This window comes from Vanellus vanellus (assembly GCF_965231255.1).
Source record: "Vanellus vanellus genome assembly, chromosome: Z".
NCBI lineage: Eukaryota > Metazoa > Chordata > Aves > Charadriiformes > Charadriidae > Vanellus > Vanellus vanellus.
Genome location: NC_138908.1, coordinates 75,058,935 through 75,131,023, shown reverse-complemented (window position 1 = coordinate 75,131,023; position 72,089 = coordinate 75,058,935). Strand labels below are relative to the sequence as shown.

General features: G+C 41.2%; 1 protein-coding gene across 1 annotated transcript; it reads right to left on the bottom strand.

Moving 5' to 3' along the window:
• Positions 1-16,424: 16,424 nt before the first annotated feature.
• Positions 16,425-23,198, bottom strand: FST (follistatin). The gene is made up of 6 exons (XM_082497650.1): positions 23,086-23,198; positions 20,748-20,939; positions 20,120-20,338; positions 19,530-19,754; positions 18,262-18,492; positions 16,425-17,536 (listed from the first exon to the last, which is right to left on the bottom strand). Exons 1-6 carry the CDS (start codon positions 23,165-23,167, stop codon positions 17,454-17,456), a joined length of 1,032 nt encoding a protein of 343 aa, XP_082353776.1. The 5' UTR covers positions 23,168-23,198; the 3' UTR covers positions 16,425-17,453.
• Positions 23,199-72,089: the final 48,891 nt, after the last annotated feature.

The window sequence follows — 72,089 nt, the reverse complement described above, 5'->3', positions numbered from 1 at the left end:
TTTTGTTAGTCTTCTGTCTTTAAGAACACAGACAACAGAGTTGAAACTTGGTTTTACATGTTTCTGAATTTCCATTTCTGGGGATATTTCCGGAGAAATGTCCAAGTTATGAAGTCTGTACACAACATTGACGATTTCTGTATTTAAATAATGAGCAATGTTTGATTTATAGAATCATAGAATCATAGAATTGTCTAGGTTGGAAGAGACCCTTGGGATCATCAAGTCCAACCATGTACCCTACTCTACAAAGTTCTCCCCTACACCATATCCCCCAACACCACATTTAAACGTCTCTTAAACACATCCAGGGATGGTGACTCAACCACCTCCTTGGGCAGTCTATTCCAACGCCCGACCACTCTTTCTGTGAAAAATTCTTTCCTAATGTTCAGTCTAAGTCTACCCTGTTGGAGCTTGAAGCCATTCCCTCTTGTTCTGTCGTTAATTACCTGTGAGAAGAGACCAGCACCAACCTCTCTACAGTGTCCTTTCAAATAGTTGTAGGCAGTGGTGAGGTCTCCTCTCAGCCTCCTCCTTCTCAAACTAAACAGTCCCAGCTCCTTCAACCGCTCTTCATATGATTTGTCTGCTAGGCCCTTCACCAGCTTCGTTGCCCTCCTCTGCACTTGCTCCAGCACCTCGATATCTCTCTTGTATTGAGGTGCCCCAAACTGGACACAATACTCGAGGTGTGGCCTCACCAGTGCTGAGTACAGGGGCACAATCACCTCCCTACTTCTGCTGGCCACGCTATTTCTAATACAAGCCAGGATGCCGTTGGCTTTCTTGGCCACCTGGGCACACTGCCGGCTCATATTCAGCCGCTTGTCAATTGGAACCCCCAGGTCTCTTTCTGCCAGGCAGCTTTCCAGCCACACCTCCCCAAGCCTGTAGCGCTGCATGGGGTTATTGTGGCCCAAGTGCAGGACCTGGCACTTGCCCTTGTTGAAACTCATACCATTGATGTTGGCCCAATGATCCAATCTATCTAAGTCTCTCTGTAGAGCTTCCCTATCCTCCTGGGAATCAACACTCCTGCTTAACTTGGTGTCATCTGCGAACTTGCTGATGATACATCCTATGTCCCTATCAAGATCATCAATAAAGACATTGAACAGAAATGGTCCCAACACTGAGCCCTGAGGCACACCACTTGTGACCGGCTGCCAGCTGTATTTAAATCCATTGAGCACCACTCTTTGGGACCTTCCAGTCAGCCAGTGCTTGATCCATTCGATCGTATGCTCATCCAGGCCGTGCGAAGCCAGTTTTTCCATGAGAATTGTATGGGGGACAGTATCGAATGCTTTTTGAAAGTCCAGGTATACAATATCAACAGCCCTTCCCTCATCCAATATTCTGGTAATCTTGTCATAGAAGGAGATCAGGTTTGTCTGGCAGGACCTGCCTTCCATAAACCGATGCTGACTAGGCCTGATCCCTTGGTTGCCCATTATGTGGGTTTTTATGGCACTCAAGATGACCTGCTCCATGACCTTCCCTGGTATCGAGGTTAGACTGACAGGTCTATAGTTACCTGGATCCTCCTTTTTGCCTTTCTTGTAGATGGGTGGTACATTTGCCACCCTCCAGTCCATTGGGACCTCCCCAGTTAGCCATGATTTCCTGTAAATGATGGAAAGCGGTTTGGCGAGCAGGTCTGCCAACTCTTTCAGCACTCTTGGGTATAGCCCATCCGGTCCCATAGACTTGTGTGCATCCAAGTGGCATAGCAGGTCAGGAAGATTATAAGTCCAGAAAAAAAATTAGAATTTTCAACATTGATATTAAACTTTGTTTAATTGCTACTGATTTGCTACAAAATGAAGGGGAATTTCAGGAATGCTTAGGTAAATTATTTTGAACTTTGCCTTGAATAATTATCTTTAAGACCTTCTCCATCACCACAGCCTTCAGTCTTAAAGGTCTCCCTACAAAGGCAAAGCCCATGATTTCTTTCCCATATTCTGGTTTCACTGTTGTCTTACGAGGTTAAAAGTTTTCCATCGCATCTTGGATTTCTGTATTGAGATTATTTTGTTGAATGGAAATTCTTCCAGTAATCCCCATCTTCTTCTAGCAGAACTATGAATTTCCTTTATGGTGTCGTAATACAATTTTTGCTGATGGCCAAGTGGATTATCCCTATTGCATTTCCTTTGTCTGAAAATGTGTTTTCTGATAAAAGAATGCCAGCATCTGACCTCAGTATCACAAAATTTGTGTCTAACATTTTACTCATCTCTTCTCAGCTTCCTTTTTATTTTTTTTTCCCGTTTAATCTTGCTTTCCACTATGAAGTTTCACATTCTTAGGGTCATTCTAGCAAGCCCATAGCTGCTTGTATCACTTTCCTGGCCCTTCTCAGAACTAGGTGCAGTGCTATGTACTCTCCAATCAGAGGGTATCATTATAGATAATAATCTTATCTCTAGGGCTGCCTTGTAGAACCTGAAGATTTTTCTGCCAGATCTTTAAGAATGAAGAATTACGAGCTAAAAATTTCCCAGAGTATCATTCACTTCTGCTGTTTGCTATGTCAGCCAGCTGAAATATATAAGACAGAAACTAACCTTTGCTTACTAATGGAAAAAAGACAGCATTGGGATGTCTGCAACTGTAAATATCAGTGAAAGTTTAAATACTTTCATGCAAAAATAAACTCCAAACTCAGACTTTCTAGGGAATGTTTTTATTGGAATTGGATTCTAGCCTAGTCCAATTTTATTCTTGTTTTTGTATTATTCGTTCCCTTTTTGACAACTCATCAAGTGATGCTTTTTCCTGGCATAGGTCATCCTCCTTTTTATAGCAAAAGTAGGTGGAGAGGAGTCAGCAGAAAGAAATCACAACAGATCCTTTATATTTCCATATCATTCTACCTAAATATTTTGAGGAAGGTTGTATCTCTTTGTAGTATCCTAAGCACCTGATGTCCCTATCACCAGTTTCTGACAATAGGTTTCCAGAATTAGAATACAATTACCATGTAGCCTGTCCAAAGATGACTTGAAGACCTTGCAGACTTAATGACATTTGTTTTCCAGCAGCTAAGAGCCCATAGCTTTATGGATTTTGATTGGAAACTGCTACAGAAAAAGATCCCTGATAATTTGCAGGATGGTTTAGTAATCTTTCAGAACTTCCATCTTGTTCATCTTATTTTTTGTATAGAGAAAAATATTACCATTTTTTTAAAATATGGGTGACGTTTTATTTACAGAGCATAATTTTTAGGGATGGACATAACTTCTCTGGTAAAGGACTTCTTGACTGTATCTTTTAAGGGTATCCAAGCAGTCTAGATACCTTGATGGAAGCGGAGATAATGTCAAAAAGGCAACTGGCCCGCAAATCCTCATGTCAATAGAAAAACAGAATAGTCTTTTCTTCCTCCATGGATGGACCAAGTGAGTTAGAGCAAGACTTTATTTTCAGATTATAACAAGATAATTTTATGACAGATGTCTTTAGTTGCAATTAGGTCTGCTGGATTAATTAATGAGCAAAGTACACTGCTAAAATTAGCTTCAGAAATGCAACAGACACTATTTTGTAGTTTCTTGTGCCTTTCTTGCTGCTTACCTTTATGTTACTAGAGCCTGGATTTCACTTTTGCTGAGGCTGATTGCCCATTTCCTTTGCAGTGAAAATCTAAGCTAAAATCATCAAAGTGCTGGTGGTTATCTGAGGCGCTCAAACAGTTCTACCCAAGACAGAAAGTTCTTGTAATGGAAAAGGTGAAGAACAGCTCATCTTATTGCAAGGGAAAAAAAAAAAAGTGGATCTTCTGAAGAATGCCCAACTTTGCACACATAAAGGGAATATAGCTCTCATGAGTGGAGGAGTAATACTGCACTGGGCTCCTGGGCTAACCTGGATGCTCAAATCAGGTGCAGATTTCTCCAGCTAGCATTGCAGTGAAGGCTCAGAAGTGGCGCCTTCATTGCCTTCCTTTTAGCTTGGTTTTTTTTTTCCCCCAATGAATCAACTAGTACCTAGTACCTGTGTAAAATCCTAATGGAGACAAGGCAAGTATCTTGCTGCTCTGAAGTATGAAGGTAATAGTGTTGACTCTGCTTAGTTACTTCTAGAAAACTAGAGTACTTTCTCTCCACTAGGATGCTACAAACAAGTAGCTTTTAATTACCTGCTGTAAAATCAACTTTCTGGAATAAAAACGAAGGCACGTAAGCATATGTGATTTAACTCCTCTTACTCACTTACTAAGACTAGTAGTCCATCTGGCTATTTTAATATGATTTATTGTCATGCATTCTTCCTTTTCTTCTGTCTTTTACTGATGTATTTTGCTATTTGCTTTAACCTTGTAAAAATTTCTGTGATGCTTTCTGAAACAGAGCTTCATGATTTATTTTTGTTTAGTAGGTCAGATAACTTGTTCTTATGCAGACAGATCAGTGACATACAAGAAAGGAAATGTGCATTATCTGCCCACATCCCATAGTTTAGATAGCATCTCAGTCTGAGCTATGCACCTGGGATATTCCTAGCGATATCAGGAACCCATGAGATGTGTCTGATAGTGCTTCATTCCTCCTCATTCCTTGCTTCAGTCTGCCTAGCTATATTTGCACAGACAGCAGCTCTCTAAGCATGAAAGGAATTATTGTAAGCAATTATTTAGTGAGAGTGTCTCCGCTCTTGAAGTAATGTGTTGATTCCATGTACCATTGAGACTATATTATGTAGTTCATTACTCGGAATATCAAGACAGAATTGACTAATAAGAGAAGCATAAGACAAGATGATTTGCATAGCTCACTTGAACTTCACAGTTTGCATTTCTGAGCAGGAGAAAACGCCAAGATTCCATAAGGCAACTACTTATTCCAAATCTGGCATTTCTCCTATTCAGAAACACAGATTGTGAAGTTCACTCAAGTTACTCAAATCAATCAATTTTTTTCCCTGAGTATTTTAATAACAAGCATATTTTCTGTTATTAGTGTTTTACTTGTACACTATTTGCATATTAAGATATTAATTGAATATACGCATTTACCTACTGTCTCCCTTTCCTGGTTCTCCAAGAAAAATCTCTGTAGTACATTTAAAGGAGTAAGGAACACAGACAGGTTGATACATGTGTGCCTTTGCTAGAGAATTAAGATGAGTATCACGCACAGCTCATTTGTGGCTTTGTCTTATGTCATTCCATCACTTGCAAGTTATACAAGCAATTCCTAGACCATATAAATAAGGGGTTTCACACATACAGCATGTAAATCTGACTTGAAGGCTGTGTCCGTATTAGTGAATGAAATGGTTCTTTGGTCCCGAAGCTAACTGGGATGGTACACCCTGTGCCCATAGCTCTATATATATATAATATGTATATATTCTGACTATATTAACTGTAATCTTGTCAGGGATGATCCTTGGCCTGTGCGAGTCCCTGAAATGCAACTTTGAATCGTGGGAGACAGGTAGTTGGCCTGAGCCAAAACTATGCCAGGAACCTTGATAACAATTTCAGGCTACACTCGCACACCCGTGCTGTGGCCCTGCTGAGCTTAGCAGTGCAGTGCTATCAGAAGATTTCGTTGTATCCCTGCCTGCCTCAGCATAGTGTTCAGGGTCCCTTTCTAGCTCCGCAACCTAAGCCCCAACCCGGCCCTCTGTACCGAACCCGGTGGCTTAGGGGTACTTGCCTTCACGGAAGGAGTGGAAGGGCAAAAAGCTCCACCTCCTTCCTCATCCTGGGTTTATTTATTGGCAGCAGTGCTGCTCTGTGACTTGTGGAGAGGGGAGAAGAATGCCCGTAACAGCGGGTCTATCTAACCTCCCTCATCAAAATAAGCAACAGTTGTTATACTCCCTCTACTCTGTTGAGCCACTGATCCCCCACAGAGGCTTTAAATAAGGGTATCGTCTATGATCTGCAGTTTCTGTAAAACCCAAAGAAGCTTTGAGGATTCTGTGCACATGATACTGCAGCCAGTCTGCCTGAGACAGGGAGCACATTAAATGATTTTATGTGCAAGTAGTGACATTTATTTGGTTTAAATATCCCAATAGTGTGTGCAAGCATTTTTCCATGAGTTGTTGAAAAATTGACCTTAAATATCTTGCATTTCATTAGAAAAGATGAGGATTTCACAATGACAGACATACTCAATTCTTGGTCTTCTCTGAATCAGATATGTCAAAGTATTATGTTTTTTTTCTTTATCAGTGTCATCAGAACAAAGAGTAAGAACATAGGTTCTGGGCTCAATACATGCTGTTGAATATTTTACCAGACTATAATAAAAGCTTATTTGATATGTTCGTGCATGATTTGCTATTGTAGTGAGAAACATAGCTATTAAAAGTTTATAAGCAGCTGTGGCTACTTGCTTCTGTGAAAAAGCAAATCCCAAATGTCCACTTGGTTTCTGTGGTTCTTCAGAAAATAGTGTAGTCAAGTCTGGTGTATACTTAATAAGTTTTACTGACATGATTGTGTTTGCTAGCAGTGCAATTTTTTTCATCATAATAACTGTGCTTCTTGCTACCCTACGGCAGATGTAGGTATGCTGGCACTCTTGCTTCACTGGCCAGAAGGAGGATATACCTTTAAAACTTGTCTAAGCCAGAATTACCATTTCTAGATAAGGGGAATGATTGCCCTATGTAGGCCTAATAAAAAGAGACGTTCTTAAGTGCAGACAAGGCTTCAGTTTCATAGACACAGAATAGTTATTCATAAATAAAGTCCTCTCTGCTTGGCAGTCAGCCCTGCAGACTCTTACAACTTTATCATGTTTTTCAATATTTGGTTTTGGTTCATTTCTTAAAATCCGCAAGTTCTTGCATAAGATGAATGCATAGAAGTCTATGCTTCATATTAGACTATATTTCTAGCATTCATAGATGTGGAGAAAAAGCTTGAAAATGCTCTTACAATCCCCACTTCTAACACAGCAAACAGAGGATCTCAAATGTGCAGTATTTTAAAATATCGTAAGTTTTAACTCAAGTTCTTTCTTTCTGAAACCTCCCCTTTTTATAGTTTTGGTAATAACAACTTCTATAAAATGTGTTTGCCTAAGTTGATTTGAAATGTGTTGGATCTCATGTACCAAAATATTGAGGCAAAAATGCATAAGATGTACTTTTTAATAAGATTGCATACACTAGAAAATTATGTTTTTCAGATTCAGGGGCTTCTGCTCAAAATTGTGGCTGTTTTCTTTTTGGAAACTTATTACAGTAGGCACACTTATCTTTTTTAGATGTGTTTAATGAACTAAAACTTAGAAGTTGGGCTCTGTGCGGAGTACTGGTTATTAACATTCTGAAATTAGTAGATTTGGAACAGATTTCACAAGCACAATATATCCCATGATTTTGTTAAAATAAACAGTGCCCATGAGCCTCCTCAGATGTAGTATCAAGAAGGAGCTTTCTGCCTGTATGTGACTGTACACATCTGTTAATTCAGAGATCTAAATGTGAAATCCAGCACTCAGGGACACCAGGTGGATATCTGATACTCTCTGAGGAATTTGGGCTTCATAAACCATTGTATGGATTATTCACAGCCATGCATTTTTTTCCCTGCTTGTGACAGAAAAAATATGGGTGAAATATTTGCATCAATAATTAATCCTGGTATAAATCAATGCAAGTTACTAATAAATGAGAAACAGACATTTCACCGCTAAAAATCAGCTGTTAATGCCTGTTCACTTACTGAAATGGCATGCTGCATATCACAAATGTTCTATTACTAACTACAAAATATTTCTTGAGATGAAAGTCAGGAATATTCTCCAGCTCTACTGTGAAAGCTGCAGTCATAAGACAGTATAATTTGAGATTGGAATAAATGGGCATCAAACATAAGAAATAAGGAGATAAACCTCTTTATGTCTACTTTTCGTGACTGTTCAGAAGTACTTACATGATTTAGGAGCCTAAGGAGCTCAATTCACTTGTCCGCACATAGGGATCTTGTTCCATTTAAAACTCATGAGGGTATCATAAGCTTCTTTGTGGGGCTGTCAGATATGACACAGGAGTTACGGAAGCACTGTCTCCTTTGGGAACAGCAGCTGGAGACCAAAAGGGATATCCTGGGGTGCCTGAAGTGCGCTAGATGAGTGTGTACTGGCAACTGAACCTTAAACCTTCAAAATCCAGGCTGAATTGAAGTTTAAGATCGGTTCTTGAAGAAGGTATCTGTGCCACTTCTACAGAATTGAGTAGGAGTTAGTCTTTTCTTCAGAATGGCTATCCCTTTCTATTCAGTAGGCTTGCTTGACATACTGACTCTTTCCTTAGCCCAACATACTTGTTCCTCGCCCAAAAATCATGCAGGTGGTGAGGCACAACCACCACCTCCCCTGGTAACACTGCAGAGCTGGGCAAAACCCATAAACATGGCTTCATCCCACGATGATACCCTGGTGGTAAGATCACCCTCCAGAAAAATGGCAGAGGTGGGTGTGATTTCTCCAGGCCAAGGGTTGTGAAGGAAGTGCTCTAATCAGTAGACTGCAGCTCCAATGGACATTTCACAGAAAATGGTGGATATGTTTTCACTACATGATGGGCCTGATCTTTTCAAGATGTAGTACTCACAATTCTGAATTTAATTCTCAAATCTCTTTTTATGTACCTGAGATCTTTACTTGAATCTGGCAGTAAATCAGTTAGAAATGAGACTTAAGTCTCTGAGAAACATAGGGACTATTAAAACCTTTACCCCTCAGCAGTGATTAAACTCACCATCCACACAGGGGTCTCACCTAGTAGCACAACATCACTGCTTCCCAAAGTTTTCCCTTAGCAACCCTACTTCCAGGGTCACAACCCCACTTTCATTTTCACTTCCAGGCTTGCAGGCCCCAAGTGGGGTCATGACCCTAACTTGGAAACTGCTGTATAACACATTGAAAAAATTAACATACCAGCCAGTAAATACATCAGCAAAACAAACCCATCCAGTCTACCCAAGACCCTGTGCAGTCCCCAGAGGCTTTACCTATTAAACATGGGTTTTCAAAACCACGTATCCACTTGCAAGCTCACATACTGCTTTGGGTATGTGCTACTATTGTCTTGTAGTCTTCCTTTGTGCTATTTAGCTAAGTTTGGTGTTGACAAATATGTGCTAACACTTCTGAAAATATGACCGTCTTTTTCTTGCTCATTCATATGTTGGAGGTGCTGCTTAGATTTATTATTTACACATAATAGAGTTCACAGTCATTGTGTGTCAGAAACAAGATCTGGAGAGTCTGCTGTTCCCACAGCTGGAGCAACACATACACATCTGCTAAAACTGCAGTGCAAATTGTATTGTCCTTAGCAATTAATCACTTACACTGTATTCTATCAACTCTCCTCCTCCTTAACTCCTACTGGTCTTTACCCTCTTCTCCCTTCTTCTTCCTCCACTGTCTTCTGTTCTCCTTTTCTTCTGCTTCTCCCACTTCATTTTTTAACATCTTCATAAGTGCTGAGTTTGGATGTGGAGGTGCTGGTGCAGACGTTCCTGCTTCTCTTGCAGAATGTTCTACCACTAGATCTCAGAGCTTTGCACAGGTTGTGAAATCACACAGGTTATGAAATAGTAATATCTTCATTTTACAGGGGGGAGATTAATAAAGCTGTTCTAGCAAGTTCTGTTACTCAGTCACCAAAAAATCAGTGGCAGAGAACAGATTAATCTCCCCTTTCACATGTCCGATGGTGGACTCCAAGCAACATGGTTAGTTAGCACAAGATATACCAGTAGATGGCACTTCGGTGTTCATAGCATTGCTTATACATCTGAGGGGCTGATAGAAATCAAAGAATCATAGAATGGTTTAGATTGGAAAGGACCTTGAAGATCATCGAGTTCCAACCCCCCTGCTATGAAGTGGGCTTCTTGTATGTGGTTCTTCACATATGACTTTTAGCATAACTATTTTCTTTGGTCTTGTGCTCTTTTCCTGGGATCTTTACTCTGCCCTTCTCTTTTTTCATTTTTCTTACTGTAACGCTTTTCTATTGCTTCTCCATTTATCCCAGTTTTCCATACGCTATGTCTCATTTTGAAAAGAAAAGAAAAAAAAAAAGAAAAAAGAGAAATTAAAAAAAAAAAAAAGGGAAAAAAAAAGAAAAGAAATCTTATAAAGTGGAAATCCCTCACTGATTTTTTCCGGAAGAGAGTTGTCTAGATCCTGACTGATTCATTACTGAGGACAATGCAGAGAGTGGTGAGCGGGAGCAGTAGGATTTACTTCCAAATGTTCTTAAGGTCCTAAGTACATATCTGAATATATGGCTTCAAAAGTGCACTGCAATGACCCACCCGCATGGTCAGACGAAATGGTATTAATACCAAGAACAGACCATACTAAGCCTTACCATGTATTTTTTGTGGTGTGAAGTAAACAGCTGTTTACTAGCTTGCAGTATACCTGTGAAACACATCCAAACAATGACCCTGTGTGTCCTCAAGTCTATATGTTAACACTACCTTCTCTGTACACAGGCTGCAGCAAAACACTGCAGGTTCTGGCCTTTCTTCCAGATAGGAAATGAGGGTTTTGATTGGGCTTCTGCTGTGGGCCCTGGCTGGATTTCGCGCCGTCAGCCCATGTGGTGCTGTTCGCTCGGTTGCTGACAGTGGCAAGTGCCTTTCAATTAAGGCTGAAGTTCCATCAGAGCCCGTAAGTGGAGAATGCCAGGGAGATTAATAAATGAATTGTCACAGCTTCCAGGCATGCTGGGTTGGGAAGTGCAACTCTGAAGTTTGCCTGCTGTGTAAATTTGGAGCTCTGGGTCTGTATCTTTACAGAGATAGATTTAGTCCCTTTTTTCTTTCTCATAAAATGAATGAAAACTAATTTCTCTAAAGCTGAAGCCCAAATGTGGAAATACTCAATACTTGTATATCTTTTATGCCAAGCATTTTAGGCTTTTTGCAGTTTTGGTGGAGTCACCGTTTGAAATAAGGATTTGAATTGCTCTGGCTAAACCATCTGTATGTGGGAACAGATTATGGGAAACGTCCCTGCAGGGCTCTTTTTAGTTGCTCCAGTGGGCATTATCCATTATTTTTCCAAGAGTCTTTCCTTGGGTTTTTTTTTTTTTTTTGCTTTCCTTGCTGTCTTGACCAATCTAGCTGGTACTAGTTATTGTCTCTCTGAGAATTATTGTCAGTCCTAAAAAAAAAAAAATAATTGCAAATCTGAACAATACAATAGTTTTAAACTGCATTTTAACTACTTCACTCTTTCATCTTATTTACTTGTTTTCACTTAAAAATACAGGCAGAAATGTTTGTGCATTTGCTTGCATTTTCTTCACTGCTCATTCTACTTAACACAGAATGAAGATTCTAGTGAAGAGACACTGCATTCCTTGAACAGCAAAAAGTTTCACTAAAATCAATGGGAAAATAGCATTTATGGGAAATTTTAGGATCACTTCGGGATCACTTCAGGGAAAGACGTATTAAAGAAGGAACATTCTATATTCCTGCTGACAATTACATCCAACAGCTGTGGTGATACGGTTGTCCTTGAATGTTTCTTGAGGGAATTGTTTCTTTTTAACTGGACATTCTTTTCTGATTTTGGAGTCTGTAAGACTTAAAAGTGGGTGGACATACCTCTTCATAGGATCATAGGATAATTCAGCTTGGAAAGGATGTCAGGAGATCATATGCTAGATTGTCCTCATGGGGAAAAAGGTTTCCCTTATATCCAGTGTGAACTTCTCTTGTTTCAACTCTTGTCTCTTGTCCTGCTATCATGCGCTGCTACAAAGACCCTAGCTCTGTCTGTACACCTACCTGTCCACGTACCTGCTCGTAGGTGGGAAAGGCTGCTCTGAGGTGCCCCCAAAGTCTTCCCTTCTGGAGGCAGAAGCATCTCCATCCCTCAAGCTCCCCTTGCAGGGCAGGTGCTCCAGTCCCTGACCCTCTTCTGGGCTCGCTTGTTATCAGTGCCATCGTTATCGTCTGCATTGTCCAAGGACTTGTGTAGCTACCTATCTGGCTTATCTACATGTCTTTCCCTGTGACCTCTTTTGTCAATGCTTCTAACTCAGAAATCATACAGTAGCAGGTTTTAGTATCTTCTAAGTGGTTCCAACAACGGCCACCCACCAACATCAACCTTGCAGTTCCAAGTGCTTCTTAAAATATGAAGTGATTGAAACTTAATCTTAAGAGCTTCTCCAGGAAGCTCAGCAGAAGATTGATAGGATCACTGTTATCTGAATAAGAGCATTCCAAATTGCTAAGGAATCTTGGGAAGGATATTAAAACTGTTCTTCTTATGTAAAACTGTATCTTTGCATACAACCATGCTGCACAAGGTAGGAATGATTTTTAAAAACATGATCCTTTTGCTGTGAGACTCTAACATGCTCCGAAAAATAATTCCAACATTCATTTTCAAATGTCAAAGGTCATTAAAACCAGGTGACTAAAATTTAGTTCTTGAACATGACTCCTGTGGTTTCATTTTGAGGAGTTCTGAGTATATGTAGACATCACTGAGGCACTGGGGGGTTCAGGTGCTATTACTGAGTGGCACTGGTGGAAATGCAGAGGCCTTTACATGTTCAAATCTACACTGGACCACCTTGGTAAACCAAGGCATCCTGTAGCATCTGGTAGGTCTGATTAGCTGTTATCAAAGTCCAGAGTTTCTTCTCAGTTTTCTGACACATTAGTTTTCTTCAATCCCATGGTGAAGTTGAACAAATCCATTTAAAGATTAAGAGATCAAAAGTCTTCACCTGTAAATTACAGGAAAATAAGCCATACCTGTGTTTTTAACTCCAAATCAGTCTCTGAGCTGAACATTATGGCTCACACCTTGTTTTCATATCATATTTCTTCGCTGCATGATAATTTTATTGACCATGTTGTTCAGAAGTAATGAAAGAATGTGAATTACACAGATGATCCCAAATAAGTGCTGGCAAAATCCAACCACTAGGATCCATAATATATTAATGTCTACCAGGAAAAAAAAAAAAAAATTAAAGAGTTAACTTGTGTGTACTATTTTCACATACTACCTGCAAAATTCATGCTGCCATAGTGGTTCAGGCAGGCCTTAGAATTACAGAAATATATATATAAAAAAAAAGTAATTGCCTTATCTTCAGGGAGTTATGAATTTAAAATCTGATACTTTGTGAACTCCTTGGTCTATGTACAAATGTTATGCTTCACCAGAAAGCATGGAATCCTAGTTCTTCAAAGGGATAAGATACAGATGTTTCCATGCTGGTGATTCATTGTATAGTGAAATGTCACTGCCTAGAGAACAGCACTGCATACCGAAATTTAATTTCAACCGATTCCCATTTGGAGGGAAAGAAGGAAACATTTTTATGTCATAAAAAAAAAAAAAAAAAAAAGACATGGCAGCTGTTTGAAATTTGCTGAGAGTCTTGGAATGTAGTTTTAGTTGAGGTGTATTAGCAGGCAGAAAGCAAGCAAAGAGGTAAAAGGTGCAAAAGAGGTCCGTGATACTGTTCTTAAGTCTGTCATATGAACACAGCTATCAGGAATGCATTTGACTGTGATCAAAACTGTGTATACTTGCTTGCATGTATTGCGCAGGCTAATACATTTGGGAACCAGGGCTTTAAAGGCAATATTCTTATCATTCAAATGCCTCAAGTGCAGTCTTTTGGGATTAAGCTGATTTTATTTAAATGCCAGAATATGGGTTTCTCTTTTCATAGGCGCTCCACTCTGTGTTACTGTGCCGGCAGTTGTGCCTGGAGTTCACAGGACTGGGATTCAGTACCAAAGTATACTGCACGGTGAACTAGGAGTTTCAGAAATGTGATTTACAGCAAGGGGAACATGTACGCCAGATGACAGAAAACACTGAAGAGAAAGATATTTCTGAAAATTTATTTCTTTTGGTTTTAGGTGCTTGTGCAAGATCGTTTCAGAGCTGGAAACCACCTTCTTGTACTTAGACATCCAGATATCTCTGTTCCTTCATTTAAACGACATCCAGGATAGCCTGTGCATTAAGAGAGGAAGCAAAACCAAACCAAACCGAAAACACACAAAAAAGGAGAAGAGGTAGAAAAAATGGATTCAGCACCTTCCTTAGACTGAGGGAATTAGGTTCACATTTCCACTTCCCAGGAAGTTCCCCTTGTACAATCCTAGAAGAGAGGATGAAAAAAGTAAAGCCTCTCCTGTTGCAACTATGACTCAGTGTAGCGAAAGATGCGAGATTCGTAATCTTGATTTAAGCAGAGAGTTAAACATGATTTCATAGCTCGAGGATGGAGGCACTTGCCTACTGGGGGAAGGAGGAGGGGAGGCAACCTGGATTCTGGCCCCTGCTTCAAGCACTATTTATATATGTTACTCAATTACAAATGCAAAATGTGTAGGCAGCCCCTGGGGCAAGAACCCAGGACTTCCTCTTCAAAAGGAGCACCTATTAGGGTTGCAAATTATTCTCTCTCAATGAATCTTGCTTCCTCTCCAATACAGAAGTATGGCTTCAGCAGGCATGACACACAGTTCTCCAGCCTGAGCTTCACCTTGAGTTGGTGGTAGATGCACTCCTGGGAGATGTGGGAAAGATCTCCTCAGGAAGAGTCTGGCAATGAACCTGCATCTCCCACTTCGTGAACAACTGCCTTATCTACAAGTATGATATTATGTAAAATATTGGCAGTTGTGCTGCCGCAACCTCTGGACATGTTTCTGGGAGAAAGTCTCTTGGGGCGTTGTGCTTCATGCTGAGTTTGGTGTGTGTTAGGCATGCTCACAAGATGCTTACCTCATGAAGCCTCTCAGGAGACGTCTCAGCTGTACAGCACAGGCAGGCTTTGGTGCAAGGTAGATGTCAGGATTTTCAGCTGTATAGAAATAGCAGCAATGGGAAATGCAGTAGCAGAACTTCTGGATAACTTTATCAGCACGAAACTGATGTAGATTTTTGTGGCCATTTTGCATATGTGTGCATGTGTAAAAATAGTTTCCTGGCATTTTTATTCCTTTTTTGATTTTGTCTGTCGGTGACAAAGTTATTTTGTGAACCAGTAGCAGGACATAAAATTAGAACCCAGAAATCCTGCTCTGCTACAGTCTCTCTGTAAGACATGTAAATGTATTTACAATTAAAACCAGCCTTTTAATGTTTTTTGTTGTTGTTGTTGTTGGAAATGAAGTAGCTGGCACCTGTCTGAATTTAAGAAAAATCTCCTCTGATACTCTCCATATCTATTAAACATTTTGGCTGTATGGCATTGTCATGTGTTTATGGGTTCCTTGAGAGATTTTCTGATAGGTTCTTTTTCCATCCCTTTGTTCTCCTGGCCCTTGTTCTCTTTTATTCTGGGTTCTCTTCCTTCAGGAGACCAAAATCCTGCTCCCTTTGCTCCTTTCATCATGTACTTCCTTCCAAAGAGACTACTTGTCTAAATGAAGCAACAGGAGGGTGAAGGACAGAATTTTTCTGCTATTATTTTTAATACAATATTATAAATGCAGGCTTGTAGTTTTTAGGTATTCATAGATGAATAAATTATACTTGCTTTGGATAATGCTAAACAATCCATAGCAAATTAGAGTTTAGCCTATAGTAAAAGATATACAGAAGAGTATAGCAGGAACAGCCTTCAAATATGATTTATATTTAAAGAAAATGGGTAAGTCAATGCTGGCTCGCAGACCTCTGTTCAGCAAAGTACTTAAAACACCACTGAATAAGTGCTTATGTACTTTTTTAAAGTTTTATGCAGTATGATAGAGAAATTTTGATAAGTAGGGCCTTATTTGGGAGAACAACATAACCCGGGTAGCATAAAACATGATTTTGGTCCCTTCCTCAGTTCACTGTATTATTATCCACTCTTAAAACTGTGTCCAGTCTGAATATTGGTTCAGCAAGAACTTCTGAATTAACCTTCCTTTTGGGGGAGAATAATTCCCAAGTGATAATGTGCTCTTTGATGATTTGTTGTGTTGGGTTTTTTTTTGTCTTTTGTGCTGATTGTTAGACGTCTTGAACTTAGGCAAGCAGGCCATGTTTTGCTTTTTCTGTTGGTCATCTAAAATGGTGATACAGCTGCAACCCCAGTAATGTGGGTCTGAAGCTTAGCAAAAATTCAAATGCATATTCAAAACCTCCTAGAAATATGAAAGTTAAAGATGTCCAAGAAATGACAGAATCCATCACTGTACTTGGTTTTAAAATTAATTATTTAATACCAATGAAATGGAGACATTGCTCCTGTCTGAAAATAGGGTTTATTGAATCAATGTCAGTTGAAAGCTTGGGCCTTAACCAGTCTGTTTTGCTGCTATTCCACACATATATATTTGGGCAAACCTCCTTTCCCGTAACCACCAGTATGTCTTCTCTGCACCAGAGGGCCAGAATCCTTTAGAACCAAAAACTGAGAACTGCTTCTAGGGAAAATTCCTCTTTTTATTTTTTCACTCATCATTTATTTACAAATACACATTATAACTTTTATATACATTGCACATTTACATGGTAGAAAAGTACAAAACTAGATATTTAAATGAATTTATATTTAACTCGCCATGTTTGAAAATATAAAATTGCATCAGAAAAAAAGTATTATGAAAAGCAAGAAACTTGAACTGATAAAGCTTTGATATAACTTTTAGTGACACACTGATTGGGAAAAGAAAATTTTGAAAGTGGTACCGCAAGACCATCTTAAAGGAAACACCTGATAAAACACCTACGCATGTTACAAAAAAATAAAACACTAAAAATAAAATAAAACCTTTATTCTTATTACAGTTAGCCCTGGAGCTACTAACAACCTTCATAATCCGATTTCTTTGGGTCCAGAATTCGTATAGTACAGTATATATGCTCAGCACATTGAGACCACTTCAGTACATGATGTGATCAGAAGTAGAGAAAAGTGAAGTGGAAGAAGTTTCCTTAAAGATCGCCTCACTGCACCCTGGAAGTATACTTAAGTCAGTTACAACGCCTTTTGGTCAGTCAAGATTCCTTGTAAACAAAAACCCGAGGGATCTTTTATGTACAGAACCGGCAAGAAGAAAATCCAATAAATAAACATAACAGAAACCAACATGCAAGTTTGTTAAAGTGGAAAAGAGTTAACATCAGTGAAACAAGGAGATGAGATCATGTGGGTAAGCTCTAAGGAATGGACTTTCATAGTTTACAAGAAAAAAGAAAAGCTTTACTTTACAAGCAAGAGACCTCACAATAAATAACACTGCTCTTCCCGTAACGAATAAATTTCTTCAAAAAACAAGGTGTACAGTCAACCAGACATTTTATGTATAAATTATAAAACATGACACAGTATAAATAAATGTCTACCAGACTCAACTATATGTATACTTTTTTTTCTCCCCAAAATAAATAAGCATACACTTATTTACAGTATGGACATTGATTTCGTGCCCAATGGCTGTTCCAATAGTGATGGAGGTTTTACCACTCTAGAATGGAAGATATAGGAAAGCTGTAGTCCTGGTCTTCATCTTCCTCTTCATCCTCGGGGTCTTCATTAATGGCTAGATGGGGGAATACAGGGGAGCTGTTGTTTAAATAAGGACAACAACAGCGCAGAAGCAGCTCAGTGCACGTTTTCAAAGCCCTCTGAATAGCCATAATACAGCGTTGCATTTTATGCGACTTGTAGTGAGATGCTCTTTGGCATCTGCTGTTATGCAATAAGGTTTTTTTATACATAACCTATGAAGTCATAACTGCAGAAAGTTCTGAAGAATCAATGGCTCAGGTTTTATTGGCAGATTCCTGAAATCACATAAAAAGCGCTCTTGTGTTCTAGATTTAACTGCTTTGTGTCCTTCATTCAGAGTTAGCAGAGGCAACTGTGCCAAACCAGGTGGCCATGTGCTACCATCGTTTGTTCTTTTGGAGCGAGTTACAGTTTATCCGGTTGTTAATAAAGCAATCAGCGAAGCACACGAGAGCAGAAAAAGTAGGAAAAAAAAAACACTAAAATTACAGTCCTGGGACAAGCCTTTTCTGACAGAATGACTTGTCCTCAGAATATCCCCAAAACCACAACTTGAACGCCAACTGATTGTTGGAGATCTATTGCATTTTATCAGTAACAAAAGTGTGCGCGTGATAGATACATACTTATATGGCACCTGTACCATATCTCAAATCTCTAAATCAAGCCTTCTTATGTTTAAAGGTGTAAGTCTTCATTACCTAGGGATTGCCTTCAGAAGCTTTAAGTGTCTGCAGAGTTAAAAATCTCACTTACAGTTGCAAGATCCAGAGTGCTTTACTTCTAGAAGCACACCCATGGAGCAGGCTGCCTCTTTCATGGCACACTCGCTTGGGTAAGTTGTGTTATCGCTGGCACAGACTGCCTCGTCTGACTTGCTTTCAGGGCATAGCTCATCGCAGAGTGCGCACCGACCTCTGCCAACCTTAAAATCCCACAAGCATTTCTTCCCAGCACTGCACTGAATGTCTTCACAGGACTTGGCTTCTAAAAATATACACAGGATACTAGAGGTAAGTGAAAAGACAAAGAAAAAAGAAAAGCAACAACAAACAACCCCAAATCCCCTTCCCCCTGTGAACTGTGAACAGACAAAGCTCAGACGCAGTAGATGTGATGATACTTGCTGATTTTGCTCAAGCAAGTAGTCCCTTGGACACCATTGCCTGTCTATATGTGGGGGAGGAAAGACAGCTGTGCCAGCAGAGCTTGGCCCTGGGAATACAGAATTACATTTGCCTATTGTACATGACCTTCCTGCTCTGTTTGATGTCAGTGGAAATTCAGCTCCCCAAATTAGCGGTAAGTGCAGAATTTGCCAACACATTCAGCATTTCTAAATCAATTATTTTTAAACTAACCCACACAGAGTAGTTGTCTACGAGAATGGAAAGTGAATTCACCTCAACCTATGCCAACTAAAAGTAGACTGAGACTCCCCTGAACTCCCCCAGCAGTTTTGGGGAGCAGAGGCTGCCCTGAAGGTGCTTCCTCATAACTCGCTTTGCAATCAGTCCTTTCTGGAAATCACAATACAAAATGTCAGGATGCACAGAAACTATTTTCCTATCTTCACCCACCGTCTCCAAACTCTGCAATATTTCTAAAGACGAAAAAGTGATCACATGTTTCCAATTAAGTTAACATAAGCTTTGCCAAGACCACTTGAAGACAATTGTTTCCAGGAATCCAGATCCACTGAATACTGAGACCTTGTTACGCTGTTACCATGTCATCGTCTATTTAATGGCGGGTAACTTCTCCCTTGGGTACTAATGTCAGCACCCACAGCGATAGCAAGAGAAGCAGGATCAGGCCCTCTACTCCCTCATCCCTTTTGCAATCTTTTCAGGGGCAAAGCTCACCCTGGCCCTCCTTTTCCCAGGGGTCAGCACAAACCCAGGCTGCTGGAAGTCTCTCCTCCTCCGCAGCACTAACTACATCCATCTTAATTGCACATGATACTCTGAAACGGCTGATTGAGGAAGCTCCCCCCACCCTTACCCTCCGACTGAGATACTTACTGATGCATTTTCCTTCGTAGGCTAATCCAATGGATCTGCCCAGTAGGCAGGTAGCTTTCCTCAGGTGGCAAGCACTGGCGTAAGTTATGCCGTCATTCCCGCAGAGATACTGTTCAGGGGAGGTAGGCTCTGGGCAAATTCGATTACAGGTCACGCAGTAGGCGTTATTAGTTTGGTCAACCACACATGTGGAGCTTCCCGGGCATAAAACATCCCTGCAGGTCTCTGAAATAAAGATGGAAACACACAGTGATTAATAGGCGATTCCAGAGTCCCAGCGAGAAGTGAGTGGGTGACACAAGGAAACAAATGATCAGATAAGAGCCTTCAGCAGCTCTGCTCATTTAAGTGCTGCTGGAGGAAACCGTCCCATCTCAGGGTAGCTGGTAGGACACAAGTACTGCTAGACTACGGGGAACTCTCAATCCAGCTACATCTTTGTCTGTTGAGTGTGGGTCATTACTGTCTCCCAGCATTTGGAACATCACTCTGGTTCCTGTGGGGAAGTACGTCCAACACCTCCTCCTCCCTGCACTCAGACACACACCCTTTGGCATTTGAGGGAGATCAGATTAGATTTGCAAACCTACTTTTGCATTTGCCCTGATACTGGACTTCAAGTTCAGGCTGTTCTTTACATCTGGCTTTGAGAAGGGCACACTCGTTCCTGTAGGTTTTCCCATCTAAGCCACACACAGGGCCCTTCCAAGTGATATTAGAGCAATCCGGAGCACAAACACACCGAGGTTTGTTCTTCTTGTTCATTTTACATTTCTTCCCGGGTCCACAGTCCACATTCTCACACGTTTCTGATGGAAGGAAAGAGGCACCACTTTAGTACCAAGCGTGGAGAACAGACCTGGTGTCAAAACTGCTTAAAGAAAAAAAAGACACTGTGACCCCAGAGCACAGAGAGAAAGCACCTTCCCCCCCCCTCCAGGAAACACCACTAGAAGGAAATTCCCCCCCGCCAGCGAGGGCAGGGGGCAGAGAAGGTCTCTCCCCTCCTCCCCCCCGATGTGCACGGCGGCCGAGCAGAAATGGGGTCTCCTCAGGGATGCCGGGGCTGGTACAAGACGCCCCTCAAAGTCGCACCGAGGAAGAAAGCAGCAGGACCGCGCTGACCCCCTCCAGCTCCCTCCCCGCTCCTCCTCCCCCAGCCCAGTCCCTGCCTGGACCGCTCCTCCGCCGGGAGCAGCTCTCCAGCACCCCCCTCACCTTTGCACGGGATGCAGTTTGGGGCTCCCCCATTAAAAATCATCCACTTAAAAAGCGTGTTGTCGTTGACATCCTCTTCCGTCCACGAAGTTGTCAGGCGGCCGGTCTTGCAGCACTCCTCCTTGCTGAGGTCGGTCTTGTAGAGGACCTGGCAGCGGCCGTTCCGCGCCTGCCGGAGCCAGCAGTTCCCAGCTGCGGGGATGGGGGGAGCGGGGGGAGACAGGGGGACGGGGGGGAACGGGACACCCAGCCGGATCAGTGGCAGGCACCAGTGACCCAGACACAACATGTGCGCCTTGCAATGAATTTACTAGACTGTTTACTTTTATTTGTCCCATTTCATAACCCGCAGCTACTCCGGCCCATTTGGGAGTGCAGTTAAAAAAAAAAAAAAAAACCCAAACACAAACAAACAAACAAACAAACAAACAACAAAAAAAACCAACAAAAAAACCCAACAGCCCCTCCTCCCCCCACAACACAACAAAAAAACCCCACCCAAACCCCCCAAAACAAAACAAACAAAACCCAACAAAACAAGAAACCCAACCAAAACCCACCAAAGAACAAACTGAAAAAAAAAAAAAAACGAGAAAGAAAGAAAAGACCCGATCAAAACAGGACGAGGCAGTTTTCAGAGGTATTTATTCCATATGTAGAGCAGAGGGAGCACTGCCGGCACGTGACAGAGGCTTGAAAAGGATGTGCATTTAAAAGGGAATAAAAAGAAAATCGCGCTTGCAAATTCCTTCCTCCTCCCCCTGCCCTCTCCTCCTCACCGCGGCTGCACAGCAGCATTGTTTTAGTGCCGCACAGAGTTTCAGTCCCAGCCCATTTTGCAATCTGCACGAATTGGGAACATTTGCTGTTCGCGAAGTCTTTCGAAATCTCTACATTTTGCTGCTTCTATTAACAAATGCCTTCCCTTCACTAAAATAAGTCAGCAGAGCTCCAAAAAGTGAGCAAAGTACATAAAATACAAGAGCACATAGAGTAGGAGGTCCCTACAGCGTGTTAAAAGTCGATCAAGCTGAAAAAGTTATAGGTGCCATCTCTCCCGCAAGCATTTCAGAGGAAAGTACACTGTCCTTAAACCGGATAGAGTGGGTTTTTTTTGCCCGGGGGAATTGTTTTTTTTTTTTTTTTTGCCCCCCCCCCCCCCTTTTTTTTTTACTAGTATCCCTGTTATTTGTGGAGTCAAGCCAAGAACATTAGTTTAAGCAACTCCCCCTTTTTTAGCTGGAGAGTTTTGGTTGGGATGAGTCTCTCGTGAATAACCAATGTGACTTCTCCAGCAACTCAATACCAATTGATTCTGGTGCTAATCCAGCCAGGGCTCGATCCTGCCTCCTTGCTCCGATGGGAACGTACCGCAGCAAAGGGTCAGGATCGGCCAGCCGAGATGTCGCTGGGCGCCGGGCAAGATATGCCCCCTCTGCCGCTAAAAATCACTGAACAAACAACGCCCTTAAAAAAAAAAAAAAAAAAGAAAAGAAAAGAAAAGAAAAGAAAAGTTTTGCGTCTTACAGTTGCCTACATTAGATTAATTTAAGCTCTAGCTCGGTAGTGGGGGAGAAAAGAAAAAAAAAAAAGGACAAAAATATAAAACAAGCAATGGTAAGACATTCGGGTTGTGGTTGGAACACGGTCAAGATAAGGGAAAAAAGCCCCCAAACTAAAAATCAATATTCCCTTGTGTCGAAAGAGGGCTCTTAAGAGTTGTCAATATCAGGTTCGGGTTTGTTTTGCTCGCATGGGAAAAAAAAAAACAAAACACCCCAACTTATTTAAGCATACTCTTCAGTGCAGGAGAATTTACAACACTAATATTTATTCACAAAAAGAAACAGGAGGAGGGAGGAGGAAAACCCAATATTAAAGGAATGTCCGGAAAATGACCACTTATTGGTTTCTAAAAACGTCAGCTGTAATCGTGGGGCTCCCCAACACCATCTCTCCTTCCGTCAGGCAGGCGAGATAAAAATCTGAGCTAAATTACCAACAAACTTTGAGCACTCATTCGGGTGCCGAGATGGGGAAAGTTCCCTCGCGATGCTGCTCTTCATTCAGGCTGCATAATAACAATAAATACCAAGAAACATCCTCATCTGTCCTCTGTGCCTATGCAGAGCAGTGCGAAGATCCGATCAAAAAGGACTCTTAAGTGACACCTCTGCACCTCGGTACAAAGCAATCCCATGCCCACAGTTAACTTCTGTCCTGTTGGACCTTGGAGAGAGGCGTTTAACACCGCAAGCAAACTAAACCGTGCCCCGAAAGACAGAAAACAATAGTAATAATAAAGAAACATATCTGCGAATAAACAATCCGGTCTTACCCTGCACTGTGTGATCTTCCATGAAGTGGCAGAGAAACATCAGGAGTAAGAGCATGCCCGGGTGGATTCTCTGATTTAACATCCTCAGTGTAGCAGGGAGTGAGAGAGACACAGAAACAGCGTGAGGGGGAGTCGGGAGAGGGAGCGAGCACAAGCCAGCCTGCTTATGATCGCTCTATTGAATGAACGTCAGGCTCTGAATGCAGTCTCTCTTTAAATCTATACGGGGGTCTTAGCTGTCTGCGGTGGGCGGTCTCCTAATGTGTGTGTGTGTCTGCTCGGGGGTGGGGAGATTTAAAAAGTTCAGTGTGAATCAGGTGACATTTTCCACCTTCTGGAAACCCTCTCCAATGATCTGCTCTAGGTGCACGCACACACGGCAGCGCACCCGCGCAGCCCCACGCCAGCCCCGGGCGGCGGAGAAGCCACAGCCGCCGGCGCAGCAGCGGCGGGCAGCACCGGCTCCGGCCGCCGCGCCCGCGCAAGCGGGGGGCTGGAGACCGGCGGGGGTCCAGGGGCGCCCCTCCTCCCACCCCGAAGGCGCGGAGGGGGCTGCCGGGGCGCGGAGCGGCGCCTGCCCGCCCGGGGTGGGCTCCGCGGCCGCGGGGCGCTGCCGTCCCCGCGCGAAGTGGGCGCTAAGAGTAAATCCCACTCCCCCGCACCTCCGCGGGGCGGGGGGCGGCTGGCGGGGCACACGGCTCGCCCGGCGGGACTCGTTCGTGTCCCCCCCCCAAAAAAAAAAACGCAAAAAAAACCCCCCAAACCCCAACCAACCAACCGACCAAATCTAAAAAGAAAAAAAATTAAAAAAAAAAAAAAAGACGGAACCAAATAAAAGTTTAATACCTAGGGCTGCGCCCAAGTGACAGCCTTTTCACTGGGAGCCCGGGAGGACGAGACGGGAATGGGGGCGACGTAGGCGGTCTCCTTTCAGAATCAGAAAAGATTGCAACATCGATAATGAACTTCTAGGGCACTAGTTTATTAAGCACAGTCTGGCATTATTCTCCCCTTAGAAAAGTTGGCGGTCTCTCATTTATAACATTTTTTGGCACCGCTGAATGAAACTGAGTAGGCGATATTTCCTTTTATACAAAACGATTACTTAACGGAAAATGGTATTGTTTATACAAAAGCTGCCTTTTTAATTTCGATTCTTTCGCTTTTCTGAGCCACCAAAGCACAACAGACTGCGAAGTATGCAGACAGGAATGCCCGGACAGTGCCGGGTCAGGGGCCGGTGCGCCGCGGCCGCCCGCGCCCTCCGCCCGGCCCTCCCCACACCCCTCCTCCCCGCTCCCGCCCCCCGGCTCCCCCCACCGCCCGCCCGCCCCCTCCCCACAACTGCAAATAACTCAGTGATAACAGATTTTTTTCCACCAACTGCAGGAGATAGTGCTAATCTTTTAATAAAAGATCCCATTACAATGGGATCTGTCTGGACAGACTATAATAGATCCAGAAATACAGCCGTGCTAATATTAGAAGACAGTTGTTTGGGTGCCTCAGACCGGGCCCTGGTCCTGCTTTGAAAGTGGGCATGAATCACAATGTCCCTCGGTACCACCTGCGGTCACACGCATTAAGAAGCAGACTGGTAAATGATTGACCTCGCTGCATTTTTTTTTTTTTTTTGTTATTATTATTATGATCATCGTCCTGAGCAGCGCCCGGGCATTTTGAGCACTTCAGAAGCTCCGGGACTCCACATCCTTTTTAATCTTTTCCCAAATTGGTGCCACTCTCTCCACCACCACCACCGCCCCCCCCCCCCCCCGTCGTCCCCCCCCCCTCCATCCCCCCGCCTCTGCTCCTCGCTCGCCGGAGCAGCGTTAATGCAGGGTTGCTTAGTGCCCTCTAATGGCAGACGGCATTAACAATTAATAGCAAAACACCCCTTACCCCGGAGCCGCAAATGAAGGGCCGGTTTCAAAACCTGCCTCTCCTGCCGGAGGGGACGGGACCGCCGTGTCCCCCCTTGCCCGCTGCGGGCAGGGCTCAGCGGGGTGGCGGGGGGGCAGCGAGCTGGGCTCGGCTCGGACCGCCGCGGGTCGCGCAGGAAAAGGCGCGGAATCGCCGAGGCGGGGGGTCAGAGGCCTGGCTGTCCCCCACCCATCCCGGGAGCACCCCCCCTCCGGTCCCTCTCCGCCCCGACTCGCCCCGCGGGGCTCCGGCCACGGCCGGCCGCAGCGCCGCCGCACACCTCGGGAAGTAGCGTGTCCTCCCCCCTTCCCCCCCCGGGGCAGCGCCGGGGCCGAGCCGCCTCTCACCCAACCCCCGGAAGGGGTCCCGGGGGGGTCCCGGGGGGGTCCCGGCGGCAGCGCGGGGAGCGCAGGCGGCTGCTGCCCGGCGAGGAGGCACCGCACGCCCGCGGTGGCCGGGCGTGCTGCGGGGGCAGGCTCACCTTTCCTTACTCAGTTTGTGTGTGTTTTTTTTTTTTTTTTTTTAAATAATTGGCCAATACGGTGTTTATCCTGATCGTGTTTTCAATTATAGCGAGGCATTTTCAGGCCGTATTCCTGGAAATGAGATGCCGGATGGGTCGATAACGTTTGCACATGTGCTTCATGCGTGCATCATCAGGAGATCAATATGATTGCGCTGGTATGGAGATTTGTATCACACCTGTTCTCTGACATCACATAGAAACAGCTGCTGTTTCTTTTATTGTTTTTCTTTTTTTCTTCTTCTTCTTTTTTAAATGCTAAATATTGGGTTTGTGTGTAACAACATGTCAGGGATATATTGTATAATCAGAAATGCTTTTTTCTTTCTCACTGTGTGCCTCCCTGTACGTCTCCCCCACCCCTTTCTGCTTTGCCAACAATCACATTTAAATTACCCAAAAAACAATAGGGTCGATCTGTAACTGAATTGTCAGGCAGCACACAAAAAGAGTGTTGTTCTCAGCTGACAGGTTTTAAAACTTCTTTCTACCAAGAAGTGTATGCATTTTAATATATGGTTTTGGATGTGAATCCAATCTTTGCAGCTGGCCCTGATCTTGGAATAATAAAGCCTTTAAAAAAAAAACGTATATGCTAACATCTCAAACTTTCGGAAAGTTCAGATTTAGCTCTCAATTTACATAAAGTGTGTGTCTTTGTCCTATCTGTAATGTAGCTGTATCTACAACAGACTCCATAATCCAAAACATTAAGTGGCTTGTCTCTGAGGAAAATTGCAGGAAAATACTGAGTAGGAGGAAAAAACAATCCCCAAGTGTAACCTTGTGTGACATGTGCTATTAACATACATCCATATATATACGCACACATATACATATGGGGAATATTTATTTTGTGATAAGTCAGTATTCATTGTACTAGTATAATGTATTTCCTTTTACTCTTTTCCCCTCCATGTGCTGCCTCTCAACAGAGGAGTGGTTGCTTATACCAAGAATCAACCACCTCAGGACCCTTGCTTCAATAAGCATTAGGTCTACATAAAGTTTTTTGAGGATGTAGATAACACTCCAAGCAAAACCTGAAATTTATTTGGAAGGGATCTGGATTTTAGGCAAGAGAAAACGGGAAGGCCTATCCTGGCATTTCCCAGCCTAACGTTCAAGGTAGAGGAAAAGGACTCAAACACCCTCCTGTGGTCCTGGATGTGTGCATCATCCTATGTGGTTTCTCACAGAACTGGCTTCTCCCACAGAGCAAGTACTCAAATAAAGGTAGAACGTCCTCTTCTGGTAGGAGAGAAGACTTGTTGGCCTCCCTTGTTCCCTTCTGATTGTCCTGATTATCACAAAAAGAAGGGTCCATTTCTGGAAAACTGCACTTTTACAAAGGTTCCCCTCTTTTTCCTCTCAGCTACCAGATTTAAGGACATTTCTGAGCACCATTGCATTGTTCCATTTTATATGCTTCCCCTTTCTTTTTTGCTTTTATTACAGGACAACACAAGCCTTCTGCCTTTTCTGCAGAAATTTCACGTGCCATTTCTCACTGTAAAGCAGCATACAAATTTGGATTACACAGGTTCATTTCTTGATTTGGCCAAGATTTTTCCATTAAAAACAAGGAAACCAATTCCTGATAAAACTAAGCTCCAAAATGTACTCACTGAATTCTCATATTAGGTAGTGGATACGTGTGCTATTACACTGAAATTGTAATAACAATACATAAGTGGGACTGTTAAATGTAGAACTTGTATGGTATTGGTGAGTGTTGTGCTTATCACATGAATACAGGTACATTGAGCAGTTATCTTTTCCTTTAAGTTGACCTGAAAGTTGATGTCTGTTTTCAGGTAGTGGGCAATGGATTGAATTAAGAGGTAGTAGGGATCTTACCTAATCAATGCTACCGGTAGAAATTGCAAAGGGAATGTAAGTTTGACCATCAGTAGATATTTGCAAGTCACATCTGATAAACTGCCATCCCATTTGATTAAGACAGCTGGAAACAGGTATGCTATCTGAACCTTCTCCACTGTGGATCAGCAAAAAGAAAGAATTGAGCATCATCAAGAAGTTATCTTGTAGGTGAGCAATTTTCACTTTTAATAATCCACCCTATGACAGATGATTGGACTGTCTGGAGGTCACCCTAAAGGTTTAGCTGGATTAATTGTGGTTCACAGGAAGACCAGGAGGATGGTGTGACTGTGAATACTTTGATGTTAAATATGGGAACTTTCTGGTAGCCCATGGTGGTCTAGCAACTCTGTGTTTGTGGCTTTGTTCATACTGTAGAAAGGGCAGGTAGACAGGTGGCATTAACATTTTAGGACAGATAAAATTGACATATACGTGTTATGAGCCAAACTGACCCCTTTCCTACCTTTTATTGGTGATTCAGGGAGCAGTAACAGAACTGTGTATCCCTCTACAGTTTGGTGGATACTTTCCCCTTGTTGTAGGCCAGAACAGGACAAGCTGTCTTAGACACTCCAAACATTTTCTTCTCCTGCGTTGGTAGTACCAGGAACCAGCACTGGGGAGGTGCAGCAAGCCTTATGGTTCAGAATCAATTGCAAACAGGATATGATTTGGTAAGATGAGGTTTAATGAGTGAGTGGAATGAAAACAGGTTGCTAAACAAGTTACAAAATCTTTCCAGGTTAATGAAAGCTTGGACAAAAGTACAAAATTCCAGTAGAACATATGAGTGGAAGAATGGAAAAATTGTAAGGAAAGTATTAAGTTCATAAACTATCTGAGGAAGTTAAATGAAAAATGATAAAGGACTATACTGATCTATTGCTCTACTGATATGATCTGTTGATCAGATACTTTTCTGTATAATTTCAAAGAACAGGAAAAAACTCGGAATATGCACAGACTACGGAATTTCTAGGGCAGAAAAAGTCAGTCCCCTTGTTGGGACGGCAGTGTTGTCAATAGCAGCAGGAATTCTGACACTGTTTCTAAATGAAATTTTGAAAACTTAAAAAAAAGAAAAAGAAAATGCAGTTATTTCTGGAAGCCCATTCTAAACAGCCCTTTAGGATTCTTCTCTTTTAAGGGAACACCTAAATGCCAGAAAGGCACCACCACCAGCTCTGGGCAACCTATTTCCATGTAAAGGCTTAAGAAGTAGCATAGTGGGAGGCAGCATGGAAAGAGCAAAGCTGTGGGATAGAACAGCCCCTGGAAGGCCATTTCAGCTTGGGCAGCATTAAGCTAACTGGTGGCTGTCTTAAGTCACATGCTAAGTGCAGAATGGCTCTTGCCCAGTTTCCTGACTGGCAAATTGCCTTTTCTACTTCTACAAATCTGCAAAGTGGAGCTATGTCATACTTGGTGATAAAACTTCAAGTTTTTATGTTAAAAATATGTATGAGGAGCATGGTGCTTTAGGAATGGAGGGGTTATGTGTGGTTATTGTACTTTTAAGGTCTGGAACATTTTGTGTGGCAGACTTCAAAAGACATGTCAGTTGGCAATCAGTTGCAGCTGGAACAAGATTGGAGACTAAACCCAAGATTAAAGTGAGGACGGACGTAGTTTGTAAATAACTTCTGTGAAAATTCAATTAATTTTTGCCATTACTTTATTTTTCTTCTTGTTAGTTTGAGTCTATTACAGTTAATGTAGAGGGCATATCTGATTCATTGGGTATGTGGAGTCACATCATTTTCTAATCCCAAAAAGGCTTTGTTTGACTGTAGATCCTGGCGTGGATCTTAAATGGAATAAAAATCCCTGTTGAGAATGATACCCGTGCCCAACTGTGACAAGCTGAATATAGCATGGCAAAAAGGGTAACAAATGGACAATTTCCAGCTCAGTGCATGTATTTGGTGACGTACTGGATCTTGTTCCTTGACTGAGAGAGTAGGTACTTGAGTACGTCAAAGTTACAGCCTTGTTAGGGACAGATCATTAACCTCTTATTGTGAGGTTTGTATTTACTTTATTGTGCATCAAGGAAGAGGATCGGTTTTAATGGTTTACTTTCAGAGATTAATGGAACCAAATGGATTTTAGACTGCTGTTTAGTCAGTGGCAGCTTATTGGGATTTTATCAAAATTTTCCTGTATGGTACATCTTGATAAATTCGAAATGTCACCTGCTGGTACTGTGTTGCACATGCTGATGAATATATAGCATGTGAGGAAAGAAATGAACTTGACAGAGCCCCCAGCAAAAATAACGATCCAAACCAGACTAATTGTGACAAAGAATTTTAGAGAAGTTAAGGTCATGGCTATGATGGAAGCAAAGAAAAACTTGTTTCCCAGTTGTGATGAGCTGATTTATTTTTACGAGAAGAAAAGAAGTATCTCATGATTACCCTGATTCTTTCAAATTTTTCTGTTGTAATGAAATACATTTATGAAAAACACTTAGTGTTTAAGTATTTTTATTTCAAGATTTGGTACATCATCACACATATATGACAGCTCTTCATGGGTCATCAAAATGTTCAGTCCATTAAAAAGAGCATTTCTGCTATCAGATAAACAACAGAGAATTTCCAAAATTAATTTTTTAGAACAAATTGAAGGCATTATGCTATATTAAGTAAATGGTACTGCAAATAACTCTGTAGACTTGTCTTACTGCAGAGCAAAATAGTGATATCTGTAGACCTTCTAAAGTCCTATTTTGAAGCCAGGCTTTTATGGAACAAGTGTGACTACAAATATTAGCTAGTAGTATGGGAAGGAAGAAGAGCCCAGGGTAATTTATGCTTTCTTTTGGGTCCTATTGCAAACACTTTTTTGAAGTGGAAGCCCTGCATGGACTGCTGAGAGTTTTTGGCTCCACAGTATGTACTGTGAGAATTGTCTCCTTCCAGTAGCACTAAAACTAGCTTGGGTCCTCCCAATACTCCCCCAAGAAGGGGGCCTGGGAGGAGCCCTGTGGCTCCTGTTCTGTACACTCACTTGGTTAGTTCACGTATGCTTTCTTCAACACTTGATCAAGAGGTGACTTGAGGAGCCAGAAGTCTGGAATAGAAGGACTGATATCCAGACTGCCAGTCCTTAGGGTACAGTAAGTTCCCTTTTTCCCTGGATGTCTGGAAAAAGAGGACTTAATGCATCTTGTTTGCACAGGGTAGCTAGTTCAGAAAGGGTTTGCAGAACACATGGGTTCAAGATTCTGCTTTTCTGTCTCTGCCCTGGCCCTTACCTTTTCTAATAATCAGCCAAGTCCTTTGTTTCCTCTGGTCATCAGAGCGGGGCTGATACCTGTGGTAACCCCAACCCTGCGAACCTGCCGATCCTTAACAACTTCATTGTACAAGACTGCTGTGAGAGCAGGATGAGTAAGCATGGAGGTCATCTGCATCTCAGATGAGAGGGATTGAGATAGATACGGGCAGGAAAAGGGCTTTAGCCATTTTCCCACACAGTGTGCCTATCCTATGTGACTCCAGCTGCTGCTCCAGAAGTGTGTGGCATCGCATCTGCTAGCCTTGTATAAATAACTGAGGTACATTTGGACTTTGCAAATGACATTAAATGCCTTTGTTTAGGCAACTGAATCAAGCACAAAATGATGTGCCCAAAGGCATATCAATAGTCTGTGGAATAGCAGGGAGAACCCCCAAATCTCAACTAAATCTGTCTCCACTGGCCATCCTTTCTTGCTGCTGTGTTACTTTATCTCATTTATGCATGTAAAAATCCATGGATTGGTCCCATGCTTTAACATGTGAAATGATAAGGAAAAGTTGATTATTAGAAGAAAAATTGTTTCATGAATGCATCATAAAATCCTGACATTCAGGATTTGATCTGTATTAGGTGATTGCCTTTTATCTATATCTATTACTTTTATTGTTGAATCACTTTTTTTGAAGACCAAAGAATTATCTGAGGTTTGCTTGTGAGATCCATGCTAATTTCTTTCATTACAGGTAATAGAAGGTGACAGTTGTTTGGCCCAGAGCCCATGTTTTCCTTATTTCTAGCCTCATAGTTCCACCTTAATTGCATGAACTTGAAAGTCCCTATCTCCAAGTCTAAACTCAGTCTGCTTCTAGTCCCTCATCACACTCATTGCCATACCCTGCTGACCTCATTGATCTTTTTGAGCGTCCTTCACAGGATTCAAAAGGAAGTTGAAATTTGTGGTGGTGATGGTGAGAAGGGGGTGTAGTCTCCTTTCTCCTTTATATAAAGGAGGCCTTCTCTGCAAATGAGAGAAGTTCAATACTGATCCATCATACCGTCCAAACTCCTTCTAACCTGAATGCTGTAATAGTGCTATCCATTATGTATGAGCAAAGCCAGGAAATCTGAGAGTGTCTTGCAGGCCCCTGCTTCTCTATAACGATGGCAATAATGGTTAACTAGGTGCCTTAGGTCTCACTCCTCTCAGCAGAGGTTCTCATCAGCCTTTGCTTTTAATGGCTGCTCACCTCAGTGAGCTGCAGTATTGCCAAGGCCAAGTGTCCTGAATATATGTGTATCATGAGGTTTGACTCTAGTAAGTCAGCTTAAATAAGTAGTTTTTAACTGAGTACTTTTTCTTTCCTACTTTCTGGTTTCTGGGGTGGCAATCGTGTTTTTACGTCTTTCCGCAGAACAATATTATTTTGCAAATACTTTTTTTAAAAAAATGAAAGCTGAGATTCTTATATGATGTCTGGATTCCAGTAGCTAGCATTTTAAGAAGAACATAAAATAAGTCCTTGATAGAAACACTAGATTTCCAACTAGGAAATATAGGCCTGCAAGGTATGGGCCTGGGCTGGCCTTGACAGACGTGAAAGCAGAATAGGGAAAGTGGCCTATTTTATGGAAATTTGATTGTCAGAGAAAGACACTTTTCTTCATATTAATTTACAGAAACTCAAGAGCTTTTGGTGGAGGGGCAGTGGAGAGGGAAGGAAAAGGATAGTGTAGAGATAAATAATGGAGTATTTAGAATCTCCAGAGAGGATTGTAAAGTAGAGAATCAAAATAAACTTGTGCTATTAGATTTCAGTTGGTGTTCATGGTATTTTGGCAGAGAAAAAAAAAAGGGATCTTAGCAGTAAACAGATAGTAAGGGAGGTTTTGAGGAACAACTTGAAAATCTGAAAATACATTAATATAAACCAATGTTTACTACTCTAAACTTACTTATATCTACAAAGAATTCATAAAATAAGAGAGACCTCTTGAGGACTATGGATGAATTCCATTAGCTCCATTCTTCTTAAATGTCTTTGATGTCTGTGTAAGTTGCTCACCTATTGGTAAAACAGAGGAAAACAGATTAAAGGAAAGCATTCCTGAGAAGATCTAAGTCAACACTGATTTCACATCCATTAGGTGGAAAGAAAATATATTCACAGCCAAGTGAATGCTTTATCCACAAAATTTTGAAGCATGCTTTAGTAACCTGCTACTAGTAAAACACAAATCCTTAAAAGAATTCATTCTGAAGTATCTCAAAGATGAAGACATAACAAACCTAGACAGTAAGAGAGTCATTTAAGCATTGCACTCTGTGTGCTATTTGGCTCAAACCACAATATCCCAAAATTCAATACTGCAAGTGAAGTAACTGGCTCTTTTGAGGAAAATAACAGCATACCAACAACGTAACTTGCAATGTCTGGAACCACTTAGAAATGAAATGAAAGTACTGTTTTTACACTGTCTTGTTTAAATATGCACATAATTTTTTAGATCTTCTTTAAGCCTCCTGAAAACTTTGTTAGCACACGCTCATCATTTTTATCCTGCAGCAGGACAGTTGCAGGTAATTTTTGTCTTCTTCTAGGATATTCTGATAAAAATGCAGTATGAGGGTGTTTATTGTATTAATCTTATTTAAAAAAAAAAGGGAAAAACTCCAAAATGTACTTGGAGCTTCTCAAAAATAAAATCATATTCTTTTCACAGAAAAGGGAGGTAAAATCCTGGATGGGTTCCAACCCCATGTTAAAAAAAGTAACAACTTGACACAAAGATGAATGGTCACAGATGAAAAGTATGTCGGGATGTGGGGAGAGAAGGTAGACAGTAGGGGTTCATTTGCAATTAATTTTTTACTCTTCAATATTTTAATACGTTGCTTAAAGTGATAGGATATTTGCGATTCAGTTGCAATAATGTCCTCCTAGATGCAGAATCAAGATTATCTTCAAATCTGATCTCTCTTTTTTGAGCATTCCTGTTCAGACAAGATATACAGGTAAGAGGTGCCACCTGTTATTAGATCGGGACCCATCACTTTCTCAGTCACATGCATAGTTTGTATGCACGGCCTGTTATTTCAGCCAAACTCTTCTGCAAGAATTCCTTTTTTATGCTGTAAACATACTTTATCTTTAAAAAAGTATTTCTTTTGTATGTTGGAGGAGAAGAGACATCATTTAACACCTTTTTTTCTCAGTGTCTTACAAATCAGACAAGTTTTCTTGTTCCATAGGCAGCAAACTCAGGCTGAGAAAGATTTGTAGAGGGAGCTTTGAAGGCTCAGAGACACAGGCAGGGGAAAAAGACAACGTTTGGGGGTTTTATGCTTCATAAATTGCCCCTGCAAGAAAAACTAGTGGTGTAAAGTAGAGTCTGTACCACTGTATTCGGACAATGGAGATTAGCACTACACAGAGGCAGAACACGCCGTCCTGCCTGTTGCTGCTGATGCTTAGGCTTGTCCTTCAGGCATAACCCTCTAGTGGAACAGGAGGGGATTTCAGTCGCATGTGGGAAATGTCTCCAGTGTCTTTCAAATGGTGTGCCACGAGGGATGCTCCCCCTGAAACCATTCTGATCACATCCGAGCTCTAACACCCTGAAAGGCCGCACACAAAGACAGATGTTTAGCAAGCAGCTGTCCAGAGGGGCTTTTCTGCGGTGTTCCCCGAGGAATGTTCCCACCAAGTCCATGGGAACCCCATGGTCTGAGGTCTGTGAGGTGTCCTGCCTCTGCCCGGCTAACTCGTGTCACATCGATCACACATGGTTGCTCTACATTCCCTCATGAAGCCTCATTGCTTTGCTGTTGGCTTCTGTGCTTTGGTGGCCATTCTCCTTTTGTGAAGAAAACATAAAATAGCAAACTTTTGTTAATCTGAATTCCTTGTAAAGTAAGTAAGTAAAAATCAGCTGCAGAGATCCCAAGATGAAAGAAAAATGGAACTCTGTGGGTTTTTTTAGGGAGATGGGTGGAAGGACATCTTCAGGATCATGAAACTGATTCCTTTTGAATTCGCATTGTCAGTAGCTACTTCTTTTGACTCTCTTCTCCACCAATTTCACCAGATGACCTTTTCACATTTTGGTGACATCTTATTTGGTTCCTGGAGTGGCTTCCTTTCCCCAGCTATCTGCTCTAAGGAAAAACAGAATTTGATGTATACAGATCCGTTCTTTCAGGAATAATTGTTACCGCTGACTGAGTATATTAGCCGCTGCCAGATTTAAAGGGATCATTCATCCCATTCAAAATAGTTGGGAACCAAAGAAACAGGTTTTATTTCTCCCAGGCCTTAGGCAGTTCAGCATTTTGCAAGAATACCTTTGGGAATCCACTGCTAAGCAATAAGGTATTGGATATAAATGGACTGACATTGTACACATAAGGTTAATTTGCAAAGGAGAAACATGGATTTGGGGTCAAAATAGAACATAGCAGCTGGAAAATCCTTACTAGTCTTTCTCGTGTCATTCTGAGAAACTAATTTCATATTTTTTGTCCTAGGTCACTGCAAATACATGGTAATGATAAAATACCTGCATGTTGTAATCTGAGTGCAATTATGAATGAAATATTTGGTCCTTGGCTATTTTGAAGCTCTGCTGTCAAACATAGAATGTGCACCAGGTAGCCACAGGGAAAATGCAGTCACTGGTGCTGGGATTGCCTGTCTGACAACCCAGATGAGGGAGGACCCACCCGGGTGCTGTGCTGGAGGTAGAAAAGAACCTACTGCTCAGGAGAGGAGGAACACTCTGCCCCTCAGAAGCGTAGCATCTCGGCTGCCACATCCTAGCAGTTCTGGTGGCACGTGCTGGAAGAGGGCACAAAAGGTTTCTGCCTCGTGGCTGTTTCCCTCCGCTACTTGCCAACTGTGGGAAGGAGAAAAGGACAGGCATCTCTACCAGTGAGGGTACAAACCGCGTAAGTGGCGGCATGGAGTAACTTTCCTTGCTTGGCTCCATGTAAGCAGCTGTGCCTCTATTATTGATAGTTTCACTCCTGAACAGGCCAGTGCTAGCTGCAGGTGTTGTCCGTCCCAAGCCTTTTTGGTGCCCACAGCTCCTTTTCCTCTTCAGGTGGGACACTCATTCCAGGGTTGTGCAGGGCTTTTCCTCTCAGTCTAACTCAAGTCAGTATTTTTAGATTTCAAGGAAACCTTGCGAAGTAGCTATGCAATTTGTTCTTACTGTTTGGGCAATGCAAAACGACAGACTCTGAGTAGGTATGCTGTCATCTGTAGAGGCATAACAGTGAAGCTTCTGACTTAAGTCACCCATTTTACAGGTAGGTCAGCAATTAAAGAAAACGCAAGAAACTTGGTCAATGAACAGACTTTGCAGATGCAATGCACAGCCAGGCATGGCAGCTGAAGCTCACATTTCAGCACCACCTAGCCACCTATATATTTCATTAAGCAGAACTTGTAAAAGGGCGTTGTGGAAGCACCGTCTCATAATTTCCAATACAATTGCAAATGCTGTGGAAACTTTCTGCTGTTTGTTCTGTGTTGAAATGGGCTCAGTGCTAAATGCTAAACCAAAGGCACTTCCAGCTTGGATCTGGATTTGAATCGGAATGAGTTGTTTATGTTGCTCTGTAGTTTATGAAGTGCTTTTCTGTCCTATGCAAGGTAATGGAGAAAAACTACTACAACCTGAACTTCTCCTCTGTGCTTTCCAGACCATGTGACGTATCATCTGCAGGATTGTTCCTGGTACTTTTAATAATGACTCTTCATGATATTTATAAACATCCTAGGAGATTCCACTTCCTGATTACTTACATGATAATTATACAAAAAAAAAACCACCTAGCTCAAGTACAGGGCCAAGATACAGTATGCCAGCTGAATACACCAGAATCAAAAAGCAATGACTCATTTACAGACCTGTTCTCCACAGTCATTTATAAACAAAAGGAAAAAACATTGTCAAGGAAATAGTGGTTGAATGGATTTTCATAATCCTTTCTAGGTAGAATGACATGGAATACATTAAGCCCAGAAATTGTGAAGGGGATGCGATATTTTACTATACTGAATCATATGTGAGAAGAACCAGGGCATCCTGTTGCATTGTCAGATTTCTTTTTATGTGTGGACAACTCTCCTTCATCTTACAGGATTTAGTCTGAAGAGCTCAAGAGTGGGACATGCGTTGTGCTTCAGAGTTAATGAGATTGCTGTAAGTAACGGTGAGAGCTGCCTCATAACAGTGCAGAATAATTTTACAGGACTGTCTTCCTCAGACTAGTTTTATAAATGAAGTTTGTAGGACTACTCACATGGGTAGAGTGAGAAATATTTGACCCATGATCTTACATATCAAATATCTTTACATATTATTAACAATCTATAAAGTCGGACTTAAGAATGTGACTTGTTAATGCCAAACTTATGTCATGTGGAACAGGAAGAGAAAGAACAGAGTCTTTCCTATATGGTTTGTCAAGACCTTTTTCAATAAACTTGTAAGTAGCCCATGGCCATAGGTGCAGATTATAAATTAGCTTGGAGGCAGGTGTTTCCGTGGCTGCAGGGGAACTACTGCCAACATGAATTCACAGGCTGTGTCCATAATATCCACACCAAAAGTATGTGCCAGTGCTTGCAATAGACAACAAATGGAAGTAAGCTTATGATGCTGGAAAAAAAATCCTATCTACTGAAACTAAAACTGCACCAATAAATACTACAGCTGGAAGATTATTTTTGATCTCTGCCACCATTCAGATGTTTTTCTTGTAATAGTTCTGTTTCGATATGTAAAAACTTGAAAGATAATGATTTTTTCCTCTCTTTTATTTGTTCCTCTCTCTGTCTCTCACACATACAAAGATGAAGGGTAAAAGAAAGCAAAGAAGTTTCAGTTCTTTATCTGGGACGCAGAAACAATGATGCTGAATGGGCTGGTGCCTGAGTGCAGTAGACTATCTCTGACAGACATCAAGTCTGCCAGAAGCTTCTGAAAAGGACTGAGAAACCCCAGGGCAGACAAATAAGGAATAATGTGACCACAGGGAAGATTCTTCGTTGTGGTAGTCAGTTAGTGGTCAGCTCTGTGTCTGAAACGTGCACGGGTGCTCTGGCTCTTGCAGAGAGAGTATCTGTCTGCCGTACAGAACCGCGGCAGTTTTGACCTGTCACAGAGCCTAAGCCTTTCGGATCCCCTAAATTCTTTGCCTGGCTTTTTATCTTGTAGCAATGAGTTTAACACTTAAATAAGCAGGTCCTTTCATCGCTCCTAAAAATAACTCCTATTTTGATGGAGGTGTGAATTAGAAACATATAATTCGGGACCACAGCCGTATAGATTCTTATCTCTGATCACTTCCAGCGCTGAGTTCTCCAGGAAGGAGTGTGGAGAAAGACATGATGTACAGCACAACATGTTTGGAGTACTAGTTGGAAACATTTGGAGCGCCGTGCTTCAGTGCTGCTTTTTTGTCACCGCGAGCTGCCCAGGGCACCTGTGTGCCAAGGAAGGGTGGTGGTGACAGAGGGGGGGAGCGGAGGAACTTCAGCCCTGCTTTCTGCACCAGCAATCCATCGCAGTGTCCCGAGTGCTCCAGCAGTGAGCAAAAAAGGTCCTTTTCGAAGACAAGCTTGCCATCCTCCTTGCCAGACTGTGTCCGTGTCAGGGCGGTGTCTGGAGGTGGCAGGGGGCTGGGCTGCAGCGGGGCTGGGTGACACACCAGCTCGGTCCCAGATCGGTTGCCCTCCCAGGTGGGCAGAGGATGCTTCACAGGGGTGCGCGAGCCACACTTGGGGCTACGTTACAGGAGTGTTTCCTTCTTAATATTTAAAATGTGTTGCCTTTTAATTGTCTCCTTGTTTTATGAGGACAAAGGGTAAATAAGATTATTTTTGTTTGTGATGGGACTGCCTAGTGACCATCTGTGGGCCTGATTGTGGTAGCTATGGTTCAAATTTAGAGTAATAGATAGTTCCTAATTCTCATATCTCAACATCAAAATAGACTAAACAGATGAAGCATAAGAAAAGTGGTAGAAAATGCAAGCAAAACAGGAGTATTCGATTTACATCGTTCATACCATTTTATTTTACAGTGTGTGTTTGTACTGTGGCTGCTGTTTTTATTTATTTCCAAGTTAAATAGTCCTAACATTTTAAGACTATGGAATCCTTCTCATGGCTGTAACATGCTTATCAGATGTCTCCAGTCACTTTCTATTTCTGTTAAATCCTTGCTTAGGTGGAGTAATCAGAACAGAACATAATATTCAACATGAGTGCATACCACTGATTTGCATAACAGCATTCAGATATTTTCAGTATTATTCCTTATTACTTGCTGACCAAGGGAACTGGAACAGATGTTTCCCCTGAGCTGTACACAATGACATCTAGCTGTTTTTCTTGAGTGTATAAGCAATGCAGAAGTGGTTCAAATTATGCTTGCCATTGTACATTGCTTCCTGAATTAACGTAGTAATATTATTTATTATCTGCTCATGCTTTGCAAAAAAAAAAAAAAAAAAAAAAGCTTTCTACAATGGGCCATGTAAACGGGGATGGTGGAAATCTTCCCCTCTGTAAGACTGCAAAAATCATAATCATGCCTTCTTGATGAATATATTATTAAAAGTTTTCTTTGCTGAATTTTTGGACATGGAGAAGTTTCCAATAGCTAGGAATGGCTGTAGAGAGCCAAGACTTGGGAGGTTTTATAATTACTACATACTTCTTATCTTTCATAAGACGGGCTTATCTACAGGCAGCAATTCTGCATGAGCCGAACACTTAGGCTTGGTAGCTGACTTCTGCTGCTTCCCTTTCCCTTTTCTGGAGCTCTGCCTGAAGGACAGTCAGCCACACTTTCTGTGGTGACTGCTAAGAGTGACTTTCTTCCGACCCTTTTTAAACAGACACTTTGGGTAGTTTTAAATGTAAATAGTTTAATAGACTCTAGCCAGCAGTTCCTAAGGCTAATGCAACCATAGCATCTTGTTTGTAAAATAACAACCAAGCCAAATGCATTCAGTCATGAGGCTTTTGCCATGATGTACACATGTGATTTAACAACCTCCCCCCCACAATGGTGCATAGCAAAACAATAGCTAACATGTACTTGTGGGATAGTTGTAGCTGCAGAAATCTACAATACAGAGTTTCCTAAGTAGTATAGCACAGATAACATTTGTTGTCACAATATTTGGGCTTTTAATTATTTTTTTTTTTTGAGAGTAATTTTGTGTGTGAAAAGGATTTATCAAGAAAGCAAATATTGTTGTGTTGTGTCTGTGCCTTATTGTCAAGTAACAGAATCACATGTCGACTACTGCACCTGCACATACGCTTTATTTTATGTTTTGAGGCATGAAAAGGAACAATTCTGCAGTGTCCCATATTGAGACGTATGGAGCTGGCTTCAAGGCAGCACAGACCTGTATGAAATGAGAAAGTTTGAGGGCTTTGTGGACTTTTATAGAGGATCAGAAGAAAGCTGTTTGGCACAGGTGTTTCTGTAATTGTGATACGCTGGAAAAATTCAGCGTGTTCATGGGCACTTATGCTGTGGCTACAGCTGTTCTAACTCATACTTCTGCATGGACGATGTGGTGTTTTAGTGTTAGCACACTTGGTTGTGTAATATAAAACAAGTAGGAAAGGGAATATTAGTTAGACCAAGGTGGTGCTCTTTCTTTTTTTTTTTTTTTTTTGTTGTTTTATGAGTTTTTATCCCTTCTCATAGAAATGCCACTGGCAAAAGCTGTGTCATGACAAAGTGTAGAATGGCTGGATATTTCCCAACACCTCTGCTTCTCCCTGCTGTTCATCTTCATGTGCCACTTGGCTTCCCTGAGCTAGGAAGCATAAAGCACAAATGCAGAGGGAGAGAACAAGGTGGGGATGTTTTGAATCTCTCCCGCAGCACAGAAGTATGGCGACGTAAGTTATTCTTTTGCTCCCTGGCTTGCAGTTTGTTCCCGTGTGTTTAAAAGAAAGGGGGTCTGGAACTCCAAGGCGACTGGGTTGCAAAGAACTGTGTTTCAACTCTAGCAGGGTTGTACTGTGTGCATCTGGTGATCTGAACTAATTTCAAAACAGGCACTGGCATTATCGTTATTGCTGTTATCTAACCTCCCAATACAGGGCAACAGGTTTGTTTCACACAGAGAATGAGGATATGGTCCTTACCTACCAGGCAGTGCAGTCGGTGCTGCAAAATGCATTTAGGCAGTCTATACTCTGAGGTCTATACTCTAAGCTTGCAGTCCGCTGCTGCTGGGATGGGTGCTGGCTCAGGAAGGCTTGTCTGAGTGGCCGCTCTGATCCTCTACCTGGCTGGCTTCTCTGAATGATAGTAAGGCTATTCTGCAGTGTATTAATCCTAAAATGAGACTGTGCATCTGTAGCCACTTAGGTCTTTCCACAGCAGTCTGAGAGAAATTTAACAGCGGGCGGCAGTCTTTATTCTTAGTAGGTCTACAAACAGTGAAGCTACTGAAATACACTTTCTTACAGAGCAGAATTTTGTGGTTAGATTCCCTAATGTCTAATAAGATACAGACTCACGCCACAGCTTTTCCAGGGACACTGATAGGAGCTATTTTCTCATTCTGGCTATCTGTTTTCATGAAGCTCATAGAAACTTAACATCTCTGAGAGTAACTCCCCTCTGCTGTGTTGGTTAATTAAACTGGGTAAAGGCTTCAAAAGCTTTGACGGATGGCCGGTTAGAGAGACATACACAGATGCATAAGCATGTGCACAGACACATATACAGAATGTTCAGCATAATTAGGCTAATAAGCTTAATTTTGCTAGAAAAAGAGGCTCAAATTATAAAAAGAGAATGAGGAACAAAATTGGTGAAACTAACGGGAAATTCTGTAATATAAACAAAAACTTAGCTTGAGTTAGATCTCATTCTGCTTCTTTCTTCATTAATCTTGATGTGTATATAATAATTTCAGTGTCATGTATTGTCTTATTCACAGTGGTGTAAGTGAACAGTGAATCAGACCCAGAGGGATGAACAGAATGTCTCTTGATAAGGGATTCTGCTGTAACCATCAGCGGTGAGACATACAGGAAGGGTACATTGTTGGACAGTTTTAGTATAAAATCCACCATCATTTTGGAGGCCAAGCCTTTTGCAGAAGCTCAGTGGAGTGATGCCAATTTATGCCAGACACCAAGCAAATGAAGAGCTTTAGTTTACCGATTCCAACATTCACTTTACTTGTTTATCATTTTCTTTATACCTACAGTGACGCTTGGCAGACCTCATATAATGGTTGGAATTAATATCACCTGACTTTTATTTTAAAAAGTGAGATGTGTAGTATGCATTAGTTGGCCAGACTCCTGAGTGAGAGAATGAGGAAGAGGCGGTCATTTTAGTAATGATCTCAGGAAGGAAAAAATTGCACTTTGGAGGTACCTTTGTAGGCAGCCTAGACTAGTAACTCAACCTAGATACCCTGCAATTGAATTGCTAATGTGAGGTAAGATGAACATTACCTAGAGCCTCTGCTATGGACTATGTTGAAAAGGTCTTACCCAGAGATTGCGATGCTTAATATGGCTTGAAACTTCTTGCTACTTGTGAAGTATCTACCCATTATCCTGTGTGTGGAGATTTTATTCCTTTTCAAAGGTTTTCAAGTTGTTTATGATGGAAGAATTCATGTTGTTGGTGTTGGTGTCACCAGGAAACTGTTCATGGCACTAACATGTTCTGCTTCTTGTGCATCTGCACGGTAAATTGAGTGATGACCCTTCACAAGATATCCATGGTACCCAAATATTTCTAGACTTCTATCACTTTATGGGTGTGAATGACTGTGTATTACTTTTCCCAAAGAACAGTTCTGAAGTGGGGAAACTTTGAGAAACTGGTTTTTGTCACAGTATTGTCTCTTCTTTAAACAATGTTTCTTGTTAGATGGCTCCATCAATCTTCTTATAGAAGGGTGATAAAATCTTATCACAACACACAGAAGGTAACATCCATCTTCCATTTCTGTCTCATGATTCATACCATTTGTATTTGCAGTTTCAGCATGGTTAGAAGTTGACAGAGATACAATTGGACTGTTTCTAAAAAAGTAGTGTTTTGTTATTTATTTCAATAGGACAGAATGATATTGTGTTTATTTAATAGGCATTTCTTTTATCAAATCTTCTGTATTTTCTCTTAAAGGATCATATGGATAATCAGGTAAAATTGTAAGACCACTTACACACAAGTTACAATAACTTAACAAAAGTTACCAATAATAGCATATCACTTGTTAAGCCTGTAAAAACCACAGCAGACTGGTAATCTTACTGCTGATGATAAATTGAACTTTTCCATTTCTATTACTACGCTAATAAAGAGGAAGAATTAAAGACCAGCCACTCTGTAAGGGTTGAATATTTTACCCTTTCCTGGGCTGGAAAGATGTTATTTTCTATTCTTATTCCTTTAGCAGACGTGCATATAAAAAGGCTACCGCTTATTTTATGAACGTATGGTTGGTGCACACATCTGTTCATTTAACTGTACTGTACTGTTGTCCTACAGCTGTCTTTGGGGCATTATGTTAAAGCAAAATCAGTCCTGCCAAACCAACTTACTGCATTTGCTTCTTTCCTTTCTCCGAGTTTTCCTCATCTCCTGTATCTGTCGTCTAGACTTATTGGATTATTCAAGTTCACTCGAAGTCGAACTTTACTGTCAGATATTTTTCAGGAACCCCACAATAAAAGTATTTTACATCCACATGATTATAGCAAATTAGCATTTTATTTAGACCACTAAAGTTATGTATCACTTTGTCTACAAAGATCTTTTCCTTAAAAAAAAAAAACAGGGAAAAATCAGAAATTGAACTTAATATCTTATCAGACAGTAAAATCAAAGCTAACTGCTCTGTAAGTAGGTTCGTGACGATTCAGAGATCGATGTTGCAAGATCCCAATCTAGTAAACAGTTACAATAATACTAAGATATTTGCCCATGGGCCTTTAAGGGAGATGCAAATGTGGCTGACCTTCCGGTCTTCTCTTGTGCGACCTGACATACAAGGAATATCCTGGAAGAATCAATGAAGTGAACAGTAGCAAAGACAGAGAGCAGAAACCTGACCTCAGAGATGATAAGCATGCTATGAATGCTTTGATAGAAAGGCAGGGAGGCAGACAGAGTTCAGATATAAAGAGTTTCATGGAAGGAAGGCTGCAGGCAAAACTGAAAAGAGACTCCAAAGACGACAATTAGGAAGAAATGTTGTCAGCGCTGACAGTGAAGTGGGAGAGAAGGGTGAAGGAGAGGAGCTATGGCTATGGGGAATGGAAGGGATATGAAATCCTGATGCTGCGTGTGAGATGTTCAAATTGGGCTGTGAACTGTGAGTCCGGTATAAGATAGAGCTAGGATTATCTGGAATCCTAGTGATTACATCAGTGGTAGGAGACGTTGGCAGGTGTTTTGCCAATGGTGGGTGAGCAAACAGGATGAAATGAAGGAAGACAGGAATGAGGTGATTCTGCTATCAGGAGGATTTTATTGTGCGGAAAGAATGACTTTGTTTTTTTTCTTCGGGTACATTATTGACGATACATCAAGACATTCAAACAACAATTACTGTTTGGAGATTGCTGGAGAAAGAGGAGGTGAAGATGTTACAGTTCAAAAAGCCGGGTGATGGGACGGCAGGTGACGTATATTATGAGTGTCTTACTGAGCAAGCAACGAGCAAAGGTGGAGAGCTCCAGAAGGAACAAGGCACGACTGAAGACAATGTTTCTAAAAGAATGGGGAAGAGGGAAATGACTATGATACTTTGCCCTTATAACAGAACATACTAAAGTAAAGGTTTTTGGTGTGAATTGGGGTCTAAGGGGGGGAACACTGTCTATGAGGCTGCAAATTTCCTTCCATGCGTGAGCGTACCTTGCTCCCGAGCTGCTGCGTTTCAAGTTGTACTAAGAGGTGCAGATTCATCCTGCCTAAACGTGGGTAGGGAGTATTTGTGACAATGGCAAACCAAGGCTTCTCAGTCATCCTAAGTTGCATTCTCTTTTCAAACTAAACGAGAGATTACAGTTAATGGCAATGGACTAGGGCCAAGGTCCCAGTTCTGCGTGCAGGGAGCATGGACAAAATTTGGGATTGTGCATCTGCCTATCATTTATGTACAAGACTTGAGATCATGCAACTGCTTATCACACCTTATTTAAGGGAGATCTGGATGTTTAAATGTATCTTGCAGTGTAGTTTCACTATAATAATTGAGTTCGTTATATGCTGTACTGTTACAGATTTTGAATCTATAACTAATTAGAAATTACCAAAAGGCAATATGTCGTTTCCCAAGTCCATAAAGGATGAAAAATATTTTAAATTGAAATCAATAGAAAAGGGGGTGGGGAGAAATATTTCACAAAGGCATAAGAAATCAACTACCAGCCACATAGTCACACACACAAAAAAAATAAATCTGTCCATAGCGAATTACCAGGATCCTGCATTATTGTTGAAGGCAAGGAAGAATAACTCTAATATTACACAACGCATTTGTTTTCACATATTTAATTAGATTTTGTAAAAATGGAAAAATAATTTGTTTTTATGGAACTACTATCAGTCTGTAACCCAAAACCTCTTTCAATATTTAAATGTTTTAATATAAACCATTCATAGTGGACTAAGTAAAAAAATATGTCCAAAATGGAAGTAATCCAGATAATATGCTCTGCTTTCTTTTACAAGCCTCAAATAGCTTCCATTTTACTAACAGTTTTATATCTGTATAAATGTAGGTAGGAAATGTTTGTAACATAAAGATGTATGGCCACTTTTTACATTACTGAATGGGTTGTATGCCAGCAGTATGTTAGGCACATTATACCTCAGTCTAACTGACTGTGGTGTTGATTTCTTTGTAGAGTCATCAGAGAGTTACAGAAAGCCATCTTTTGAAAGCCATCGAAGATTACTTTGTCATCAGACCAGTTGGATCACATCTGGACTGCTTGTCATCAGCTCACTGCAATCGTTTATTGTGTTGTCACAAGCATAGGCAACCTTTTCTGAGGTTTGGCCTTTAGCTGATTGTGTAGCATTCTCTGTTAATCCAGCGGAGGATTGCGAGAGTGCCGATCTGAACTGGTAAGTAAGCAAATCGAGCTTTGAGTGGAGTGGAACGTCAAAAGTTAAGGACGTGCTAGGTACAATTTCGCAAAACTTTGGAACCTCTCAAATCACAGGGCAATTTTTTTTTTCTTTTAGATGAATTTAATTAATTCACCCCACAATGAACATTATCTTATACTGAAAGTAGTTCCATGGAAATAAATGATACTATTTATAGGGCCAAATGCAGGTGCTGTAGAGCTGGTAGGTGGAACTGTGCAATCACCTATACAGCATTTTGTAAGGTCTTTGAACTGGTTCTTACAGCTGTTGTGGGTGCCGCAGTTGTATCTGAATCCACAGCACGCGTGTGGGTTCACATTGAAACCTGTGCTTGGAGTCCTGAGTAATATTTCTGAAACAGAATTCCTTCTCCTGAGTGCAAACAGCATTTTTGTATTTAAGTCACATATCTGACTTTCTGGCAGAGGTCAGACTTGGTGAACCTACCAAATGAATATCTAGAATTGACATTTTTTATTTGGAAGTACAGCTATTGTCTACTTGTCATGCGTTCCCCGGCCACATGCACAGCCCAATAATGCTGTCCCAAAACACCGTTTTCTTGTCAATTTGAATTGTCTCAATTATCCTTATCCCTACACTGGATACAAAGATTAACTTCACAAAAAATTAGTAGTCTAAAGCTGAAGCATTGTTCTGAGATCGTATGAGTTAATGATTCTCCATACTAAGAAATATCACACAGTATGAAGAACTCTAGATGAAAAATCCTCTATGTTGTTAGGTAGGAGAAGACAAAGGAAGTGTTTGGGTACATTAGAAGAAAAAGATGCTTAAAAAAACTCTCATAAAAAGAGCCTTCTGACTGCAGCCTTGACTGACTCTGGAGTCTGAGAGTGATCACCAGCAGAAAGGCTTTCCACCAAGTGTGCCTTGGCCCAGGAGAACCACGGTAGTCCATGGAAGCTGCACACACCAAGAATGGGAGGGCCACCCAAGCCAGGTCAAGGACTATGACAAATGTTTCCTACTGATGCTAACTAGCTCTCAGGTCTTGCTATGTCCAGATATTAGTACTGTCTTCCATCTTTCTTCTTTCTCTTTCGAACATTTTTTTCTCCAAAAAACAAATGCATCTAATGGCAAATGTTAAACAACCTTCTGTGTAGTTAAAGGTTGCTTTTGCAACATCTTTTGAGATCTTCAGAAAAAAACCCCTCTATTATAAGTAATTTAAAAAGTAAATCATGGTATTATGTTGTTATTACCACATTTGAAATATCCCAGTTGTTTAGGGATATCAGTTTGGAAACACCTTTTGTCTTTCAATTTCAAGCAGAAGATATGATTTTGTGGAACATATTACTTTAACTGCTATATTATGTTCAGAAGTTTTTATTTTTCCTTGTCTATGTTTTCGGTGAGGGAGGGCAGGAAGTCAGGAATGATTCATACCATTTTGGGATGTGCTGCTTTCTCTGATGACGTCTGATTACAAAGCTGGGCCCACTTGTTAGCAAGAACATCACAGAGGATGTTTTCAGCTCCGTCCTCTTATTAATCACTTCTTAGTTCTTGTAAATAAACTACGCAAGTACATCCTTAATACGTCATAGGCACTCTAATGAATAACTGGCAGTTTAGCTTTGAGAAATGTAGCCCAGAAATTTTTATATGTATTTTCTCACCATTGTGACCCTTTTTTTTGCCATTCTATTTAACTTGTCTGAGGCAATTGTTTTGAAATTTAGAGCCTTGAATCCAAACACTTATTTTTTTCAGTTATTTTAAAATATATTTCCACCCCTAAAATAGGGTCTTATTCAGAAATGCAAGCTTTTAAAAATCAGGAAACATGTATAAAAAGAAATCTATTAAACAATGTTTGTCTGGGTTCCCCTTGATATTTTTACTGCAATTTTTAGAAACTGTTGGTATTTTAATGAGTTTTTTTCCCGTCCATCTGCTTCTTCAGCTTGATTTTGTAGAAAAGACATAAATCCTACATTTATGACATCACAGTTTGTTGCCATGGAATTTACTATGCTATCACAAACACACTGTTATGATTACATGACAGTTTCAAATCAGATGATAAAATACATTCCAAGTGAGAAAACATGTCTTTAAGTCAGGAAAATAGAAATGGGAGAAATAAATCACTCTTCTTAAGTGCTGAGCACCAGCCTGATGCTACACAGACACAGAACGAGGCACTTTTTTACTTCACAGAGCTCCTAACCTGATGCAGACAGAGGCACTACAGAGGAGGCTTGCCATGTGCCTGCCAGGAGGGTAGACGTGAGCCGGGTGTGAGACTGACAGTTGTTTGCCGCAGTTGTGTCGGAGGAAGGGGCTGCCGAAAAAAGGCAAAAAGAGATCGGGGAGCCACTGTAGTTAGAGAGACTTCATGCACTTCAGCAGCAAGAAGAGCTAAGAAAGAAACAGGGTGAGTTCATATATACAAAGGCAAAGTTGCTCCATCAGCGTGAGCAAGCGACGGGAGCGTGGAATGTATTTCCAGGGTGCCGGAGAAGGCGGCAAAGCGGTTGGAGGAGTCTGGGCAGGGCAGAAAGCACAGAGGGAGAGTCGATGGATATTAGGGCAGAGGTGTAGCCTCAGCTCTGTTGTGCAAACTTTGAAGGGCTGACTGCACCCTGGCACAGAAAGGGTAGTGAGGATTTCAAAGGGATGAGCGCTGCGTTCTTGAATAGTGAGAAAAGGAAACGAGTCCGGGCAAATGAGAACAAACAGAAAGAGGATAAGAGAGAAAGATTGTGGAAGTTGGTATAGAGAGTGACTAAGGCACAAGAAAGGCTTTTAGTGGCAAAAATGAGAAAGAAAGGATAAATGCGGGAAGAACACGGAGGAAAAGCAACAGGATTTTTCAGGAGTTTGGCTAAGAAAGAAATTCAGGTAAAGACACAGAGAACATGAAACCTTTCATGCGGAGATAAACAGATCTACAAAATAAAGCTACAAAACGCACCGAAGGTTTGGGGTTCTGTCTGAGAATCCAAGAGAGGCAAAATAAGATACCGGTTAAAATACTGGGCAGTGTGAAAGCAGTGGATGGCAAACAAAGACAGGCAGCATTTGAGATGATAACCAGGACACAGCCAGGGAGATATCAGTGTGGCTGTGGAGAGGTGGAAACGCTGGGAAACTAGGGAAGGAGGTGCCTGAGTACTGGAAGAGGAGCTGTGAGACAAAGCCGCCCTCCCATGGGTAGAGCGTGATGTCTGTGCCGTTTTCTACCCTGTGTTGTGGCAAGTTCCTGCAGTTCCCTTGGGGAACAGAGTTCCCAACTAGCGAGTTAAAAATCTACTGGGTATTGACAGAATTGAAAATAGAAGTGTCAGGACAGTACTGTACATATACGTTGCACATACATTACACACATATACAGGGAACAGGGTCTTTCTTCCCTGCTATTCATAAGTAGGTTTATAACAACGTTTCTTTCTCTGCAGCAGAAATTTTCCACCTTGGGGCTAGACGACTTTTATTAGTGCAGAATGATGAAACTATTTGCTAATACTTTTTATGCAGTCAATGCAGAAAGCTGTAGCCATTTAGCGTGAATAAACCAGGCTATTCTTGCCTGAAACCTCCGACTTGGTTAAAAGCATACAGCCCAATTTACAGTGCCAATCTTTCCCCGGCTTCACGTGGAAGCGCACCGCCACAGCCAGGCAGGGACAGCTTTCCAGTTGCTCTGAACTCATGGTTGGTTCACTGACTTTAGCTACAGCTGTGCCCGGTCAAAACAGGAAAGAATCAGATCTGCTCTAACTATACATTTATGGATTTCTGTGGTGGGGCACCGTGTCCAGCCAGGAGATCTTGCAGTGGGAAGAGGATCTGCACGGACAGTGTTCAGTTCTCGTAACGTAGCCTCGAAGAGTTATCCTAAAAACTGACTGGACAAGGTGCACAAAATAGACTTGCCTGTCCTTTCCACCAAGGAAGGTATTACATGAAAAAGAGTTATGTGCTTTATCAATTACAAAATGCAGACATAAGGTTTCGCAGGGCTATTGAAATACCTCTGTAATACCTTTTTTTTTCCTAAAAAAATCCGTTCATTATACTTGGTCTCATGTTAGCAACACATTCAAATGCTGGCACCAATTATTATTAATTCCTTTGGTGTTTCTGTAACAATGTTAACCATGATGAATTCATTTGGTACCAATATGGATGTCATAAGTACTTTATCAGATTTCCAACTCAATTCATGACTAATTACCTTTACCATTATTTTAAGGAGTTACCCAGATGTGCTTATGATAGAATTAAGGTAAACAATGACTGATGCTCAGAGGTTATGATTAGAGCAGCTCTACACAATTTGACAAAACCTCATGTGCCTTTCAATATAAAGCACCTGCCAAGCCACATGTGCACCAGATTTCTCAAATTCCTTGTCACTCATTAATGCAGATGTAGCCCATATTTTAAAAGTAAATGTGTAGAAAGGAGATTTTTTTTTCAAAAAACAGGCAGGCTTCCTCTTCAAAACCCACGAACTCCGAAACTGAAATCTTTAGCGACCCACTTGTTTGCTGATTGAGATACTGTTGTTGTCATACGACCTACAGGTTGGTTTTTTTTTTCAGCCACTCCAGTACACCACTTCGACACAGAAATAGCATGCCTAAAAATGTATTTTCACAAAATGGTAGGATTTAGGTGTGAGAAAGGCCTATTACCTCAAACTATCCAACTTCCTGCCTTTGTGAGGTTGTTTCCTCCTTTAAAGCAGGTAGGGTTTAGTAGCGTTAGTTCACTCCAGTTTCGAAACTCTCCAAGAAGCCTAACCACTTCCCCGGGGGAACTATTCCAAAACCTAATACGTCACAATGTCAGTGCATAATTCAACATAATTACCGCATATTTGATGTTTACATCCTTTGGATATTTGCAGACGTTTACCACGTTTGTTCTGCTTCGTATTCGTGCAGGCGAGTGGGTGGGAATTTTAATAAATTATTTAATAAATATCGGACAACTTTGTTTACAAACTATCTGGGGAACATCTGATACCTTTTGCTAACTACGTATTTGGGTTATGTGGTGGAATAAGGCGGGGGGGGGGGGGGGGGGGGGGCGGGGGGGGGAGGAAGGGAGAAGAGGGGGAGGAGGGGGAAGACTACCAGGGGGTGGAATGACTGGTTTGCTGCATTTAAAAGGGTGTATCCAGCTCATCAAAGAGTGAAGAGGAGAAAAAGACAGCTTATTTGTTTACCTTGGCCTGTAGTCCTGGATTTCAAAGGTGCAGGAAGTCTAGACTTTGCAGACTGCCTAACTTGAAAGGACCGTGAACGCAGCCCATCTAGAAACCTGGCCATGGTTCTCATTTTGTGCTGCCGTGCAGCTTTCATTACGAGGACGTCAGACACGAGGAATTAAGTGCTTTTTAAGCAATATATATGTTGATCGTGTGAGATAGGAAAAGATTCCTCTGGCTAATAAAGACCACAGTCCTGATCAATAGTCAGTGATCCAGAGCTCCACCCGCTTTTATATACGTTTTATTTCTGCTCACAAAATTACAGTTATGTAATTTCTTGCACCTAAAGTCTAGGTGATCCAGGTACATATTTTATCCATGCTCAGAATACCCGCGAGGCACTTTTCTTTCGCTGTGCCTTGTACAGAAGCACAGAGTGACATAATTATTTGGTATGACGTTGGGCAAGTGTATAGGGTAGTGACTACTCGATGTGAGTACCATAAATCAAGCCCATATTTACTTCAGTGGTCTAGTCTATTCCTTCAGTAATACCCAGGACTTTGGTGGCACCCATATCTAAAATATCAGTTGGGTTTACATGCTTTGATGCTTTGGAAAATCCCTTGTCTACACTTTTAAATACTTAAAAAATTTTTTTTAAAAATCATACCTCAATTAACCTTACCAGCATTTTTGACATACTAACCTGATTTTTGACATTAAAATTTTTTGACATTTTTAAATTTTGTCATTAATATTTTTGACATTTTTTAATTAAGCTTACACTTTTTACATACTAAGACTGTATTGAATGAAGCAGGTAAATATTTATGGAGAGTTAAGTGATCCATAAATTACTTATTTAACATTTTAGCTTTTAAATGCAACATTTTAGCTTTTTAAATGTAAAAATACTGTGAATACTTCCAAAATACAGTATTTTTCAAATGCTGTGTAACAATACCATGGCAAGGCAATTATAGTTCAATATTTCTACACAGTTTTCATGAACAGTGTGTTACCAAAACTATTTCCAAACAATATTCCAAATTTTCCAGCAAATATTACAGCAATTTGCCCTCAAAGACAAAATTCTTTGGGCTGATCGGAAATGGGAACATAAAACTGGGCTACATTGGAACACTCCAGGAACTGAACTGTCTAGTTTATAAGAAATTTTGTGACCTAGAAAGAATTTTGCCCTAAAAAACCCCAATCAAATGTCCTGAAAAATGAAATACCACTTCACAGTGAGTGTTGGTGGAAAGGAATTGAGAGTTAATTTTTTATTTACTATGTATTTTAGTCAACCACTTAATGTATAAAAGATAAGGAAATGCTGTAACGAAAGTTATGTCAATGTTGTGCTTTCCGACTTAATGCCCCTCTCACAGTCTTAGATATTTTATTCCTGTGTAACCACTGCTTGAAACTTTAACAGAGTGGGCATGAAGAGAATTGGGCTGTTTTGCTTTCAGTGATTTTCAACTGTTGTACAACAAAATACTCTAGTTTCTTTTATACTCTCAAACCAATTTTTTTATGGCTAAATTTAGCACATATGTCTGTCCTAAGACTTTGCTAACATAGAGCATTGAATTTTGCATCTTATATTAATCTCTGGTGTTAGATTGCGGTCCTGGTGAATTATTATCTTCTTGCTGCCTGGGCAGCTGCCAGTATCTCCCCCAGTTCCTCTTGATCCTGGTGCCCACTTTGTCTATGGACTTTTGAGCGATCATAGTGCCTGGATATGCAACACTCAAAAGACTAATGGAATCTGGCTACGTGCTCCTCTGGGCAGGGTTATACAAACCCAATACTTATATAGCTTTGGGTTCTAACACCCCATCCACTGCCCCAGGGGAACAAGCCAGGTGGCCTGCTTTTATAGCTCCTTTATGTGACCTTATATCTTGCTCTCTCCTCAGTGATTTTCTTAGTCTGCCTCCAGTTTGCACTTAGCAAATGCTGTAAACTTTTTTAAATTGGGGATTGTACATTTCTGCACAATGCAAATGATCCAAATGCCGTTTTCCCACTCCAGCAGTTTTCACTTCAGTTGTTCCTTAGCTTATACCCAAGGTTTGGGAGGGCTAGGGTATGTTTTGCACCTTGATGGAATGTGGTGCTAATAAACCACGAAGGGATGGGATGTGCTGGGACTTGCCCCACTGCTGATGTTTTAAAAAGCTAGCCAGCTGTTAAGCCTATTCACGGTCCCATCAGACTCAGCGTTGGGTTTAGGACATATTATAGGTCATTCGACTCTTCAAAAACCTGATTAGCTGGAATTAAAAAAGAATCTTTCCTGGATTTCTGAGCAATACTTTTAAAAGCTTAGATCTGGAGGCTTGTTAGGAATTCTGCTACTATTATATCCTTTTGATTTCACATTGGGCACCTTTCAAATCAGTTCAGGAGAGAGGGCCATCATGATGTAGCATCCAAAGATCACCCCTGCAGTTTGCAATGAGGTGTGGGAAGTTAAAGCAAATGGAAGCATCTGACAATCCGAATTCTCCCCTCTGAGGGTTACAGATGTACTAGAGAAGTACTGTGGTTACTCTGTCTTACTACAGTTCTCTGGCTGGCTCAATGCCATTCGAGGTGGCTGACTGCCAGTGAGATCTGTGATCTTTTGAGTGTCTTCTCAGTGTGAACCATCTGCTCCTTGAGTCCTTGCTGCAACTCAACTTTTTTAGCAAGTTCAAAGTTGGCTACACCTTTCTTAGCCTCCGTTATTTTCCAGGAAACCCTCTGCTCCATGACACCCAGATTATTCATTACCTTTTTGACTTCTTTTTACTATTGAATGATGGGAACATTGTTGCTGGTCTTCCTAATAAATCCAGACACTTGTCACTGATAGACTGAGGTGTTTTCCCTTCTTTTCAGTTTTTCTCTGACCTCTTCCTGGGAAGTTTCCAGATGCTGTTTTAATTCCTTTTGTGAAATTTCAGCCTCTGACTGGAAAGCATCTTTAGCTGTCTTGGATTTTAGCATGCTCAACAGGAATCTCAGATCACAGTTTCTTCCCATGGGGAAATCTTTGGTTTCCTCTTCAAAAAGGGTCTCACTACTAACACCATTGTTACTGTTTTTATAGAGTAGGTAGCCAACATTCATGGTTTTGCAGACTGTTTCTATTATGACAGAAGATACATAATATAGCCATATATTTTTTTTATGTGATCCTGTTTATTTACAAGGTGTTCAAGGTAACATTCAGATTCCAGGAACTGAATAAAGGTCACACAAGAGAAAGCATTTTCTTTACTCCCAGATACAGTAATTTTTTTCAGCCAATGCTCTGTCCCTCAAATTCTGTGAGTTGGCTTTCTTTCAAACCCCCAAGTACTTGTCTTGCTGTCTTTTTGGCTTCTTAGCTTGCATCTGGCTGCTTCTGCCCGTAAACACGCACGCTTTTACCAAACAGCACGTAGTTTAGATGAATTTATAGATATGTCCCAGCTAAAGTCCTTCAACATCTAGCTCAGCTTCTGATTTAGCTTGCGTATGGCCAGAGTGTTGGGTAGTGACTCATTTGTTTCAGCTGTCTTATGTGCCTTACACTAAAAAGGACTATAAGTGCTTCTTCTGCTTGCCCTATATTAGGAGGCCTCTTAACGGCATCAGTGGTGTCTCACTGAACCTTCGCCATAACATTGTATCTGTGCTGAAGGAGGACTGAATTATCCCACAACAGATCACAACTGCGCAGCCTGCCATAAAACTGCAACAGAGGTTAATTTATTCTCTTATCTATTTTCCTCCTACTGGTTTTCTCGGAGTAGTCCTCAGAAAAGAAATTCAGTGGCATTAAGTGAACAGGAAAGACCATCTGTGAGTTAAAGTTCACCTTTTATTCATTCTGCAAAGCATGCGTTAATGGAGACAACTCCTTCTTGTTCAACCAATTGCTTGATCAGTCAATGAGACATGAGATTACCAATAAATGCAGCTTCATGCAGTTTCATTTCACCACGTCCCATGTCAGTTAGGTATTGTATTGGCCGTAGCTGGCAAGGTGTTGGCAGGGGGGGGCTGCAGGATGGCCTCTGTGGGAGGAAACCAGGGGCTGCCCCGTGCCCAGCTGGCTCCAATGGACCCATGGCAGGACACAGCTAAGCCCATCGGCCAAGCTGGTGGCACCTCTGGGAAACATGTTTATGAAAGGGCAAAGCCACCGTATGGTCTGAGGAGGAGGGGACAAATGAGTGAGGGACAGCAGAGAGAACACCGTGTTCTTTAGCCTAAACTTATCAGACCAAATCACACCTATGTTCCTGTACTAGGGACATCCTGTTGGCTAGAAAGTCATCTGTATAATACAGCATGTTTGGGGTGCTGAGGGGTGAGCTGCCCACTGCCATCCACTTGGAAACAAAAAGCAAAAGCTTTTAGGCAGAACGAGAACTGCTGAGTCTCCAGTCATAGCTCTGCATGGTTCACCTCCTGCAGTTCTTTCGGATTTGGTGAAAGATAGAAGGCAATTAAATGTTGCCTATATGTATGCTACAGGAAGATAATTTTTCAGTAGCTGCAGAAAACACATTCTCTCCTGTATGTGCAGACAGTTTCTGTAGGAGGGCCTTGGCCAACACACAGAATCTTAGTGCTTTCAGACTGTGGAGATACAGATCTATAGATCTGTTTATCTTTTTCTAACTTATATTGTAGTTATGACCACTAGTAAAGAGGTCAGAATGTCAGGTGCAAAAGATTTAGATAAAACACAGAATAGGCTGAATTTAACACGTATGCTTTAAGTCAAGACTGAAGTTAAAAGTAAAATTCATGTTGTATATTGATCACCAATCATGTGAAACAAAAACTCCTTCCCAATAAGCTGGAATTTTTATTGGTTATTATAACTTAAAGTATATTTGAAAACAGTTATATAATTAAGTATTAGTTATGAAAATATACACATTCTTTTCCAAGGAATCTGTACAGAACATCCTTGAAACTTTACTGAAACTGCTCTCCTTCTCTCTCTTCTTCACACACATTTATTTGTGATGCTTACCTCCTACGCTGATATGACTTGGGAATCACTATGAAGAATTCAATTGCACAAGTTCAGTGGGAACATAAGTGAACTCTCACTGCAGATGGAATAGTTCTGAGAATGTCTTTATCCCTTGAGCTGGGACATTGGCCTATGTAATTTTTTGAATTAAGCCTGTTTACTTTTGCCTTAACAATTCTGGAACTTTTGTTCAGGCCAAAACCAAATCAACGCCATTCAGGCCTTTTTTTTTTTTTTTTTTTCTTGTTGTTTCTAATGGTCCTGTAATAAAACAGAAAAGGTTTTTCAAAAATCTGTTTGTTATTATAACTTCACCCTAATTCCTCCCATACAGAAGAAGGATCTCAATGTCTCAAAACAGTTCCTGAAGGTCTCAGGGATTTAAAGGAATTAACACTACTCTTTAAAATACCTAGCCAACCTTTCTATACAAAGAAAACAAAAATAAACAAAGTGCTTTAAGACGTCTACAATAAGAAGAACCTTTTCTTTTATTTGTTCTTCCTTCATCCAGACTTCATCCTGTTTCTGCTTTCTGAAAAAGAGCTGAAAGAACAGCGTGGAAAATATTTGTGTGTTACCTTAGGGAACTCCAAACAACATACCCAATCCAGTTCTATAGAGTGTAACACAATGTAAGGCATGGGACAGGGGTTCAGTTGTGCTACCCTTTTTGTTGCTGTTAAGGCTGTTTCCTCACTCTATTTCCCCACCTCACCTTTTGTGTTCTCAGCACTAATAAAGGGTTTTACCTAAAAAAATTAAGAGACACACCAAATAAATGATCAGGAATTCTAGTATCACCAGGCATCCGTGGTACCACAGTTCTTTGATCATCCACTTAGTACAGCTATGCAGATAAAATGCAGTTCAGTCATCACAGTATGTAAGACAAGCACAATCAAATGATGGCAGATACTTTAGAGAGCCGCTTCGGTGATGAGACGTAAATAAGCTGCTATTTCTTCTCTCATCAAGACTTGTGCTTAGAGCAGTGATAAATCTGCCAGTTTTTCATTTTCATGAGGGATTGATCTAAACATTTTACTTACTTGTATTATGCAAGTTTTGAGTTAAGGCCAAAGCCTACTGCAAAATAAATATTGAATTTTATTAATATTTCTTAATTAAAATCAATACGACTGACTCATTTTAAGACAGTTTCTACGTAAAAATCAAGAACAGTGACCAGTGGAACTGATCTAAAAGACTGTGATTTTTGTGGTAGAGCTCCTCTGAGTTCTGTGCTTGTAGTTCAGAAAAGCAGATCCTCGTTGCCTGGAAGTTTAGTGAACATTTTACAGATCCAGTGGTTTTAACAAGAAAATCACAACTGCACAACTTGATTTGGTGGGATGATTTTAAACATAGTTTTTATCTAAGTTACACCTGGAGGTGTCGAGGTCTTTGAATATTCATAATCTGGTCTATCCTTACTTAGTAGTGGTGTATGGTCCTCAGGTCATTTCACAGTCACTGTCTGGTTTTCATGTCAATTTAAAAATTGTAGGGTAGAATTTTTATATTTCTCATATTTAGTTGTGCATCACTATTGCAACTCTATTGGTCATGGAGTAAGGTGACACCCAACATGAATAATGGCAAAAGAATCAGCCCTGAGCATTGAAAACAGTAATACGATACAGACCTAATTAATGGAACTCTAGAGAAATATAGACATAATATTAGATGCCATTAGGGAGGAAAATACCACCATTTTATTTAAGGTAGAGTAAGAAGTATGAAAGACTATAAACTTCCAATGTGCCCCAGTTAAGTAGCTCATTCTGATGATCTTATCTGTAGAAAGATAAGTAAATAAAATACTGAAAATTCTAAAAGAATTTAAGAATAATTCACCCTAATATTAACCAAAAAACTTTACTCCAATGTAGGTAATACTATTTGTGCTGTGTTTACGAGAACAGTATCTTCTTCTCTGTTGTGGCTGGAAATGCAATTATTTAATAGTAATATATAAAGTAATGAAATGTTATTTTCATATACATAAACAATAATAAGAAGGTAGCACCCAAAATCCCACTCAAACTGGGACATAGATAAAATCTGCCTGTGTTGCAGATAATATAACAATCCCTGTGTTTTTCCATCACTGGAGGTGATGTCGAGGTGCATTAATCTAATGAACTTCTCCCGGTCTAGCCTGCAAGTTTCCCAGGTGCCTAACTTCAGTTGTCCGCATCTGCTCATGGATATATTAAGGATGTTAAGTTCTCACATCTTGCTCTAACTCCAGTGCTGTATAGGCTCCAGTGGTGAGGCTGCCTACGTTTTTCCTAAGTAACTGAAGAAGTCTGGTAATTTGTCACGGCCTTGTGATTGATTTCAAAAAGTATCTTCATAAAGCGACCCCTTGCTTAGGAGGTTGTTCTTGTGCTCTCCTGATCCTGACAAGATGTGAACTGTTTGAATACGTAGCAATTTGGGTGCAATGCTCTTTCCTCAAAACTGAAAATGCACACATAAAGGGCCAGAAGAAGAACAGGGCATAAGGCTTTAATTAAACTTAAGAACGGACCAAGGCTTTTGATATTTACTCCTAGCTGGATTCTCCTATTTTATTTTTGTACATTCCCCTCTGAGGGAAGAGCCATTTGTCCTTTTAGCCCATTCACTTTTGCATTTTTCGAAAGCTGGGGAGTGCGTGCTTGAGCCTTCTTGGTAAGAGACTCGTCTGAGCTGTGGGAGGTGTGACCAAACCTCTCAGACTGACAGGGGCTCAGGACCTTCCTGGTGGCCCTTCCCATGGCTGGAAACAGCTCCCATGAGTCCACAGGCTTATGGTTTCTATAGAATCAGTGTAGACACAGACAGATAATTTAGTTGGACTGGTTCTCTTACAAGATGGCTTCAAGACCCCAACTTTTCTCCACTGATTTTATGGGAATGTGGGCAGTTATTTTAGAAGGACAGGATCGCCCCTCCTGGAACTGAGTGACTAAGATGCAGGCAATTCCCAAGCCAGGCACTTTTCACCGAATCCCGTCTCATGCTAACAACATTAATAAATCTGGGAGCACACACTACTTTTGTGGTATTTTGGTGTGACACGTTGCATCACTATCGCTGAGTCACAAATGCAAAATTTTAATGGTACTTTTAAAAAAAATCTTCTTTCCTGTTTAGTATTGGTTTATGCTAATTTTCCAAATTATTTATGTTATTATTTATTGCTTTATTTTCTTAATGAAGAAAAGAGAGGTGGAAATCCCTCATCTGAGTTCAGCAGTGCCATTTTACGAGCTGACGAGCTTAAAAACTACAGTGCATGAGCTTCAAATGACATACCTTTTCCAACCCCTCTCTTGGAGGCAAGGATGATGGTGACTGAGCGTTGGGCACAACACCACGGGCTGCCTGATGGCGAGAGCCCTTCCCTGTGCTGTATGGCACATGACATGTCGTGGCATCATACTGTCTGCTGCCTTTGATCCGCCCTGGAACGTGAACTCCCTTCTGGAGAACACCCAGATGTGATCACCCAAGCTCCAGATCTGGATGCTGAAAATTCTTAATTAGGGCAAAATTTTCCTGTGTGTCCACCCTGTGTGATGCAGCTCTCACTGACGTAGATAAGTATGGCTTATTTTAAATGCTTGTAGCCAACGCGTAAGGAATGAAGGCAGAGCCCCTTTTCCCTGGCTACTTTCTTTAGCAGATACATGGGCTGCTGTGTCACATGAAAGACTGACTCAGCTATCACTTGACCTTGCATTGACCCTGTAGTTATCAGTCTGAAGGAAATAGTTAAGTAATAACTGGAACACACTACTGCTTACTGACTATTTTGCTCAGGTTTACAGTACTTAGGAGCCATCAAATATTTTACTTCAACAGAGGAATACAATTACAGTATTAAAATGAGTAGTGAGGGATCCTTCTTTCACAACCTGTATATGCTTTTTCCCTACTATTGACTGAAATGCAGAGCAGAGGAACAGTCATTGCTTGGCTGCAGTTTTTCTTTAGGTTTGTTATGCAGATTTTTGTAGTTTCTTTCCTGTTGGCATCAGGCACATTTTGTGGAGAGACCAAGCGCACCAGATCCCTGGTCTGCTGCCTACATTGCATGTTAGGCATGGGAGTTGAGGTGGTAGGTGACAGCATCCTGCACCACCAAGGAACACATGGGTGGGAATGGGGGGAACTGGTCCTGTCAGACAGCCAGGCAGGAGGGTAGCTATTATATGAGGGAAATCATATGTTAACATCAATGAGTCGCACTTAAGTTTTCTCCTGGAGCAAGAACTGCTTACGCCTGTAAGATGGTGGACTTTCCTTTAGCAAAGGCCAAATACGCAGTGATCCTGAAAGGCGGTGGAGCTGTCTTTCCCTGAGTAAAGATCTACCTCACCAAAACCAATGCTGATATTTGCATCTATGCAGTCTTTATCTTACTGACTGTTAAAGGGTTTATGGCTGCTGCTCTGGACACTTGATGGAAAATGCATTTTCTGTGCGTTCACACACTTACAAACTGTAGCACTGCAAATGTTTCCACACTTTCCTCAGCAGTATGTGTGAGCCGTGGCTTGAAGGATCTGGATTTAGGGGTTACTTCATTCACCCTATGACCGCTCTGAGTCTGTGGTGTGGCCTCTCTGCTGAAACTGCCAACAAGAATACAACTGGCTACGTGAATCATAACGACGTGACTGAAAGAGTGTATTCTCGCCATATCAGCAAATGTTATGGATGGCTTTGTAGTATGGTCATATGTTAAGCGGGCTGAGATTGCCAATTTATTTCATAAAAAGCTGCAATGATTTATATTCATCATCCAGAGTCCGCAGAAGCCTGAGTGAAAGCATTGATGGAAATGCTGCTGCCAAGCCACCGAGCCATCAGTGCCAGCGGCCGTCTGGACGGCCGTACGGGCCAGCACGAGCCACTCGATAGGAGCTGGCACCCCATGGCACGTGCGAGACAGAGGCAGCCTTGGTGGGGCATGGAAAGGTACAGGGGGCCACATCTCAGGGCATGAAAGGGTTCGTTTTTAACACCATTTTGGCGCCTAGCTACTTGCCTGAGCACTTCTGCCTCATTGGTTTCAGTAGGAATTAGGCACTTGAATTAGGCACCTAGGCATCTGTTTGTGTTCTAGCAGCTGGAATATTGAAGAAAAAGGAAAAAGCTTCTTATCCTGCAGTGATGAGCAGGTTGCCTGGCTTCCTGGGGAGGATCTTCTGATATCAGTAAAGCTTCATGTAGACAAAAGGACCTGCTTGCTAAATATGTCTACAGAATCAGGGCCTCTGAGGGGGAAAAGCTGAAGGAAAGGACTGGACACAGTACAAACAGGGAATCCTACTCCCAGCTGCCAAAACTGCAAATCTGGAAGCATTATTCATGACTCAGAATTACTCATTATCCAGACGTTCTTCACATGTGCTGTATATGCTCCTAGGGTGGAGGTTTTAAAATGGGGAGAGGGAAACCTGAACATTTCCTAGGGTTCATTGGAAAGAAAAGGTTATTACAGTTTTTATTTATTACTCTTGAATAATACATCTTTAGCAAAATGTTGTCCCTGAAAACACATTAAATGGAAACAAAAGATGAAAAGGGTAAAAAAGAGGAGAGGGAACAGCTGAAAAAAAGTGTAGGTCATTGCAGCTGTGCTGGAATCAGAATGGTTCTGTGATGGACTAATGAAAGATATGTGAATAATTCGTTTCATATTTATCTACTTTAAGGTCATGTACAACATCTATTATCATAACATTTGAGCTCCTCACAGTCTCTGTTGTATCTTCACATTTCCCTTGTCAGATCCTATTATTTCCATTGTACAGCTGAGCAATCAAATCAGCCAGCAACCCAGGGAGGATTTACCCTGCTTTTATGCCATTTATAGCGCCCAACTCAGACACTCAGCCCTTGTGAGGATGGTCTGCACTCAGGAGGGAAAGTCAGGCATTGCCAGAAGGTGCTTGAGTCGTTCCTGGGTTTTATCACCACCCGGGACTGCCTGTCTCCCTCTCCCTAAGAGGGCACTGGACTCCAGGGAAGACTCTGCCAAGTGCCATGAGTTGGATGAGACGAAAGGGACTCTCAGAGATTTGCACACGATCAGACAAGACGCTTCAAGCGGGTCATGAAAACAGTGCACCCTCCAACTTTCATATCGCTAACCTAGCTGCTTCTGCTGGCTGTTTTCTGAGAGAAATATGTCCTTTCATAAAGCTCAACACAATCTATATGTATTACCATCCTGCCCAGACGCCTTTGAATTGGCACTGGTACAGAGACAGGAGAACATAATAAGCTGTTCTCCAGCTACAAGATTATATGCTGCTGTCAATATATGTTATTCAGTACGATTCAGCATCTCGGTACGGTTGCAAGTCTGTTACTGGCTTGCACACAGTGTGTGTCTTTTTAAAGGCAGATAAACTGTAGGCTGCTCAGATTTTATAAACATGTTTTCTTCTTCCCAGCTGAAATAAAAGCTGGCCAAAATTCAGGCTCACAGAGACACCAATTTAAGTCCCAAATAAGTCTTTAAGTTATGTTATTTCAGATTTACATGCATGTAATCAGGAGCAGAATTTAGATTATTATGTTTAATCTAGCTCAACTCTTTCTAATTCTTTCCTGGTGGGAGGATATTAAAGCTTTCAAGAGTCAATCTTTGTTCCAGTTTTTTGGTGTACCCATGGCAGGTTTATAATTTTTATGTTTCATCCCATCGGAATGACAACCACATGCTGTAGGATTTTTCCCCTCATTACACAAACCTTCACTATGTACTCTGCTGAGTAAATATCTGATCTTGTATCAGGTGAGTAAAACTTAATGAATTAAAGTATAAGTCCCAACCTGCTTAGATTGATTCAAACCCCCTTTTTCCAATTCATGTACTCTGGCTTTGCCATTCCTTGTGACTTCCCCAAATTCCTCACAGATCTTGAAAGGCTGGACTTCTCTTTACTGCTTGTACCAATGGCTTTTGACAGATAAGGTTTTTGAAAATAAAAATACTTTGCATGACTATAGCTCTTACATTTTTAATGTTTTTAGCTTAGGATTTAAGTGACTTGCCCAAGGCAACAGAAGGATTTCAAGACAAAACTGGATTATACACAAAGTGTTTCTGGCTCATTGACTTGGGCTCGCACCTCTGGACAAGGCCTTTCTTTCCAGAACAGTAAAATTGCTCTTTCGGTATTAGAAAAGAAGTCCAGCAGGTAAATTTCCAAAAACTGTAAGCTGAGCTCATTGAGATTTGACTTAGAATTTCCCAGGTGGTAATATATAATAGCATCATTTTTCCCTGCCCAGCACTTAGCTCTTATTTAATTTGTGTCTTTTCCTGTTGTCTTCCTTGTTTTATGTGATGAAGAAAGACACGATGTTAATATTTGATTAATTTTGCTAAACTGTTGTCATTTTAATTAACTTCACTGTTAAGAGTGCGTTAATTATTTCTGTTCTGAATTTATCTGTCTTCTAATGCAGCCACTTAGGCTGGTGTCTATTAAACTGAAGAGCTAATGGTTGGTGGTGTGTTATGGATTTATAGAATATGATCAGATTGACTCTTAATTTTCTTTTGGTTAAGCAGAAGAGTGCGGGCTCCCACACTACCTCAATATAAAGTAAGTTTCGCAATTGTCTATTCATTCTCAAGGTTCTTACTGCAATCTTCTCTGAAATACCTGCCTTTTTTCAGAATTGTGTATACTGGAAAAGGCTACACTGGAAAAGAAACTGGGTGGGAGCAAGCCGACCAAATATGGAAAACTCACTCAAGACTTCCTGTATGTCACTGAAAAGAGACAGTCACTTTCAGGATGGAATTCACCTGATAGATTTCAGAAGTCTACCCTAAATGAATCACACTGTAAAAGTGCTTATTTCTCACTTATTACTGTAAGGAACCCCAAGGTGAATAATTCTATGTGGATGACCTAAGTTAGGTGATATGAGTCTTACCTAAAACTCAAAAACCCAGGCACACTCATTTCAGAAGGAATAAAGTAACTTCCTGCTGGAGATTCCTGAAGTAATACATGCAGGGGTTAAACTACTACTTGTGGTATTGCAAGAGAGCTCAGCCCACGGTCTGTGGGGTGTTCGCAACCTTGGGCGATAACTTCAGTTTGTGGCCCTCCAGTGCTTTCTCTGGAGCTAATTCGGAGCTAATTGCAGTCTGGGCAAGTTGCACCGGCAGGAAGAGCGGCGTGTTGCCTAGTGCCACCTCTCCAGGTGGCCCTGAAGCCACGCATCCATTTGGTTCCGGGCACACAACCAGAGCTTAGCCGGGGAGCCACGCGGGGAGCAGAAGCTTCATGCCGCTGGGCGTGACTGCCTCCCAGATGTGCTGTGCGCACAGCTGCCCAGCGCTCCCCTGAACCGCCAAGCGCCGTGTCTGCTTGTCTCAGCCTTCTCCTTGTGCACGTGCACACTCGTCCCAGCCCTTTGGCAGGTCAGGCTGCTGTAGTAGCGGTTCTTTTCTGTCATTCACAAAAGGTATGCAGCCTGCCCAGGCAGATAACTTGGATGCTGCTGCCTATCCCAACAGCTGATTTTCTTCCAAGTTCACATAGTATCTTTTTTTTAAGTTGCTGCTTACCAAACTGGAGTCTCCATTTCCTTTAAGTATGGCCTGTGTTCTCTTCTCATACAAGAATAATGTTATATTTGACTGTATACACATGGTTTTCTAGCCCATGCAGCGCCAAATAATTCAGAATTTATTTGCATCAATGACTTCCCTCTTTTTGTCATTTATCCCTGCTCCAATATTTGCGCGGGCTATAAATTTTAATGGTAGGAATTTTATGTTTCACTTCAAGTTAATGATAGAAGATGTCTGATGAGAGAGGAACAAAGAACAAACTGTAGAGTGACTTCAGAAGGAACAGTGATTTTCTGATTACAAGCTGTAGGTTAATGCTTATCAGTCAACCCATTTTAATCTGTGTAGGACACACTTATTTGTTTACTCAGTCACAGGTTCACAGGTTTATGTAGCAGCATATCAAACGTCTTCCAGAATTACCACATAGACCTTCTGTGTTTTAAACAATTGCTTATGAAAGGAAAGCAGGCAGACACACAAAATATTCACATTTTCCTGTAATTACTTTGATTTGGAGGGAAAAAATGTTCAGTGACTTTTAATAGAAAAATTACCTTTTTTTTTACAACCAACTTAATAGCTTCCAATTATTTAAAACAAAAAAATAAACGAAACCCTCTGTGGTGTAGACAAAATCCAGATAATGGAACTGCTGGTTGGATTTCCAAAGTCTGGTTGGTACAGTCCTCATGAAGAAGTGAGGAGTAAAATTGTAGCAATAAACATAATGTTATTTCATATTCAGTAACTTGTGTCCTCTGGTTTATTGAGATTATACTATATACTTGAACCCCTGCATCTGTACCATTTTACCTTCTGATTGCACTAATAAGGCTGCTGAAATCAATTAACATCTGAAACTACTTGGCTTGCCAGACGTTACACAAATACTTTTAGTGAGAATCTGAAGTCTGCAGACAAATTGTAGTTCAGACTTGTTCTTCCTAAAATGCAACAAACTGTGTCCCATGCCTCTAATTTCCATTAGCTGCAGCGTGAGTAAATCAAAGCCCTCATAGCCTTTCAGCTAGTGCTAAAACTTTCCGGAACTGCGTCCTGTAAGTCTGTCTCCCATCTGGGCTGGAAACTGAGCAGCTGAGTTAAGGGCTCGCAGACATCTTTATTTTTCTAGAGGTTAAAATCTTTATAAACATTCTTCCCCGTTCTCTTGCCTTCCCTACTAATGTTGCAGTTGGTCGTTTTTTTTATAAAAGTCTGCGCATCTGGAAAAGTTATATATTCTACATGCAAAAGCATAGCCCTACCATTGCTAATGATATTGGAACTAATCAGAGCTATTTCCCAAAAATCTCTGAGCAAGATTAAACAGAGCACACTGCGGAATTTTTCATGCAGATTGGGAGACGGTTCAAAGCACTGTCAAAGTAAAGCTACTGCTTCAAAAAGAACAGATGGGAAATGTATATTTGATTTCCACACGGAATGGAATGAGGAACTGAGCCGTCCCCAGACCAGCCCTAAGCTGGAGGCAGGATCAATACTGCACTTCCAGGTACGTCTGTCTGATCCTCTCATGCTTCCCCTATCTCTCCTCCATCTGTAGCGAGAGCGCTAAGGAGTCTGGTATTATTTACAGTATGTTTGCTACACCTGTCAGAGATTCAATGGAGATTTAATTCTAATACAAGCCAGCACAGGTAGAATGTAAACAGGAGAGAAACATTACAACTGCTTCTGGTTGACAGACAGCCTCCAAGTGAATTTGGATAGCTCTCCTATCTCTGATCCATTTGGTGCAGAAGCTCTGTAGGGACACAGTAGTAACACGCTGTTTGAGGAAAAAAGGAAAAAGAGAGAGGCAAAATCTGGCATTTTTTTTCACCCTCATTGAGGTCACTATACCCATGAACATTACTGGGCAATTGTTAATCAACTCAAAACTTGCTCTGTGCAAGCTGGTAGCACTTTGTTAATGTTGATGCACGGTTTCCCTGTGCACAGGCTTTGCAGAATCAAAAGCTCTCAGTGCAGGAGATGGATATAAAGATGATTTAGACTCTTGGTCATTCGGGCATTGACAACTCCCACCTCTCTTCTTATTCCTCATTCCCTAATTGTACTTCCCTGGAGGTTGCACAAGTATATCCATCACAGTGCTAATTTTGCATCTTTTGGCAGGATCTTGTGTGATGCAGTCTACATTCCAGAAAAAGAAAAACACTGGTATTTATAATTGCAATTTTGATGAGCTGTGTGGCAGCTAAAATCATTATGGGTGAAATCTGATCTCAGCTTCCAGACCACAAAAATAACGTGTCTACATTTAAGTAGGGAGGGGAACACTGATTCATATAAAATACGGCTTGAATCATACAAGAATGAATGCTTCTTGAAGGCTTACAAAGTTAGGTTAATTATTCGCTTTTAGTGTGCATTTTGATTTCCCGCGGGGCAAGGAAAATGTAGAAATACTGTCCTAACCACAATAATACTTGTCTTCACCATGTTTCTAGCCCACAGAAACGCAAGAGATCTCCTTGAGAATCCTGATCCCACCAGACTTCCAGCCTTGTTTCCAGAGAGTAGAGGGCAGGTAAGTCTGGATAACGTTCAAAGTTTGTATGCGTATCAAAACCAGCTGCAAAATCTGTAGATGATGTAAATCAGCATAGTCCCACTGATTTAAACAGAGCTACATCAACATTCACCAGCTGAGCATCTGGCTCCTCATCCCAACTCTTATCCCAAACATGTGTGCACTAAATATTTCAGTGTATCTTTCTGACGTTAATAAAGTTTTTCCTCTTGCCCTGTCTCTCACTATACTTTCTAAAGCAACTTTCTTACATGTGTTTGTACTTTGCAACTATCATTTCCATCTAATACCCATTATTTGTATTTTAACTATCTTGCTGTTTTTAAGAGTACATAAGAGCCATTTAGCTGGGTGGGGGGGAAGTGCCATACCAGACTGTGTTATTGCTTTTGACACTGATCTACAGCTCTAAGTTATATTGCTGCTATGCTTTCATAAAAAAAGAGAAGTAAATAATATTTTTCCTCCACAATACATAAGTGCTTTCTTAAAATGTACATAATTACAGCCTGATAGAATTATATTTACCAGTTGGCCAGACTTTGACATAACAATAAGCAGCTTTCCTTGAAAATGTCTTCGCGGTTTTGAAACACACTTTTTCTCAGCTGGTCTTACCCCTGTGGAAGACTAACTCATCTCATTTCATACCCTAGTTACAAGATGCTTTGGATGGAGTTCAGGAACAGATCTCCCATTCTTAAGATCTGTATCCCAGAGCAGCGCTCTCACATTAATGTGAAGCATGTGGCTAAATCCCTTGAATGACTCTGAAAACTTCAACCATCATATTTATTTTTTTCTGGCTCAGCTCCTACTGTTAATCAGAAAATATGTTGTTTTTTGGGTTTTTTTTTCAAAAAAAAAAGTATCCTTTCAGAGAACAAAGAATAATGTGAAGTCTAGATGAATGGGATTCCTCTGATAGCGTTCAGATTCTGTTCTTCCCAAATTTCATTATCCACCCTTAAGAATTTAGCCCGTACCCAAATCTACACTATGGCTGCATTGCTAACAGTACATAAGCTAACTCGGCTGAAGCCAGTTCAGTTGGGCTGACAAGCTTTAATATCTCACTTCGACTGCAATGTAGGCACACCCACAACGTGGGAGAGGAAAGAGAAGTAAAGCAATATGCCCAAGACTGCAGAGGGACCCTGCAGCCGAGCCAGCAAGGAACTCTAGACTTGTGGCTTCAGGACCAGTGCCTTTTCTTCCCTTCCAGGAATCTGTAGGACGTATTCCACCTTCCAAATTTCAGGCAAAATGGGATTTATAATTTTGGAATTTATGATACATTGTGTTTTGATTCCTCTCATATTCTGCCCTTTATTTTTTAATCACATGAAGTGTTCATGGATATTGTCTGCCTAGCCTCTCTTGTCGTGAGCTGGGGATGCTGGATGCCTGCACAATTTTTCTTCTGCACTTTTAAAATTATATACATAGTCAAGAGTGAAATCTTTTCTTACTTTTTTTTTTTTACTTACTAGGCCTGAGGCATCGCTGCATTACTGCAGTTTTAGGTAGTAAATAATCCTTTCCTCCATTTTCCACCATGATTAGTGAACTAGGCCCGGTGTTTATGTACAATTGGAAAAAAAAAAAAAAAAGAAGTGATAAAAATAAAACATTCTATAGTGACTCTTGGGGCTAATAGGAAAAATTAGTAAGGAATCATCCTCAGAGATTGTTTTAGTGTGATGTAATTTTGCTGGTACTCAGACACCATGGGAAGGAAAACCTTGGAAATACTTAAATATAAAGCTCCAGTTGATTTTAAGAGAGATTGCACATTAGGGTGGAATTTGGCCTTTCTAATTCACAGTGGTCTTATGATCAGACTCAGACTTATTTCAGCTCCAGCTACACACTCTCCCTCTCCAAAGGCTCGCTGCCGTGATCCTTTCCAGGGCTGCACAGGAGGGGCATTTATAATGCAAAGCGAGGCACTGTGGCATGGTTTATTCCCAGAGCTGCCATTGTCTACCTGAATGACCTCAAACAAGTCACTTTACCTCCCGAGTTTTTCCATCTGTACAGCACTTTGAGATCTGCAGATGAAAAGTGCTGTATAAAAGTGAGGAATTATTACGGACGTGGCTTAATGAACTTATTTGTTTGCAATCAGCTTCTTGTATCACACAGTATGTTTACATTGCCTCTTTACACTTCACAGCAACGTTTTCACTCTCATCAGTCCTAAGAACAGGGAGGACGTGACTAGGAAGGTGACTCATATGATCCTCTAGGATACAGAAATGATATCAATTATGCCTGCTAATCCTCATTATACCTGTCTCAGCCTTCTGGGAAAGAAAACTCTTGTTTTAGTTGGTCTTTTCTTAAGCAGCGGGAATTTCCCAAGTAATGTTATTTAAATACCATCTCTAAATATCCACGCTAGTTCCCAAGACTGCCATTTGTTCTGAGGGTACAAACGGCACAGCACATGCATTTCGCTGCATCAAAGCAAAGAAATGCCTAAAGGTTTAGTTTACTGGCATTACCTATGTGGTTCCGACTCTCCGGTTTCCCCGGGGGGGTGTACTTGCAGTAGGCAGATTGCTTGGGAGAGCACAGGATGTGGAAATGCGTAGTGCAAAGTAACGCCATTGCCACGCAACAGCAGTCCTCGTTGTTTTTGTTCAGGTAGGCTCAGATTTAGGGGGCAAAGCATTCGGCCATACGCCTCCTTCCTGATTAACTCACGGTGTGGCGAGCAATAGCGGAGCACTGACAGACTCCACTAGCCGGCAGGTAGTACTGAGAAAAGGAAAGGGCGTGTGGCTCAGCAGAAAATAAGGCCTTCATGAAGTTATGTTATTTGGACCCCTGCCTACAAAATCTCAAAAATAGCTGATATTCCCAGCTGCCCCTTTGGTCACTAAGATAATATCCAATCTCGTTTAAAGTCATTCTCACTAGGAGAATGGTTTTTCTCTCATCCCACAGGGGACCATTTCACAGTCTGATACACCTCATTCTCACATTCATCCTCCTTTCCTTTTCCTAGCATTTTGGTTGTCCTAAAATAATTCCTTTCCTATTAGACACCTTTTAAATATTTATCCATGTGGCCTTTTTTTCCCAGCTAACTAAATTTGACAGATTTAGTACTTAATCTTCCCTATTAAAATCAATTCTCCGCACCCCTACTCTTTTTTATTATTCCCTCAATGCTCTCTAATACACCGATTTTTTTTTCAGGACATTAGTTCCTAAAACTTAGTGAAGTGTTGTGGATGGAATAATACCCACAATGTTCAGAAAAGGACTTTTGCCACCCTGCACACTGAGGATGTTACCTTTGCCTATGCGATTCACAGCTGCAATAGCCTTTTGGATGCTATATCATGTTCCTAATGCATGTTTAACTTTCTGTCCGCTCTCACCTCTTGCCTTCTTTAAAATGACTGTTTTCCAAATTCCTGCCTTCCTCTGAGTGTGTTTTCCCTTATATTCATTGGTCTTTTTAAAGAGTGGCCCTTCATTTCTTTCCTTCTGTTCATTTTTCAAGTCTCCCTGGATCCATTAATGTTATTTCGTATCTTCAATATTTGCAACACTTACTTTAATATTACTTGGTCTCATATAGAGGCTCCATTAGACAGAAACCCCTATGAATGACAAAGAACTAATTTCAAGTCATAAAATTAATCGCAATGAAAAATCCCAATTATGTTATCTTTGACGAAATTTGAAAGTTTGCAAAGCTCAGACTACAAAAATTAGTAGCATCTTCTCACTACAGATAAGAACACTGATACTCAAGAAGCAAATACTCTGTGAAAGTGGTTTGAAGCAGAGGTATTTTCCTGATGAATGCTTTTGATTACAGAGTGGTTTTGTGAACACGCAGCCCTTGTTAATCTTCTTGGGACACTTCTCATGCTAAAAGCAGTATGGTCAGACAGTTGATATGTCAATTACATTCATATTGAGAGATTTTAGCTTCTGGATATTTCCAACATATCCAAAACTAAGGAACAGTTCAGAAGTCTTTGTTAAAAAGGTTTGGGGAAAAGATCACATTGCATGCAGCAGCTGTTTGCGTGGATTACCTAGTCTAGCCATTCTGTCAAGGCTAAAAAAAATACTGTCTGAACTGCAGGGAGAAAACAAGTCACTGAAATATCAGTTGAAGTAAGAGAGTGTTACAAGCAGCATGGCTGGACTTCCTCAGGGGTCAAACTCCAGCTTGGACAAGTAAGTGGGACAATTCTAAACAAAGGCCTTGCTTGGCTGTCACATTTAGAGGTATTTTTGGAATGAACAAGCTGAAATGATTATTTCATTGCTGTATAGAGCCTCTAGACATGCGTTGCTTTTCGCTACATATTTATGATCAAATAGAACAAACCTATACCCAAGGCTTAGAGCTTCTTTTTATATAATGGTCGGACTTGGCTTGGTTTTGCTGGGCTCTTGCTGATCTTCCAGCAATTTTCCTCCCTTCCTTCCTCCCTTCCTTCCTCTCTTCCTACCTTCCCTCCTCCTCAAAGAAAAAAAACAGCAAAAGCTGGGAGGCATCTTGCTTTACCCTTCTGAAACCTGCTAAGATGCATAGTTAGCCTGGAAGTCCTCTGCGCCCTGGTCTAGTCTGCTCCAAAATAGAAAATTTGGGGTTTGGTTTTTGTTGTTGTTGTTTTTTTTCTCTTGAATCACTCTCTAGCATCCTGGCTTCCATTTCTAAGCACTGGGTACTCTTATTTTCGTGGAAAAAACCCACATTACAGCTGATCACAGGATTTCTGCAGCAGATCTAGACCATCTGCAGTAATGAACTGAAGATATGACGGTGACAAAGCAATAATTAAAACATGCCCCGTGACAGTCTGCTGA

Bases quoted from the DNA above. Each gene is read 5' to 3' on its own strand.
- FST (XM_082497650.1), bottom strand. From the start codon at position 23,167: ATGTTAAATCAGAGAATCCACCCGGGCATGCTCTTACTCCTGATGTTT. The intron at 20,940-23,085 runs GTAAGACCGGAT...CCATCCCCGCAG, and splicing joins GGAAGATCACACAGTGCAGG to CTGGGAACTGCTGGCTCCGG. The intron at 17,537-18,261 runs GTAAGTGAGATT...TCCCCCATCTAG, and splicing joins GCACTCTGGATCTTGCAACT to CCATTAATGAAGACCCCGAG.